This window comes from Carcharhinus amblyrhynchos, chromosome 4 (assembly GCF_965287045.1).
Source record: "Carcharhinus amblyrhynchos chromosome 4, sCarAmb.v2.hapA, whole genome shotgun sequence".
Classification (NCBI taxonomy): domain Eukaryota; kingdom Metazoa; phylum Chordata; class Chondrichthyes; order Carcharhiniformes; family Carcharhinidae; genus Carcharhinus; species Carcharhinus amblyrhynchos.
The window spans coordinates 46,361,138-46,422,085 of NC_137327.1; the positions used below are offsets into that span (position 1 = coordinate 46,361,138).

Sequence of the window (60,948 nt, forward strand, 5' to 3'; positions counted from 1 at the left end):
AGTCTCTGGGTCCCCTAGTGTCCCCCTGCCTACTTCCACCTCGGCCAGGTGCAGTTCACACCAGCAGGATTTACTCCTGCTCTCTAACAATGGGGAACAGCCAGACTGACCCCACTGGAGTGAAGAGAGGCCAGTGAAGCCCCCACAGGATGTCGAGGGTAAAGGAGTTGCCTCTTGGGCAGTGCCAGCCTATTGGGGGTTTATCGGTGAGGGTGGGGTGCCCTGCTGCCACTTTGCAAGAGGATCGATGGCAGAGGGAGGGAAGAGGGCAATTGGGATTGGCCATCTGGGTGGGGCAGGGTCGGGATTGTTCGAGGGGGGGGACATTGGGACTGGCCCACAGAGGTCTGGATGGCCAGTGAACGGGTGGGGTGGGGGCATCGGTAGGGCCAGCGATGCAGGGTTGCGGGGCTGGCCAGTGATAGGCTGGCCAATGATTGGGAGGCCAGCAATGCAGGGCCAGTGCACAGTACAGAGGCCCTGTCAGTGTTATGCTGTCAGCCTCTTGGGCAGGGATAGACCCTGCTGCCTGCTTTTCAGCGTGAATGTTGTCCAGTCATTTTGGGATTAGTTAATCTCATAGAGCCCCAAAAATGCAGAAGGGGGTCATTCAGCCCATCAAGCTTGCACAGAGTGTCAGAGATTCATTCTGAAAATCAGGCTGAAAAACCAACAGGATTTACTTCATTTTCCCGCATATTGGGAACTTAAAATTATTTTGTGAGAATCTTGGCCCACTTTTCAAACGTTCCAGGGCTATGTTGTCTATTCCCAAACAAGTCTTAACCATTGCAAGAGCCATGTTGCAGTCACCTTATTTTAAATCACACACTTCCTTACTTGGTTCCTCACTTGCGTACAGTTAAAAGGCACGAGTTCTCCTACACCCAAGGAATTATGCTTTTTAAAATCCAGTCAAAGAGGCCCCAATTTTGTTAAGAACTCCACCAATGTTACAAACGTAGTAATTTCTCAACCATTTCTGCTTAGTTCTACCTTACAAACATTTAACAAACATATATTAACATAAAATATATCCCAAAGGATTTGGACACAAGGTTCCCAAAACTCAGAAGGGTAACTTGGAACACCAATTCCAAATATTTTCAATTTAATATACTATGAGGAAAGATCTGCAAGCCAAGGGGGAACAGTCATTTTGGGATTAATTAAACTCATAGAATCCCTACAGTGCAGAAGGGGGCCATTCAGCTCATCAAGTTTTCACTGACCCTCCAAAAGAGAACTCTACTTTGGCCCAGTCCTCCGCCCTATCCCTATCATCTCATGTATTAATTATGGCCAATCCACCTAATGTGGACTGTGGAAGAAAACTGGAGCACCCAGAGGAAACCCATGCAGACACAGGGAGAACATGCAAACTCCACCCAAGGCTGGAATTGAACGCAAATCCTTGGTACAATGAGGTAGCAGTGCTAACCACTGTGTCACCATGCTGCCCCTAATAAAGGATATTTATTAACTTAAAAGAAAATCACACAACAAGAAGGACTATAATATACTATGAGTGCACTTAACTACGTAGATGGCTATACACACACATGAAGTCACCTCTTTGTTCCAACTATCTTTGTTTCTCGAACTCTGAGATGCCCCTTTTCCCAAACAACATCCATTAATATATAACACTTCGGGCTAAATCAGACAGATAATTATCACCCACAGGTTATTTGTCCATGTTTGGGAAAGCCGTCTTCAGTTACAGCATTGGTGTCATCTTCTCTGTTAGAGTTTTACATGTTAACCAGCTGCCCTTTTAGCAATAATTTGTTTTTGGGAGATCGTTCTCTCCAGCTGAGTGTGGCTGTGATGGTAGCTGCTGCTACTTTATGCCTTTCTCCAGCTATTTTGCTGTAAATATATCTTGTTTTCCTTTGTGGTTACCCACCCTATGGACCAGCTTTTAGCCTATAAGTTGCAACACAGTGGCGTAGTGGTTAGCACTGCTGCCTCACAGTGCCAGAGACACATGTTCAATTCTGGCCTTGGGTTACTGTGAGGAGTCAAAACCCCTTCAGGCAACTCTATTTTATCTCAATTTCATTTCTTAATCTTAATTTCCCACAATTCTTAACATTCCCTCTTTTTTCAAACTAGATGTAATAATTTCTCAACCATTTCTGCTCAGTTCTACCTTACCTAACATTGCAAAGATTTAACAAACATACATTAACATAAAATATACCCCAAAGGATTTGGACACAAAGTTCCCAATAGTCTTTTTTACACTCATGGCAGTACATCAGCAATGATGTTTTCTCCCACATCACATGAATGATTTTCAAATTAAGTGATTGTAGTAACAAACTCCATTTAAATAAAACCAAAAGAGAAAATGCTGCAAAATCTCAGCAGGTCTGGCTGTACCTGTGAAGAGAGAAAAGAGCTGACGTTTTGCCTCCAGATGATCCTTTGTCAAAGCCGACAAAGATTCTCAGATTCCAGCATTCGCAGTAATTTGCTTTTATCCACCTAAACAAACTGGTATTCCTATCTTGAAACCTTTCCAGACATTCTAGGGGACTGTGGTCTGTATATTTGATTGTTTCTATTAAATAAATGGCAATATAAATCTCAAAGTGTTGCAATGCCAATCTCAAACATAAACGGGTGGTCTTACTATCGCACCCCTCCGTCCGATGGGTTTGTGCCTGATTTCTTACCTCTTGTGATCATACAGGCACCAGATATCCAGCGCAATCATTTCTGGCATGCCCATTTCTGGCGAGCTGAATAAATTATTTAAATTCAGCTTGCATATAATTTAAATGGAATTAGCCAGCTCGGGTGTTATTGTCTGGGCTCACTTGCCTTGGTGGCTTTGCCGGCAGACGTTCTCTCCAGTAAAAATCACAGCTGGTCCCAAGTAACAAAGACCAGTCATGATGGCCTCACCAGTAGAACCAGAAGTCATTGAGGCCCCCTAGGAGGTCAAATGCAAGGGTGGGTCCCTGGTAGGCAGTGCCAGCAAGTAAGGCATGTGGGGAGGGATTTGAGTGGGGGCAGGGCCTATGGAGCAGAGCTTGAGAGCTATTATAGGTCAGTGGTTTCAGGGGTGATAGAAGGACAGGACTTAGTATAAGAAAGGGCATTAGTGTTTATGGAGGGTGGAAAGTGGAAAAGCAGCCAGGCTGATCCGGTAGGGAGGGAGGCCCACTGGCACTCTGCAGGTGGTCGATGGAAAAGGGAGGGGGCCCCACTGCCACTCTGCAGGAGATTGGTGAGGGGGGGAGGGAGGGAGGCTCCCACTGCTACTCTGCAGGTGAATAGTGGGGGAGGAAGGGGTGATCGGTCTGGGTAGCAGGGTGGTAGGGGTGATACTTCTGGGCGGGGTGGAGCTCATGATCAGCTGAGAGCCCTCGCGATAACTGGAGGGGAGCGTGAGGGGTGGCTGGATCGAGGCTGGATGCAGCAACAAAGGCCTGACAGGTCTCCACTCCTCCACTGCAGCTAAATCATCAGGTTGCTTATCTGACACCCAATTCCTGACTTCATTTTCTTTTATGCACACCATGAACTCTGAATCACCTACTGAACACCTCTCTCTGGCAACCATTTGAAGCTGAACCAGATCGTTTATTCTGCAAGATGATCTTCTAACCACATGTCTCTGCTATCGCTAAGACTGTCTATTTCCAACTCAGTATTAGCATCCAACTTCACCCACTCCTTAGGTTATCTGCCCTTTGTTGCTGCCAGATTTGACTGTATTCCAAAACATTCCTGGCTGGTTTTCCATTTTCCACCCTCCATAAACACTAATGCCCTTTGTCATACTAAGTCCTGTCCTTCTATCACCCCTGAAACCACTGACCTATAATAGTTCTCAAGCTCAGTTTTAAAGTTCTCATCCTCGTTTTCAAATCCTTCTGTGACTTTGTCCCCTCCCTCCCTGTCTGTATTCTCCTCCAGCCCCATAACCCTCTAACATCTATTCTGCATTTCTTTAATTCTGCCCTCCAGTGGCGCCAGATTTAATTGGTGACCTCGCCTTCAGTTCGCTAAACAGGCAATATCATCAACCTCATTTTTCAAGTCATTCGTTAAAACCCATCTCTATAATCAAGCTTTTGATCACATTCTGTCCACCTTGTATGATTGGGTGTCTAATGTTGCTTTGTAATACTCCAATAAACTAGCTTAAGTTGCTTTACTACATTAAAGGGGCTGTATAATATGTTTCTACTATTGAAAACAAATCTACTATCAGCACACACACATACTCAATCCTAACATAGGCAAAATACTGCGGATCGTTTCTCGGCCTTCTGACTAAGATCAAGTGTAGCATCAACATGCAGTGCTTGGTTGAAGTCATTAGGTTACATTTTAGCATCATTTGAAGCAATTTTTACAAGCTGCATCTCGGCCTTTTGACTAAGATGCAAATGAGATCAAGCCTTGGAGGAGGAGCTATTCCTACTCCAATCAGCTTGGATCATGTAGATCAAGCCAAGACAGGAGGTGAGAACTGTGTCTTGTCAGCTTGGATTGGGAATGTCTCAAATTGTTGAGAGACTGAATTGGGCTTGATTTGATTGAATTGGAATAAAACAACAAAAAATACTGCGGATGCTGGAATCTGAAACAAAATCAGAAAATGCTGGAAAATCTCAGCAGGACTGAGAGCATCTGGGGAGAGAAGGAAGTCTGGATGACTCTTCCTCAGCGCATTCAAAGCCGGCCAGCAGAATTGATATTGCGCATGCTCTGTGCCTGCCGCACAGGCTCGATGAACAGGTGCTGCGCATGTTCCGTGCCTGCGAGAAGGTTAGCCGACCCGGTGCTGCGCATGCTCCGTACCGGCGAGACTGGCTCGCTGATCTGGTGATGCGCATGCTCCATTTCTGTGAGACCGGCTTGCTGAGCTGGTGCTGCGCATGCTTCGTGCCTGCGAGATTGGCTCGCTCAGCTGGTACCCCGCATGCTCTGTATCTGCGAGACCGGCTCACAACTGGAGCTGCGCATGCTCTGTGGCTGCCGGTCTGTCTTGCAGACTGCGCATGCTCGATGGGGAGCGGTCAGCTGACGGGTCAGGTGGTCTGCAGCGGGTCCGGTTCCTGATCCCTGAGAAGGTTTCTGCCTCCTTGCGAAATGGGCTCTTTTAACGAACTCTACTTCAATGTGGACAACGGCTACCTGGAGGGCCTGGTGAGAGGGTTCAAGGCCGGCATCTTGTCGCAGGGTGATTACCTGAACCTGGTGCAATGCGAGACCCTGGAAGGTGAGTAAGCCCCGGCCTCAGGGGCCTGCTGACTGGGAGGGACCAGGCCTGCTGCCCGCTCCCAGATCAGCCCAGCCGCGGCCTTTTCTCTGGCACAAGTGGCAGGTTGATGCTTCTCCCCCATGTGTGGGATGGTTGGTGTTTGGACTGAGCCGGGGTGAGACTCCCTCTGTTTTCCTGTTGTTATAACTGGGAGTGATGTCTGGACGGTGCTGTAGAGATGAAGGCTTTTACATTTCCAGTTTTGATGTCTGCAGCCTTCGGGAGGATCTCAACATTCAGTAATCTGGGGCCTCCTTAGAATTATAGAATGGTTTCCACACAGGAAGAAGCTGTTTGGTCTGCTTCGCCCAAGTAACTCAGCTTGACCTATACCTCGTCCCCAGGGTGACTAATTCGTTGGAAAAAATTGAGACAGCCTGCCATGGGGTCAGGGTGCAGTGTGGTGGGTGATACTGTCATACTTGAGGGTGGGGAGAGGACACTGTTGTCTGAGCAGGAGATGGTAGACATGTTATGCAAGTGGGGTGGGCATGCTGTTGTGGTGGTGCCAGTAGGGTGGTGTACTGTCATGTATTGTGGAGGGAAGACAGGTGCTGTACATACATGGAATGGGATTGTCTGAATTGGGGAACAAATGGTGTCGTGGGAGCATGCAACTGAGACAGTGTACCCAGATGCAGGGCAATCCCAAAATATCCCCTGTGCTTTTGTTGCAGTTTGAAAGCAACAAATTGAATCTGCCCCACAACACAGTCAGGTGGTATACTGTTGATCCTAACCTGTTGCTGCTTTAAAAGCCTTCACGTTGCCTTTGTCTTTTTTGCCAATCACTTTAAATCTCTGCCCTCTGATTCTCAGCCCTTGTGTCAATGTGATGTACTGTCTAGGACCTCCATGGTTTTAAATGCTTCTATCACATCTCAACCTTTAAAGTGTACAGTCTCCACCTTCAATCCATTTAATCCCTTTTCGCACCCTTTCAAACCTTTAAAATGTGATGCCCAGAATTCAATGCTACTCCACTTAAAGCTGAATCAATGTTTTATAAAGGTTCTCCATGACCTCCTTGTTATTGCACTGTATGTTTGTAAAGTTCAGGATCCCTTATGTTTTAACCCCATTCTCAATCTTTGCTATGCCGCCTTCAATGATTTGTGCACACAAATCTCAGACTTCCTGCACTGAGTCATTTTATATCTTGTCTCTTCAATTTTCCATGAAAATGTATCATCTCTCATTTCTTTGCATTGAATTACATTTGCCACATGTCAACCAATTCCAACAGCCTGTCTGTTTTCTTGAAGTCTCTCAGTTTGCAATGCTTCCAAGTTTTGTATTATCTGCAGATTTTGAAATTGTTCCCTGTGCACCTAGTCTGAGTCATGAAAAGCAGCGATCCTAGTGCCAACTCCCGGGGGCCTTCAGTATATATCCTCCTCCAGTCTGAAAGACAGCTGTTCACTACTGTACAGCCAACTTTGTATCCATGCTGCTATTGTCTTTTTGATCCTTCCACTTTGCTAATAAGTCTATGTGGCACTTTATCAGTTGCCTTTTGGAAATCCATTACGTCAAATCAACTGTATTAAACTCAAACACCTCTTGCCTTGCCAACTGCACTGGCAGTTCACCAATCTCACTGACTATATTTTGTTTTTAACTCTGTGCTGGCTTTCCTTAATCTCAGAAGATAATTTCTAAAAGGTGTCCCCTCCCCCTGAGATTAAACTGATTGGCCTATAATTGCTGTATTTCTCTCCCCTGGAACCATTCCATAATCTGAGGAGAATTGGAAGATTGTGCCCAGTATCCACCCACTGTTCATTAATAACAATTACTGTCAGGGAAATCTGAACCTCAATTTAACTCATAGAACTATGCCAAAGATTTCATATCTTTAAACAAAAGCACAAACTTTATTGTGTAACAAATTAAACACAACAAATATGATTAAATTAACACAGTAGGTTACAACTATGTATGTTATGCATTCTACTTCTTCCCCAAAGAATTCTCTTACGCTTGATATTGTGGAATTATTTATTTCTGTTGGGATTACCAAAAGTATGTTGCAATCCTCTGAAACTGTACTTTAATTCTCCGCAGCGTTCCAGCTATTCTCAGGTGTAACGCAATACTTGAGATAACAACCTGACACCTGTCAAACACCCACCCCTTTCTTCCATCATCCAGGGAATTCTGACCTTTGTGGCCCAATCTCTCCCCTCAGTGGGAATGTAACTCGACAATATGGGGCGGCGTGGTTAGCACTGCTACTTCACGGCTCCAGGGACCTGGGTTTGATTCCCAGCTTGGGTCACTGTCTGTGTGGAGTTTGCACATTCTCCTTGCGTCTGCGTGGGTTTCCTCCGGGTACTCAGGTTTCCCCCCACAGTTCAAAGATGTGCGGGTGAGGTTGATTGGCCATGCTAAAAAATTGTCCCTTAGTATCCTGGGATGCATGGGGTAGAAGGACTAATGGATAAAATATGTAGGGATATGGGGGTAGGGCCTGGGTGGGATTGTTCAGTGCAGACTCGGTGGGCCGAAGAGCCTCTTTCTGCACTGTAGGGTTCTGTGATATCAGTACGATCTCCTTCTAAAGACAGCCCGTTGTTCAATCATTGCTTTGCTCGTGAATCCTGGATTCCAGTTTAACTGGTACAGATTTATTCTCAACCCAGTGAGTATTTTAATATTCCAATTAAGCATTTTTACTTTAGCTTGTGCCTTGTCCTTTTCCATAGCTAGTGATTCCATGATCACCATTCTGCTGATGTTTTCCTCATTCCCAAGAACTAGATCTAGAAATAGAAATGCTCCCCTTCTTGGACTGGAGATATTATGCTGAAGAGAATTCTCTTAAATGCTCATGCAAACTTCCTCTTGCTGTCCTTTGCACTGTTAGCTGAAGCCCCACACTATCACTATATGGTTGCACCTCTTGTGATTTCCCTGCAGCAGCAGCCCCGCCCCCCTGCGCTTTCCTATGATGGCACCATAGCATTGATGTGCCTCTCAGCTTTCCTATGATTGATAGAACACAACCAGTAGAATAATGGCACTTCTAATCAAATTCTGTCCTTGACTCCCACAGAATATGCTGTCTCTCAAGCACTGTAATATTCTCTTTAATACTGTCACTCCTACTTTCACTTCACGATCTTTCCTGCACATCTTTTATCCCAAAATATTTAGTATCCAATTCTGCTCCTTTTCAAACCAGACCGCCATCGTATCATAATTTGTTCTCTATACCTGCAGTTCACCAATCTTATTTACTATGCTTTGTTTTTACATCAGAAGTAGGAGCAGAAGCAGACTGGCCGATCGAGTGCTCTACCATTCAGTTAGATCATGTCTGATCTGATGTGATGATTCTCAACTCCACCTTCCCACCTTACCCCTGTAACCCTTGATTTCCTTTCTGATTAAAAATCTGTCCATCTTCACCTTGAATATACATAACAATCCAGCTCCTATGTCCTTTGCAATTAAAAAATTTACACCAATTCACTACCATCCATATTGTGTACGGAAATCCAAATATGTTATGTTTACTGGTTCCCCTTTATCCTACTTGTTACCACCTCAGATAATAAGTTTGTCAGGCGGGACATCCCTTTATTAAGCCATGCTGATTCTGCTTGATTATGTTATGTGTTTCTAAATGCTCTGCTCCATTAAATCCTTTATAATGGACTGTAGCATTTTCCCTAGGGCAGATATTAAGCTAACTGGCCTATAGATACCTGATTTTCGCCTCCATCCTTTTTGAATATGTTATACTGGAAGTTTTCCGATCCTTTGGACTCATTCAGAAATTGATACATATACTGTAAGCCTGAATTTGATCTTGCTGTATTTTTATTAGTCTAATCCCATGTAATAGCTGTCTCTCCCCATCCTTTTTGCATCTCGTTTTGCCTTTCTAATGCTAGAGTTTGATTTCCACCTCTCCTGTCAATTTAGCTTGATCCTGCTCAGCAGGTCTAGCAAATTGCCATTGAGAACATTGGGCCCAGCCCACACATCTGGCCTCTTCCTCTAAACTGGTCTCAGGAATCAAAAGCCCTCTTTCTTGCACCATCTCTCCTGCCATGTATGTTTTAATGTGTTAATTTGTTCAGTGATGGCATTGCCATTTGAGTACATTCAGGGTGGCATTGTGGGTGATGTCGCTTGAATATCTGCTTGTCATCTGCGTATTACTTGCTACTATATACAATAGTTCCTAAATGGATGTTAATTTTACTAATCATTTTCAGAGAGTGCAGAAACATAAATATCACAAGTCAAGTTGGGGGTAGAATTCACAAAATAAACTCTCAGGTAATGTACCAATATTGACTCAGGATTTACCAAGGGAGCTAGTAAGGTGGGCCTGACATTACAAGAAGTCAACAAAGATAGTCACTTAAGTAAAGCATCACGCTCTGCTCTTGAAAAGAGCTTCTCGGCATTTTGGCTAAGAAAAGAACATAAGAAACAGGAGCAGGAGTAAGCCATCTAGTCCTTTGAGCCTGCCCAGCCATTCAGCAAGATCATGGCTGATTTGAAGTGGATCAGTTCCACTTTCCTGCTTTCTCCCCATAACCCTTAATTCCCTTGTCTATCAGAAACCTATCTACTTGTGACTTGAATATCTTCAGCCTCCACCATTTCAATGGGCAAAGAATTCCAGAGACTCACCACCCTTTGAGTGAAGAAGTTCCTCAACTCTGATCTAAACTGCAGCAGCAGCAGCACACCCCCCCCCCCATTTTGAGGCTGTGCCCTCTAGTTCTGCTATCCTTTCTAAGTGGGAAGACTCTCTCTACCTCTACCCTATCTAGCCCCTTCATTATCTTATATATCTCCATAAGGTCCCCCCTCAGCCTTCTAAAATCTAACGAGTACAGACCCAGTCTATTCAATCTCTCTTCATAGGCTAACCCCCTCATCTCCGGTATCAGCCTGGTGAACCTTCTCTGTACTCCCTCCAAGGCCAATATATCCTTTCACAAATGCGGTGACCAAAACTGCACACAGTACTCCAGTTGCGGCCTCACCAGTACCCTGTACAGTTGCAGCAAGACCTCCCTGTTTTTATATTCTATCCCCCTCACTATAAAGGCCAACATTCCATTTGCCTTCTTGATCACCTGCTGCACTTGCAGACTGGGTCCTTGTGATTTGTGCACAAGGACCCCCAGGTCCCTTGGCACCGCAGCATGCTGCAGCTTTTCGCCCTTTAAATAATAATCCCTCCTACTATTATTTCTACCAAACTGGATAACCTCACATTTGCTAATGTTATCCTCTGTCTGCCAGGTCCTCGCCCACTCACTCAGCCTATCCAGATCTCTCTGCAGACTTTCCGTGCCTTTCACGCAATTCGCTTTTCCACTCATCTTCGTGTCATCAGCAAATTTCATTACCCTACACTCAGCCCCCTCTTCCAGATCGTCTATGTAAATGGTAAACAGTTGAGACCCCAGCACTGATCCCTGTGGCACTCCGCTAGTCACCAACTGCCAACCAGAATAGCACCTATTGATTCCAACTCTCTGCTTCCTATTAGACAACCAATCCTCAATCCACGCTAACACCTTACCCCCAACTCCGTGCACCCTAACCTTTTGCAGCAACCTTTTGTGAGGCACCTTATCAAATGCCTTCTGGAAATTGAAAAACATCACATCCACCAGTTCCCCTCTGTCTAACGCACTAGTCACATCCTTATTGGAATCCAATAAATTCATTAAACACCTCCCCTTCACGAATCCGTGCTGTGTCTGTTTGATCAAACCGTTCTTTTCTAGGTGTCTTGCTATTTCTTCTTTGATGACAGATTCTAGCATTTTTCCAACTATGGACGTTAAGCTAACCGGCCTATAATTCCCTGCCTTTTATCTGCTACCTTTTTTAAACAGCAGTGTAACATTAGCTGTTTTCCAATCTTCCGGCACTTCCCCAGAGTCCAGCGAATTTTGATAAATAATTACTAAGGCATCCGCTATCACCTCTGCCATTTCTTTCAGAACCCTGGGATGCATTCCATCCGGTCCTGGGGACTTGTCTACCTTCAGTCGCATTAGTCTATCAAGCACTACCTCTCTAGTGACAGTATTTGCATTAAGGACCTCATTTCCTACCATCCTTCTATCTTTAATATTTGGCAAGCTTTTTGTGTCCTCCTCCGTGAAGAATGACACAAAAAACTTAGCTAAAACCTCAGCCATTTCCTCGTTACCCACCGCTAAATCCCTTCTCTCGTCCTCCAAGGGTCCGTCATTCACTCTAGCCAGTCGTCTCCTCTTTATATATTTGTAAAAGACTTTTACTATCTTTTTATATTTAGAGCTAGTTTAGCTTCATACTCTATCTTCCCTTTCTGTATTGCTTTCTTAGTCATTCTTTGTTGTGTTTTTAAATCTTTCCCAATCTTCTAATTGCCCACTATTCTTAGCTGCTCTGAATGCATCAGCTTTTAATTTAGTACTCTCCTTTATTTCCTTTGATAACCACGGCTGGTTATCTCTTCTCTTACGGTCCTTCTTTACCACCAGGATATATTTCTGCTCAATACCGAAAAAGATCTCCTTAAAAATCCTCCACTGCTCCTCAGCTGTCCTGCCAACGAATCTGCACCCCAATCTACATTCGCCAGTTCCGACCTCATCTTATCATACTCCCCTCTGTTCAAACAGAGGACGCAGGTTCAGGTCCCTACTATCTCATCTTTTATCTGCATCAGAAATTCAACCATACTGTGATCACTTGTCCCAAGGGGATCCCTCACAAGAAAATCCCTAATTCTGCCTGCCTCGTTACACAGTACCAGATCTAAGATAGCTCGCTCCCTCGTAGGTTCCGTTACATACTGTTCAAGGAAACTATCCCGACAGCATTCCAAGAACTCTTCCTCAAGCCTACCGCGTCCAACTTGGGTCAACCAATCAATATGCAGATTAAAATCCCCCATAATTATTGCCATTCTGTTTCTGCACGCATCAACTATTTGTTTATAGCCTGCCCCACCACAAAGTTATTATTTGGGGGCCTATAGACCACACCCACCAGTGTCTTTCTCCCCTTACCGTTCCTTATCTCCACCCACAACGATTTCACGTTTTGCCCTTTGGGGCCCTATATCTTCTCTTACTACTGCCCTGATATTATCCTTTATTAACAGAGCTACCCCACCTCCTTTTTCCTCCTGTCTATCCTTCCTAAATGCCTGATACCCCTGGATATTCAGTTCCCAGTCCCGGTCAACCTGCAAACCACGTTTCCATAATGGCTACTAGATCATACCCATTTGTGCTGATTTGCACCATCAGCTCATTCACTTTGTTCCAAATGCTTCGTGCATTCAGGTAAAGTGTCTTTATACCAGCCATTATCTGATCCTTATTTGTAGAAACGCTACTAACCTCTCTCATGCTCTCTCCTCCTTTAATTAGTGGAACATTCTCAACATTAACCTGCACCTTTACTTTAGATTTTGTAATTTTCCCCCCCACCTCTGCACCAAGGTCAAGTGTAGTATTGACATGCTGTGCTTGGTTGAAGTCATTAGGTTACAATTCAGTTTCATTTGAAGCAATTTTTTAAAGTGGCATCTTGGCCTTTTGGCTAAGATGCCAATGAGATCAAGCCTTGGCGGAGGAGCTATATGTACTCCAATCAGCTTGGATCAAGCCCAGGACAGGAGGTGAGAGCCCTGTCTTGTCAGCTCGGATCGGGAATGTCTCAACTTGTTGGGACTCTGGATTGGATTGGATTGAATTGAATTGGAATAAAGTATATATATTTTTTAAAAAAACTATTTCTTACCCTAAACTCTTTCTTTCAGAATAAGCTACAGTTTGAACAGTATTGGAAATTAAGATTTAAGCAACATTTATTTTTGGGTCTGTGCACCATGAATGTTATCTCCTGATCATCAGTTTCTTTTCCACTTCCTCATGGAAAACAATATTAAGAAACCCCAGAACTTATATCAGTTTTAGTAAAATGACTGCTCTGGTCTTGAAGTCTGTTTAATTGAAGGGTTTGAAGTATATGCTGTTGTTGAGATTAATCACTCAATCTTAAATTGCCCACTGCATTAAAAGTAGTTGCCTTTTACTCAATGTTTCGCATTCGAAATATTCGTAATGTATTTGAAAGTTTTACTTTAATCTGCCTTTCTTTGTATTAAACATGTAGCAAATTAACTTGCTCTTGCTTCCTGTTTCTGGAAATCTCGGTTGATGTTGAAATTGAAAATTGTCAGCTAGATGGCAATTGCATGTTGTGTCTGACCATGGGCATAAATGTTTCAACAATATTATTTAATTTAATTGTTATAAGTCATGAATTGGCAAGCTAAGTTCGCATGAACATAATTCTATAAGTAAATATATTTTAAAAAAAGGTAAATAGGATGCAGAGCTAACTGAAGTGGGCTGGGAATTTAAGGAATAAACCAATTGAGATGCATTATGAAATTTAGAGATATTTCAGAGTGCACAGAACAAGTACATTCCAAAGAGAGAAAAATCCTATTTTTGGGGGGTGGGGTGAGAGAAAAGTAACATAGGAATAAAGCAGATTGTAGCTTCTATGGCTATTTTAAAAAGAACAATTAACGTTAGTCCTAAGGGACACAAATCTGGGATGGCAGATGTATTGGAACAGTCTTCACTGAGGATGCAAGGAACACCTCAGAAATAGTTGCAAATCAGGAAATGAAAGGCAGTGAGGAGCTCAAGAAAACTGCAGTTGCCAGGGAAGTAGTACTGAGCAATTTGTTGGAGCTGTACACTGACAGGTCCCTGGCTCCTGATGGATTTCATCTTCGGGCAGTGATAGACAACCTAGACTAGTGGATGGGCAGTGTGAGTGGCCCTCCTTCATCTCAGTGGGCCACAAGATTGAAATCAGGCTTCTTCACTAACCGTAGCCTCATAATAAGATTGAATACATTTGATACATGCTGAATGTTTCAAGTTTTAGAAAATGTTTAATCATTCATATATTAAGAGTGTCGAGAGCTTCAAATAGCAAAAACAAAAATATTTATGCTTTGATCGGATGCAAAGAAGGCGGCATGGCCCTTCTATTAAATTTTGTGGGCAACGAGCAACAATGTTTAATGGACCACCTGAGTACCTGGGCTTCAGGTTGCTCACCACTGTCCTGGGGGCTTGAAAGAAGTGGCTAGTGAGATAGATCATGTGTTGGTATTAATTTTCCAAAACACTTTCAATTCCGGGAAGCTTCCATTAGATTTGAAAATAGTGAATGTAACTTCTTTATTCAAAAAGGGGAGGGAGTTAGAAAGTGGGAAACTACAGAGTGGTTAGCTTAACAGTTTCACCATGACATGTTAGAGCTATTCAGAAAGATACTATTGCAGGATATTTGGATAAATTCAAGATAATCAGGCATTCAACATGTTTACTGGAGTTGTTTGAAGAAGTAACGTGCTGTGAATACGGGTGGATTTCCCGAGGCATTTGACAATGTGCGACATCAAAGATTAATGCAAAAAGTAAAAGCTTAGTCTTGCAAATAATATATTGACATGGATAAAAAATTGACACTAATAGAAATGATGGGCAACAACAGTTGGCAAGATATAATGATGTGCCCCAGGAATCAGTATTGGTACCTCAACTTCTTACAATTTGTATACATGGCTTGGATGAAGGTATGATTTGCTGATGATACAAGATGGGTAGGAAAGTAAGATGTGAAGTAGACATAAGAAAGCTACTAAGGGACATAGATTAAATGAGTGGGAAAAAATCTGGCAAATGGAATGTGATGTGGGAAATTTGAAATTTTCCATTTTGGCAAGAAGAATAAATTAAATGTGTATTATCTAAATGGTGAGAGAGTGCCGAGATCTCGTTGTCCTTGAGTGAATCACAAAAGCTTAGTATACTGGTACAGCAAGTAATTAGGAAAGCTAATAGAATGTTTTTGTTTATTGGGAGTGCATTTGAATACAAAAGTATGCTTCAGCTTTACAGGATGTTGGTGAGACCACATCTGGAATATTCTGTACACGTATTGGTCTCATTTAGGGAAGGATGTAAATGAGTTGGAAGTAGTTCAGAGGTTTACTAGACTAATACCTAGGGAGGGAGGCTTGTCTTATGGGGAAAGGTTGGACAGGCTAGGCTTGTATCCACTGGATTTCAGAAGAGTAGGAGATGGTGAATTGATTGAAACATACAAGATCCAAATGGGCCTTGACAGGGTGGATGTGGAGAGGATGTTTCCTCTTGCCAGAGAATCGAAATCTAGGAATCACTGTTTAAAAATAAAAGTGGTCATCCATTTCAGAATTTTTTTTCTCTCAGGGTAGAGTGTCTTTGAAGAAGAAACTCTTCTTCAAAAGGCAGTAGAAACAGAGTCTTTGAATATTTTTAAGGCAGAGCCAGATGGATTCTTGATGAGCAAGGGTGTGATAGGCGATTGGGGTAGGTGGGAAAGTGAAGTTGAGGTTAGAATCAGATCAGCCATGAGCTGATTGAATAGTGAAGTAAGCTAGAGGGGCTGAGTGGCCTGGTCCAGATTTGTATGTTATTTTATTAGCAGATGTTTCACAAATGTCACTCACTTTGAAAGTGCAGTAACTTAGCAATTGTTTATAATGAGGTATAAAAATGCTGTGGAATAGAAAACAAACTCTGTTTTGAGTTAAATAATAGCACACAAGGGAGAAGGTACAGGCTGGTAAAAGAACAGTGATTAATGGGACTGTGATGGTGTCAGGAGGCTAGAGGCACAATTTCTGATATCCTGGTATCAAGACAGTTTGTTGCTTTGGCAGGATGAGCAGAATAGCATCCGTTTGTACTTGGTCTTTCAGCTTTATCTGACTTCAATGAAATTTGTAGCAGGAACTCTATTTCATGCATCCTAGTAGGCTGTCGTTGTAGGATGTGTTGATGACCATCCATATGTTTGATCTCCGGATTTCTGAATTTGTTAACGTCTTTATACTTTAACAGTAATTGTATTTCATTTAGTGGAATCCTGAGGATGCTCTGGATAACTTATTGACAAACGAGCAGATAGCACTGTTCAAGTGTCAGATCTTCCTCACAGATGGCCTTTTTGCTGGTGCTGATTTGAGCATGTCATTTGCCAGATTTAATATGTCAAGAAAGTCCACTTTGTTCTTCGAACAGGCAGTATAAATGAAAGATTCCCATGTATTGTCAAAAATATAGTCACTATTTTTTCCCTGCTGACTCAATAGGGTACATTGGTCTATATAGATTTAAGTAGCAAGTCCAAGTTACAATATTAGTAAAAAGAGTAGTAGAAAAATAAACTGTAGCATGTCATTTTGTTGTAAGCTGTTACAGACTAAAATAACCTTTGAACTAATGAGGCTAAGTTGACTATTTAACACTTATGCATGCAGGGTTCCAGCAGATGGAATTTCTAGGAAAAAATCTACAATGGCTATAGTTGATACAATTATAAAGGTTAAACACATAATGGTTCATTTGTGAAGGATATCATCTGATGTGGAATGGATTATTTGCCATCTCTAATGATATCCAATATCAACATGTTATACTCCTGGTGATGTAGGATGGGGACTGGTGTAAAAAGCAGAAAGCACTTGGCCTCGGTGGGAAGTAAACATTAGTATTTCCTGTACTTTGAATAAAGTTCATCAAGGTCATCAACTCGGTGAAGGACGCACTTTGGTCCGCCCGAAACTTGCTGATCTTCCAGCTGAAAGAACTGTCCTCGACCGAGTGTTGCAGACTGGCACATTCCAAGGTCCAGGACTACGTGCTGAGGGACGGGCTGAAGCTTGGGGCAGCCGCCGCAAAGGCACAATGGGGAAAGGCCACGCTGTAAGGCCTTTTAACGGAGGCAGACCGAGGGCCCAGGAACTGCAGAATACCCTCCACCTGCGTAACTGTGTGCCAATCTGAGCACTAACGGCACACAGTAATCTTTTGAGGCGTGTATATAGTTTTTTAAGTATTGAAATGTAATCATTGTAATTAGTACAAATATGTAAATATTGAGACATGGACATAGTTTTTTTTCAAGTACTGAAATGTTAAGTACTGAAATGTAGTCACTGTTGTTTTGGACAGATCTGCAAAAATGTTTTCATTCCGCATTGTTTTGCTACTTGAAGCCCTGTACATTGTAATAGATTACTTGAGATTTTTATGAATAAAGTATATTTTTGGAAAAAAAAAGTTCATTCTTGTACACGGGATAAACTTATGGGACGGAACGGTGGCAATGGTTAGCACTGCTTTTTCATAGTGCCACGGACCCAGATTCGATTCCCGGTTTGGGTCACTGTCTGTGTAAAGTGTGTATGTTCTACTGTTGTCTGTGTGGGTTACCTTCGGGCGCTCCAGTTTCCTTGTACAGTCCGAAAGACATGCTGGTTAGGTGCATTGGCTGTGCTAAATTCTCCCTCAATGTAACCAAACAGCTGTCAGAGTGTGGTGACTAGGGGATTTTCAGTTACTTCGTTGCAGTGTGAATATAAACCTACTTGTGACATAAAATGTGATGTAAGCGCTGTAGTCATTGAATGACAGCACTTTATTCATACCATAGATTTGGACCAGTGTTAATAAGTTTAAAAAACTAAAGGCTGCAAAACAGATTATTTGGTCATTATTGTGTTTTTGTTTATGGGAGCTTACCATGCAAAAAATGAATGCTGTATTTTCTATATTGCAATTGTGACTGCACTTACTGTACTTAATTAGCTGTAAGGCACTTGGACATTGTGTGGTCACGAAAGGCTCTGTGTAAAGTCTTTTATTGCATACGTGGGAGTGTCAAAGGGATAGATGCTGTCTCGTCGTGCTTTCACTGAATTGTTGACTATTTGAACATTAATCTTGCACTGCTACGTGAAGAAAAGCTCTGTTTTTAAAAAAAAGTAATTCTAAAGTGAACAACACGAATTGTGCAATACTATGAAATAGAGTTTGTATGTGGAACTCCAGGAATGTGGTAAATCACTACAATGGCTGGACATGGTTTTCACATTATCTAGGTTGTCAGGTTTGCAAGTTATCAGTCTGCATAAAGATGCAAATTATTCAACATTTTATTATTTTTCTGTCAAAGAATACTGAAGATTAGAATTAACACTTTGTTTTCTGCATTTTGTTCTTCTATTTGTGCATGTATTTGAGTTGAATGTTGAGTGCTCTCAACCCAGAAGAGTTACTGATTAATTCAGCTTGAGGTAGTTGAATTAATATGCCTGCAGTTGAAGTGCTTCTGGCTTAATTATTGCACTATTAAAACAACTTAATTGTGCTTATAGGTTTCTTAAACACTCACTTTTCACTGAGATCATCACTGAATACTTTCAAGCAATTTTTGATGAATGGCTTTGTTGCTAAAGCTGGAGCAATAGTTAAAGATTTGAGAGCTGGCCAATCGCTGAAATTGAGTACAATGACTATGCAAGACTTAAGGGAAAGATGTGAGGTGTTGGACAGAAGGGTTGGTGGAGGAGGAAGAGAGATGCTGTTTATGTGCATCATCACATCCCTCTTCAGAAAATGATGAAAAATCTCAGCAGGCCTGACAGCACCTAAGGCGAGAGTTTAGAGCTAATATTTTAAGTCTGAATGATATCCTGGATGCTACACTCAGTCAAATGTTGCCTTGGTGTCAAGGGCAGTCACTGTCACCACCCCTCTAGAATCAAGGCTGCAGTGAGGTCAGTAGCTGACTGACCCTGGCAGAACTCAAACTGAGCAACTGTGAGCAGGAATAGTGGGAGGACGCCTCCTCGTAGCAGACGTCATGTATAAGAACTGCCCCCTCAGGCTGATTAATGTGTATGCCCCTGACGTCAAGACCGAGTGGCTGGCAGTTTTTGAACAGCTATCACTGCTGCTCACTACCTCCAGGCCAATCGTTCTGGGTGGGGATTTTAACAGCATTATTGACGAGGCCAGCCGATCCAGCAGAGCTGAAAACAAACGATGCGAAGTCCGGAGCCCTGCTGGAAACAGTCAAAGATGCCAAACTGCTTGCCGTCTTCAGCAACCCAGCAGACAGAGGGCAGCGTAGATACAGACTGGTCTGTCCGCTCCAGGATCGACTTCATTTTTGTATTCTGCGCGCTCGTGGTCAGGTCCACCGATGTCAAGCCGGTGTTCTTTTCTGACCACTGTCTCCTGCTGGCTGACTGTCAGCTGGAGGAAAACCAGAAAGTGGGCAGAGGGTCCTGGAAGCTAATTGTAGAACTGTTGACCCCAGAGAACCTCAAGGAACTTAAAAAGGGTTTACCATGGTTGGAGGACTGTGAAACCCCCCTTTAAGTCTCCATCGCTCTGTGGGAAGCCATCAAGGGCAACATCAAGAGGTTCTTCATCTGCAAAGGGGTTCAGAAGGCCAGAGAGAGACAGGGGGAAATGTCCTGACTCCAGAAAAGCATGCAGGAGCTACTTCAACTGCAGTCGATGGGGATTGATGTCAAGGAGGATCTCCAGGAGGTTAAGAGCCAGCAAGCCTTACTCTTTGTCTCAGATCTCCCAAGGTCATCTTCCAGTCCAAGGTCTGCTCTGTGGAACAGGGTGAAATGTGCTAGCGTTTCTTCTCCCAAAAGGCGCACAGAGAAGCCTCTGATCAGCAGCCTGAAGGAAGAAGATGCTCTGTAACGTCATCGCAGTCTGACATTGAGAATCTGCAAATCCTTCTATGCCGGACTGTATGACCTGAAGCCAACAGAGCATGGTCTCCCAGTCTTTCCTGTCGTCTGTCATGCAAGTCTTAGACGACGGCGAGCGGGAGAGCCTGGACAGAACGTATCTTTGGATGAGCTGACAAAGACCATCGAGTCCTTTCAGAAGGGCAAAACTCCAGAAGCGATAACTTACCAGCTGAGTTTTGCTCGGCGTTGTGGGACTTCACAGGCCTGGACTTCTGCAAGTATACGAGAGTATACTTCTGGAAGGCAGCATGTCAGAATCCATGAGATAAGGATCATTACCCTCATCTACAAGCAGAAAGGGGAAAGGGAAGAAATTAGAAATTGGCAACCCATTTCACTATTGAATGTGGACTATAAAATTCTGGCCAAGGTCATCATCAACCAGGTCAAGTCTGTTCTGGGGTCAGTGGTCCATCCTGTTCAAACCTGTGCTGTACTCGGCAGGAAGATCTCAGCCTCGCACTACTCCAGAGATACGATCGGCAATGTGCAGGACAGGCGGGTGGATACCTGCCTCATGTAGGTATCCTGATTTGGGGATAGGCCAGACCTGCACCACATACAACAACGCAGGCAGTTCCTTGCACTGGATGACCAACTTTCTTCTGGTGATAGAGGGAGAGCCAGGAGAAGGCATTTGACAGAATATTGCACAGCTACATGATGGGTGTGCTCTCCAAAATGGGCTTTGGGGAGGGAATCCGCGATTGGATCTGACTGCTCTACACAGACATCAGTAGTGCAGTTTCAGTCAATGGGTGGGAATTAGAGAGGTTTCAGATCAGGTCTGGAGTCAGGCAGGGTTCCCCTCTCTCCTCCGTCCTTTTTGTGTGTTGCATTGAACCCTTTGCCAAGGCCCTCAGAAGCGATCCAGGCATCAAAGGGGTTATGATCCCAGGCAGCAGAGGCACGCTGGTCTAGGCTTCCCTGTACGTGGGTGACGTTGCTGTCTTCTGCTCGGTCCCCTCATCTGTTCGCATGCTCCTCCAAATCTGTGAGCAGTCTGAGCTGGCTTCGGGAGCCAAAGTCAACCAGGACAAGAGCGAGGCCATGTTCTTTGAGAACTGGGCTGACAAATCCTTTGTCCCCTTCACTATCAGGGCAGACTGTCTTAAGGTGCTGGGGATATGGTTTGGAGTGGCAGGGGCATGCACCAAAAACTGGGAAGAGTGCATTGCCAAAGCCAGGCAAAAATTAGGCTTGTGGGAGCAATGCTCCCTCTCTATCACAGGCAAAAGCCTGGTCATCCAGTGCAAGGAACTGTCCGTGTGGTTGTATGTGGTGCAAGTCTAGCCTATCCCCAAATCCTGCGCAGCAGCAGGTACCCAGGCATCTTCAAATTTATTTCAAGATCAAAGACGGATCGTGTCTGGAGGGAAGCAATGCACAAATCTCCAGAGAACAGAGGGAAAACATTCCCAATGCTGCTCTCATCCTTATGGCCACCTTTTGTGTGCAGCTGCATCAAGCTGTGTGTAGAACCTCGGTACACTAACAGCAAGTGCCACTACTTTTTGAGGTTCTACCTGTCCCAAGTGCGGAGGATGGGCCTGGCCACACTGCTGTGGAACGCTCCAAGTAGTTGGACTGTGCCGCAGCACCTGTCCTTCGTGGAAAAATTTTTCCACAAACCCACCTTTGACCACATGGCAATCAAGCAGTGGTCAGTGTGTAATGTCCTTGATGCCCTGAGAGAAAAGGAGATGGCACATCCTATTGGATGGTTCCTTGGGCAGACTGTTAGTGTCATCTGGCAGAATGCCTCATCACTAGAACTCTCAAACAATCACCAAGACCTGGCTTGGCTGGTGGTGAAAAGGGCACTCCCCGTCAGATCCTTTATGCAGGCTCAAGGTCTCAACATCACTGCACACTGCCCTCGAAGCAGCTGTGAGGGTGATGAGATGGTCGCGCACCTCCTTGTGGAATGTGCCTTTGCAAAGAAGGTCTGGAGTGAGATGCAGTGGTATTTGTCGAGGTTCACCCCAAGCAGCTGGGTGAGCAGGACCTGCTCTATGGGCTGTTTCTGGAGGTGCACACCAAGGTAAATATTAACTGCTGCTGGAGGGTCATCAACTTGGTGAACGATGCACTTTCATCAACCCGAAACTTGCTGATCTTCCAGTTGAAAGATTTGTCCTTGACCGAGTGTTGCAGACTGGCACGTTCCAAATTCCAGGACTACGTGCTGAGGGACGCGCTCAAGCTTGGGACAGCTGCCGCAAAGGCACAATGGGGAAAGGCCACCGTGTAAAGCCTTTTAATCAAGGCAGACCAAGGGCCCAGTAACTGCAGAATACCCTCAGCCTGCATAACTCTGTGTGAAACTGTAAAATAACAGCACACAGTAAAATCTGAGGCATGTGTATAGTTTTAAGTAATGAAATATAATGAATGCAATATCATGTAAATAAGCATAGTATTGTATTAGAAAAATGATTGTTTTTTGGATCTGTCGTTTTGCAGTTGTTTGAGAGATTTTTATGAATATATTTTTGAAATAACAAACTGAGCAGATAATTGCTAAGCCAGTGCCATTTGACACTGCTGATGACCCCTTTCATCACTTTTCTGATGATCGAGAGTAGACTTTGGGGGTAATAATTGGCAGGGTTGGATTTGTCCTGTTTTGTATGTACAAAACATATTTGGGTACCTGGGCAATTTTCTACGCTGCTGGTTAGAGACTAAATGGTACTGTTGCAGTGCTAGCTTAGACCAGTAATTCCCACAGACAGGAATGTGAGAGTCCCTGTCAACAGTGACATGACAATAGAGGGTGGTGTGTAACTTGAAGGGGAACTTCCAGGTGTGGTATTTTCATGTATCTGCTGCCCTTGTTCCTCTAGATAGTAGTGGCCACGGGTTTGGAAGGTGCAGTCAAAGCAGGCTTGGAGTTCCTGCAGTGCATCTTGTACATACTGCACACTGCTGCCATTGTTCATCAGGGGTGATGGGAGTGAATGTTTGTGGATAGGGTACCAATCAAGCACACTGCTTTATCATAGGTGGTGTTGAGCTTGAGTTTTAATGGAGCTGCACTCAAGCAGGCAAGTGGAGATTATTCCATCACACTCCTCCTGACTTGTGCTTTGTGGATGGTAGACAGTTTTTGGGGAGTCGGGAGGAGAGTTACTCTCCAGAAGTTTCCTAGTCTCTGACCACTTTGTGTCATTGTGTGGCACAAATGTTACTTCCCACTTAGCCCAAGCCTGGATGTTGCACAGGTCTTGCTGCATTTTGGATATGGACTGCTTCAGTGTCTGAGGTGTTGTGAATGGTGTTGAACATTGTCCAGTCATCAGTGAACATCTCCACTTCTGACCTTTTGATGTAAGGAAAGTCATTGAAGTAGCTGAAGATTGTTGGGCCTTGGATGCTGTCCTGAGGAACTCCTGCAGTGATGTCCTGGAGCTGTGATGTTTCACCCACCACCATCACATTCATCTTCCTTTGTGCAGCATGACTCCAACCAATGGACAGTTTTCTCTGATTCTGATTGACTTCAGTTTTGTTCAGGCTCCTTGATGCTTTTTGTGGTTAAATGTTGCCTTGATGTCAAAAGCATGGAATTCTCACTTTTGGCATTCAGCTTTTTTGTACGTGTTTGAGCCAAGGCTATAATAGGGTCAGAAGCTGAGTGACACTGGCAGAACCTAAACTAAGCATCCGTGAACAGGTTATTGCCGAGTAACTGCTGCTTGATTGTGCTACTGATGACCCCTTCCATCACTTTACTGATGATGAGAGTAGATTGATGGGCCAGTATTGGCTGGGTTGGATTTGTTTGGTTTCTTGTGTACAGGACATATACCTGGGCAATTTTCATATTGCTGGGCAGGTGCTGGTGCTGTAGCTGTATTCAACCAGTTTGACTGGGGCATAACAAGTTCTGGAGCAAAAGTCTTCAGGAGTATTGCTGGAATATTGTCAGGACCCATAACTTCTGCTTTTTCCAGTTCCTTCAGCCATTGTTTGATATCATGTGGACAGACCAACATGGCATATCCATTTGGCATTTCTAGCTGAAGATTATTGTGGATGTTTTAACTTTATCTTTTGCAATGTGTCCTGGGCTCTCCACCATTGAGGATGGGGGATATTTGTGGAGTCTCTTCCTCCAGTAACTTGTTTAATTGTTCACGACTGGATGTGGTAGGACTGCAGAGCTTAGAACTGATCCATTGGTTGTGGAATTGTTTAGCTCTATCACTTGCTGTTTGGCACACGAGTAGTCCCATGTTGTATCTCCACCAGGTTGACGCCTCATTTTCATGAATGCCTGGTGTTACTCTTTTGATCTCTAACAATCAAACTACCCAGACAGACTGAAGGGAGCAGGTCACTTGACCCCTTTCACTTACCCTTAATTTAAAGCTGAAGTCCCAAAATATAATCTTATAACCCTCATAACAGTAACAACGCCTGTATATGTTATTTATGTGGACATCCAGAAAGCATTTGTTAAAGCCCTTCATAAGTTAGCTAAAATTGGAGCTCATGGAATTGAACATAGAACATTACAGTGCAGAACAGGCCCTTCGGCACATCTGTTATTCCTACCAAAGTGAATTACCTCACACTTCTCCGCATTAAACTCCATCCGCCACCTCTCGGCCCAGCTCTGCAACCTGTCTAAGTCTCCCTGCAAACTATGACACCCTTCCTCACAATCCTACCACACCTCCGACTTTGGTGTCATCAGCAAATTTACTAATCCACCCAACTATACCCTCATCCAGATCATTAATAAAAATTACAAACGGCAGTGGCCCCAAAACAGATCCCTGAGGCACACCACTTGTAGCTGAACTCCATGACGAATATTTACCATCAACCACCACCCTCTGTCTCCTATCTGCTAGCCAATTCCTGATCCAATTTCCTAGATTACCCTCAATCCCATACATCTGCATTTTCTGCAGAAGCCTACCATGGTGAACCTTATCAAACGCCTTACTAAAATCCATATATACCACGTCAACTGCCTTTCCCCCATCCACCTCTTTGGTCACTTTCTCAAAAAACTCAATAAGGTTAGTAAGGCACGACCTACCCGCTACAAAACCATGCTGACTATCTCCAATCAATTCATTACTCTCCAAATAACTATAAATCCTATCCCTAATAATTTTTTCTAAAACCTTGCCCACAACAGAAGTAAGACTCACCGGTCTATAATTCCCGGGGAAGTCTCTGTTCCCCTTCTTAAACAATGGGACAACATTCGCTATCCTCCAATCTTCCGGTAGTATACCTGAGACCAACGACGACCTGAAGATCAGAGCCAGAGGCTCTGCAATCACCTCTCTTGCCTCCCAGAGAATCCTAGGGTAAATCCCGTCCGGACCAGGGGACTTATCTATTCTCAAACCCTCAAGAATATCCAGCACATCCCCCTTATCAACTGCAATACTGTCTAGTTTACACCCCTGCAACCCAGTGTTTTCCTCAGCTACATTCATGTCTCCCTGCGTGAACACCAAAGAGAAATATTGGTTCAATGCCTCTCCAATCTCTTCCGGTTCCACACACAACTTCCCTCTGCTGTCTGTAACTGGCCCTAATCTTGCCCTAACCAACCTTCTGTTCTTAACATACCTATAGAATGCCTTAGGATTCTCCTTAATCCTATCAGCCAAAGTCTTCTCATGTCCTCTTTTAGCCCTTCTTAACTCACTCTTCAACTCCCTCCTAGCCAATCTAAGGCTTTCTAGTGCACTACCTGAGCCCTCAAGTCTCATCTGAACATAAGCCTCCTTTTTCTTTTTAACCAACGAATCAACTTTTTTAGTGCACCACGGTTCCCTAGCTCTACCAATTCCTCCTTGCCTGACAGGGACATACCTATCAAGGACTCGCAGTAGCTGCTCCTTGAAAAAACTCCACATTTCGGACGTTCCCAGTCCCTGTAGTCTCCTAGTCCAACCTATGCTTCCTAATTCTCTCCTAATAGCCTCATAATTACCCCTCCCCCAGCTAAAACTACTGACCTGAGGTTCATGCCTATCCCTTTCCATCACTAAGGTGAACGTAACCGAATTGTGGTCACTATCACCAAAATGCACATCAACTTCCAAGTCCAGCACCTGGTCTGGCTCATTTCCCAGCACCAAATCCATTATAGAACAAAGAACAACACAGCACGGGAAACAAGCCCTTCGGCCCAACGAGCCCGCGCCGCTGTCCCATTGTCTCAGTGACCTATTCATGATTTTAGTCTACGCCTAATGTGCGAGGATCAGGGAGGTCCAATATAGGGACAATTTGTTACCCAATCAATCAGCCTAAAAGCGCATCTTTGGGATGTGGGAGGAAACTGGAGCACCCGGAGGAAACCCACGCAACCACGGGGAGAATGCGCAAACTCCCACAGACACAGGCCCAAATCCATGTGTCCGCACAGCAACAGATAGTCTCTGAGCTGTCATGTTGCCCTCGAGATGGTCCAGTTTAAGCACACTAACGACATGAAGCAATAGGCAACTCCCGAAGCAACATCCAAGAGCAGCCCACTACAACGTGCCGCATGCATGCCCCCTGCTGGTCAACAAGGTGGACTTAAATGCCTGTGGAGACAAAAAATTCATTATTAAACAGGCAAAGACTGTAACATCCCTGAGGCAAAAACGGAATCCCAAGCCTACAATGTTTAGTAAGGCCTGCTATATCCCCCTATATGTAGACCGCTCATGTGGCTGTCTAAGTGACTCTTAAACAACCCTAGCGTGCCCGCTTCCACCACCTTACTCGGCAGTGCATTCCACACCCCCACTACCCTTTGCGTGAAAAACTGCCCTCTAATATTTGTCTTATACCTAGCCCCCCTCACCCTAAGCCCGTGACCCCTCGTTCTATCCATTTCTAATAGCGGAAAAAGCTTACCACCATTTACTCTATCTATCCGCTTCATAATCTTATAAACCTAGCCTCACCTCTAGTTGGCCTATCTACATACTGAGTCAAAAAACCTTCCTGCACGCTTTGTACAAAAACTGACCCCTCTAACGAGCTAGAGCTATAGCAATTCCAGTCAATATCAGTAAAGTTAAAGTCCCCCATAACAATTACCCTATTACTTTCACTCCTAACCAGGATTGTCTCCGCAATCCTTTCCTCAACCTCTCTAGAACTTTTAGGAGGTCTATAAAAGGCTCCCAACAGGGTGACCTCTCCTCTCCTATTTCTAATCTCCGCCCATACTACCTCAACAGACAAGTCCTCATCAAACTTCCTCTCTGACACTGTGATACAGTCCTTGACTAATAATGCTACCCCTCCCCCCTTCTACCTCCTTCTCTACTCTGACTAAAGCATTTGAACCCTGGAACCTGCAACAACCATTTCTAACCCTGCTCTATCCATGTCTCTGAAATGGCCACAACATCAAAGTCCCATGTCAATAAGTTGAGGACAACTTATTGACATGAGCAGCAGGAACGATTGAAGATAATTGTCAGGCACTCTGCTGTGATGTGATTAGTAGCATCCACAGGCATCTGTTGTGGCCTTGACTATTATTCTCAGCCACGGTTCTCGCTTTTTGATAAAGGGATTAGTAGTGGACTAATGACCTTGTGCCCCTCCACCTAAGTTATAATGTGTTCATGTGGGAGTGCTGCATTTAAGACTGGCCACAGATCGTAAAATGCTTACGCTACAGAGGGAGGCCGTTTGGCCCGTTGAGTCTGTACTAACCTCAATCCCACCCAGGCCCTATGCTCATAACCCTACACATTTACCCCACAAGTCTGCCTGACACAAAGGGCAGTTTAGCATGGTCGACCAATCTAACCTGCACATTTTTGGACTGTGCGAGCAAACTGGAGCACCTGGAGTAAACCCTCTGAGGCATGGGGAGAAAGTGCAAACTTCACTCAGTCACCTGAGGTCAGAATTGAACCTGGGTTCCTGGCGCTGAGATGCAGAAATGCTAACCACTGTGCTGCCCAAGTAAGGGTTTTATAAAAATAGTTAACTGCTACCTGGTGGAGCAATTTGAAGACTTGTTTGCCTCAAATTTACATCTGTGAACCAGAAAAAATACATTGATAAAGGAAAAGTGTCACCCCATTAACTTTGGAAAGAAGCATATATTTGTTATGGAGCAGGTACAACAAAGGTTCACTGGATTTTTTTCCCCTGGGATGGGAGGGTTATCCTCTGGTAGGTTAAATAGAATGGGCCCATACACTCGAGTTCAGATGAATGATTTCATTGAATCATGATTCTGCAGCGGCTTGATGGGGCAAGATGCGAAGAGATTGTTTCCCTGACTGGAGAATTCAAAATTTTGGGAACATCATCACAAAACAGGGTGCAATCATTTAAGACAGAGATGAAGAGAAATGTCTTCGTTTCGAACATTTGTGAATTTTTAGAATTCTACCTTCAGATTGTAGTAGCTCCAGTCCTTGAGTATATGCAAGACCTGAGATTTTTTGACCTCGAATGAAGATATGGGGTTTAGGAAAGAAAGTGCAATTGAAGTCAAAGGTCAGGTATGACCATGTTAAATGGCAGAGCAGGCTCAAGGGGCAGATGGTCTGCTCCCTGCTCCTGTTGTGTTCTTAAGGAGCTACTTTTAATATGGTTAATGATTGCCCTAAATAATACATATGTGCAATTGGTTCACAGAACCCATCCTGTACAGGTAGCTATTGGTCAGATCAGTGGTACTGCCTTGTTTTAGATGTTTAACAAACTGAAAGAAGGTTATATCATTTTAAGAAAGCTCTTCAAAATGATATGAGTTTCCTTCTCTCTTTTTCTGTTGGGAGTATTCACTTGAAGGTGACATCCTCAGCAATTTTTGCTGATCAGCCCAATTTCAGCAGTGTTATCTTTCAAGCAGTTTGCATTATTGCAACATAGCGGAAGATTTAAGTAAATCAGACTTGACAGCTTTTACATAAAAGTATGTGAAGCTTAGATTTACCAGAATGATACCTTTGTCTTAAAAGGTTAATTTGGGAGGAGGGATTACACAAACTTGGATTGTGTTTTTTGGAATGTACAATATTGAGGAGTGACTGTTGAAGTTTTCCAAGATCTTGAGAGAAGCAAAATATATTGGGCAAAACTATTTCTGTCACCTAGCAAATTGAAGAGTTAAGGGACATAGTCCATCATTTTGAACCAGGTCTTTCAGGATTAAAAATTGGGAAACGCTTCAAACAAAGGGTAGTAGAGACTTGGAACACTGTTCCGCAAACGTTAGTTGATGCTGAATCAATTATTAATTTTAACACTGAGATTGGTAGACTTTTGTTGGCCCCAGGCTTCCGTCTGTGGCCTAGTGGTCTAGGTCACTGAACTGATAAAGCAGAAACGTAGACCAATCCTCTGAGGCCCCTGGCTCAAATACCACTGCAGTAGATGGTAAAATCATCTTGTGGCAGACACAGGTGAGCTGAGGGGGGAAAAAGAAATCTTTTGATACCTTTAATTAAGGCAGGTAGGTGGAGTTAGGTCACATCAGCCATAATCTCCATGTAGGGCAGACTCGAGGGGTAAAACTATCTACTTCTGTTTCCGTGTTACTAAATCAATAAGAAGTTAATAGAAACAGAAAATGTTGGAAAACTCTAGGCGAGGCAGCAACATAATAACATTTGTTGGTCTAAGTTGAATGCACTGTACAGTATCACAGTAGAAGATGACCTCCCTCTCCTCCCACTGAACAGAAGTATAAAACTTGCTGCTGAAACCCATGATAATCAAAGGGTGAGTATTTGGGTGTTCCAGAGGTGGCTGTCTTATCAGCTCCTAACACCAGCTACTGACAATTTATGCAAATAGGTGGTTTGTTGTCTTTTTCTTGTGTATTTCTGTCTTGCCCACTAGAAAAATTATTTGCCAGGCCCCTGGAAGTGGACCCTAGTTTGAGAAGCACCACTCTAGGTGGCAGAGGTCCTGGGTTTGGAAAGTGTTGTTGATGGAAGCTTGGTGAGCTATTGCAGTGCATCTTGTAGATAATTCATTCATAGGGCACTGGGGATCAAGAAAGAGACTTTTTAAAGTGGTGGATAAGATGCTGATTAAACACGTTTCAGTGTCCTCAATAGTGTTGTGCTTCTGAGTGCATCTATCCAGACAAGTAAATTTGGCAGCATCCTCTTCCTAGGTGAAGATGCATTCACTACCTCACCGATGTCCTCTGACTCCATTAGTTGATCCCTTTCTGGTTTCCAATTAGCCCCACCCCTTATTTCACTTTTACTAATTCTATTTACTACTTACAGACTATGGGCCAGTTTCCTGAGTTGGAGAATGGAAGAATCCGCTGTCTGCAGGTTGCCCTGTTAGCTGAGTGTAAATGAGCTTTCACATACTTGAATTATTCTGAAAATAGTTTCTTGGGTATGAAGAGGGTATTCATAATAACGTTAGCTTGCTCCTTTTTGGAAGTTTTTCTGAATCTGGTTTGTAGGTTTTGGCTGCAGAAATGTATTTTCCCCATATATTGAGTGGTGGTGAAAACATTCTAAAGAAATTAATTTTTGATAGTTTCAGAACAAGTACTTCCTCCAGTTTTTATCTATGCATCCATATTCTTATTGAATATAATGAGAGTTTATATTAGAGTTTAGACATTATAAACCAGCCCCAAGGCCTAATGACCTCTCCTTATTTGGGCTTGCTTGTTGGATCATACTTGCTGTGTCAGCTAGTCATTTGATTCTATTTTGAACTGATTGCAGAGTAGGTTTGATTGCACAGTAACCCCTTTATGGAGTTTATTAAAAAAAATCAAGAACAATAATTGCCAGATATGAATAAATTATAGCAATGCAGCATGCTGAAATGAGAAGTGAAAAGTACGCTTAGTTCTGGAGCTTTATTCTGATTAATATTATATAACATTTCCATTTAAGGCTGGCCAGTGTGCATAATTATTTTGCAGTTGCTTATAAAATAAAATCAAGATCGCATCAGGGCGACATGGTAGCACAGTGGTTAGCACTGCTGCTTCACAGCTCCAGGGTTCTGGGTTCGATTCCCGGCTCAAGTCACTGTCTGTGCGGAATTTGCACATTCTCCTCATGTCTGCATGGGTTTCGTCCGGGTACTCCAGTTTCCTCCCACAATCCAAAGATGTGCAGGTTAGGTTGGCTGTGCTAAGAAATTGCCCCTTAGTGTCCAGGGATGCATAGGTTAGAGGGATTAGTGAGTATAATATGTAGGGATATAGGGGTAGGGCCTTGGTGGGATTGTGTTTGGTACAGACTTGATGGGCCAAAGGGCCTCTTTCTGCACTATAGGGTTCTATGGACTGTGTTGTATACCTTTTAACAGTCTTCGTTGACCATAGAGTCAGGGCTAAGTAAATTGCCCTCCATTTGTTAGTGATGCTGGAATGCATCACATCATAGAGCCCCTGTAGTGCAGAAGGAGGCCATTTGGCCCATCGCTGCACTGACCACAATCCCAGCCAGGCCGTATTCCTGTAACCCCACTTATTTACCCCGCTAATCCTCTGACACTAAGGTCAATTTATCATGGCCAATCAACCTAATCCACACATTTTTGGACTGTGGAGGCAACCGGAGAAAACCCAAGCAGACACGGAGAAAATGTGCAAACTCCATACAGTGACCTGTGGAATTCAAACCAAGTCCTTGGTGCTGAGAGGCAACAGTGCTGACCACTGCCACCCAGTTGTAGGGATCTGGAAGATATCTGGAGCATTTGACTCTCCATTCAGTTACTTCAGAATAATGCAATTGCAGGCAAGGTTGTGGCAGAATGCTGACGGAACTGAGGATGTGCAACATCCCTTCATGCATGGGTGATAGTTACTCGGGATCCTGAGATTCGGCTGTGGGTTTTCACATGACTGAACAGACCTATTTTCTACCCACATCTTTGGGCAGAATGTCCCACAAAATAGTGGGATCCTTTTTCTTTTTTTTTCCCTCTGCTCCCATTCTGCCTCCTCTGCTCCCATTCTGCCTCCTCTGCTCCCATTCTGCCTCCTCTGCTCCCATTCTGCCTCCTCTGCTCCCATTCTGCCTCCTCTGCTCCCATTCTGCCTCCTCTGCTCCCATTCTGCCTCCTCTGCTCCCATTCTGCCTCCTCTGCTCCCATTCTGCCTCCTCTGCTCCCATTCTGCCTCCTCTGCTCCCATTCTGCCTCCTCTGCTCCCATTCTGCCTCCTCTGCTCCCATTCTGCCTCCTCTGCTCCCATTCTGCCTCCTCTGCTCCCATTCTGCCTCCTCTGCTCCCATTCTGCCTCCTCTGCTCCCATTCTGCCTCCTCTGCTCCCATTCTGCCTCCTCTGCTCCCATTCTGCCTCCTCTGCTCCCATTCTGCCTCCTCTGCTCCCATTCTGCCTCCTCTGCTCCCATTCTGGGCATTTAAATGGTTATTGGATAAACATATAGATGTTAGTGGAATAGTGTAGGTTAGGTGGACTTTAGATTGGTTTCACGGATCGGCACATCATCGGGGGCCGAAGGGCCTGTACTGCGCTGTAATGTTCTGTGTTCTATCTCATTATTGCCTGTTGTGCCATTAAGAACCTTGAACTGCAGTTTGCCTGGCAACTCCCTCAAATCTTTCTATCATAGGTGGAAGGGCTTCTGACAGGATTGATGGAGGGCACAAGCCTTTCCACCATGTAATGATGACGATCCAGTGTGCAATATGCATGTTGCAACATAGATGTTGCAAAGAAATTCTGGACTGACTCCATGTACAGAGAAAACTGTACTCCAGTCTCTGATCTCTTAAGTTACTATTTGTGTATTTGACATGTAATTTCTAAGTTGGGTGGGGATAGTTTGAAATGTGAACTGGACAAGTGAGAATGGCAAAGCATACACTTCAGATCTCTTGTCAGCTTTAATCTTGTGGTCAACACACATCAGGATCCTGAAAACCTGAGACGGAAGTGTGACTGATATCATTGACCCATGTATAGAGTAGATATCTTTGTAAAGGAGCTGTTATAAATAGTCTGTCCCTCTAAATTTCAAGATTTTTGTTATACATTTCAAATACAGCTCGGCCCCATCTTCTTGCAATTCTAAAAATGACAGTAATCTCCATTTTGCCTCTGAACAGCGAAGAGTGATTAAAAAATCTCAGCTCAGAACGGAAAGGATGTAGATTGACATTGGGTCTCAAATGCAGAAATGTGACAATGCTTCAATGTCCTAGTTGCAACTCAGGTGAATGATCAAGATCCTGCCACTAGGCCCACAGACCAGAAAGTATTTCTAATTTCCCGGCTACCATTCCTCCCTCAGTCAGCACTGTTTGGGCTCTGAAGACGTTTAGTCCAGACTGTATGCAGAATAGCTACTGCATTTGATCAGAAGAATGTAAACCAATATGTAGTTAACTGTGAATCACTGCAGTGTAATGAAGTACAATGTAATATAATATTTTCTTTGCTAACAATGTTGATAGGACTATTAAACTGTTGTAATGTATAAAATATGATTCTGCTCTGTAACGTATTTCATATTGAGTTCTGCATTCAAGGTGGAAGTAACACATCTATTTGTGTTTACCTCAGTGTTATTGGAGTTTCATAGTTTTCCAGTCAGTGTGGATTGTAAATGCAATATCGCTCCTCCAGAGGGCAGGAGTGCTACAGTTCATTCCTCCTAAGATCAATATGCCTGCATATTTGATTTATCAAAGTATGTTCCAGGTATTAAAACAAATTGCTTATACCAATGCTTATTACCATATAGAACATAGAACACTACAGCACAAACAGGCCCTTCGGCCCACGAGTTGCGCCGATCACATCAACACCTACCAATCTATAGACCTATCTATAACCCCCAATCCCATTAAATCCCATATACTCATCCAGAAGTCTTTTAAAAGACCCCAGCGAGTTCGCCTCCACCACCACTGACGGCAGCCGATTCCATTCACTCACCACCCTCTGAGTGAAAAACTTACCCCTAACATCACTTCTGTACTTGCCTCCCCGCACGTATCAAATACGGCTCTAACACTCAGAGAGCTTGCTCCGATACCCACTGATTCCAATTTGGAAGAGCTCCTTGATGCCAGATTCAGTCAAATGCAGCCTTGATAACAAGCACTGTCACTCTCACCTCATCTCTGCAGTCAGCTCTTTTGTCCATGTTTGAACCAAGGCCGGGTTAGAGGTCAGGAGCTGACTGACCCTGGCAAAACCTAAACTGGGCGTCACTGAGCAGGTGCCGCTTGATAGCATTGTCACCGACCCCTTCCATCACTTTGCTGATGATCGAGAGTTGACTGATTGGGTGGTAATTGGCTGGGTTGGAATTGTCCTGCTTTTTATGTACACAGGCCATACCTGAGCAATTTTCCACATTGTTGAATAGATGCCTGTGTTGTAACTGTAGTGGAAGAGCCTGATTAGGGGAGTGACAAGTTCTGGAGCACAAGTCTTCATTACTATTGCCAGAATGTTATCAGGGCCCATTGCCTTTGCTGTATCCAGTGTCTCCAACCATTTCTTGGTATCACAAGGAGCTAATCGAATTGGTTGGAGAGTGGCATCTGAGATGCTGGGACCACTGAAGGAGGCCGAGATGGATCATCCACTCAGCACTTCTGGCTGAAGATTGCTGCAAATACTTCAGTCTTATCTTTTGCACTGGTGTGCTGAGTTCCTCTGTCATTGAGGATGGGGTTACACGTGGAGCCTCCTCCTCCACTGAGTTGTTTAATTGTCCACCACCATTCACGACTAGATGTGGAAGGACTGCAGAGCTTGGATCTGATCAGTTGGTTGTGGGATCGTCTATCACTTGTTGTTTTTGCTGTTTGGTGTGCAAGTAAGCCTGTTTGGTAGCTTCACCAGGTTGACACCTCATTTTTAGTACGCCTGGTGCTGCTCCTGACATGCCCTCCATGTAATTAGCTGGCATAAAGGGGAACCCATGGATGTTACAGCTTTAGATTTACAGAAAGCATCTGATAAGGTTCCACATTCTGACATAAGAAGAGGCTATGGGATCTCTTTGCACGGACTGAGGTTGCACTAGTAGACAGAAATCAAAGTAGGAATAAACTGATCATTACTGGAATGGTAGGGCACAACTAATAGAACACCACAAGGTCATTGCTTGGATCTCAGCATTCCATATCAATGACATGAATGCACAGATTAACTACAATGCATCAATTTTTGCCAATAATGCAGAGCGAACTAGAAAAGTTAGCTGTAAGGAGGCCACAAGGGTGCAGTACGTTATGGGGGAGATGTGAAATTATCCACGCAGTAGGAAGAATAGAAAAGCAGAATAATTTTGAAAAGGCAAGAGACTAATAAATGTTGATATAAGAACATAAGAAATAGGAGCAGGAGTAGGCCATCTAGCCCCTCGAGCCTGCCCCGCCATTCAATAAGATCATGGCTGATCTGTCGTGGCTCAGTTCCACATTCCCGCCCTCTCCCCATAACCCCTAATCCCCTTGCCTATCAAAAACCTATCAACTCGCGTCTTAAAAATATTTAGCGAGGCAGCCTCCACCACTTCAACGGGCAGAGAATTCCAGAGATTCACCACCCTTTGCGTGAAGAAGTTCCTCCTCAACTCCGTTCTAAACCGCCCCCCCTTTATCCTGAGGCTGTGCCCTCTAGTCCTACTGTCCTTTCTGAGCGGGAAGAGCCTCTCCACCTCTATCCTATCCATCCCATTCAACATTTTATACGTCTCAATGAGATCTCCCCTCATTCTTCTAAACTCTAACGAGTGCAAGCCTAGTTTATTCAGCCTCTCCTCATAGTTCAACCCCCTCAACTCTGGCATCAGCCTAGTAAACCTCCTCTGCACTCCCTCCAAGGCCAAAATATCCTTGCGTAAGTGCGGTGACCAAAACTGTACACAGTACTCCAGCTGCGACCTCACCAGTGCCCTATACAGCTGCAGCAAGACCTCCCTACTTTTATATTCAATCCCCCTCACTATGAAGGCCAGCATCCCATTCGCCTTCCTGACCACCTGCTGCACCTGCAGGCTAGGTTTTTGCGACTCATGCACAAGGACTCCGAGGTCCCTCTGCACCGTCGCATGCTGCAGTTTTTCGCCACGTAAATAATAGTCCTTCCTACCATTATTCCTACCAAAGTGGACAACCTCACACTTGCCAACATTAAATTCCATTTGCCAGTTCCTGGCCCATTCACCCAGCCTATCTAGATCCTTCTGCAGACTCTCCACACCCTCCGCACAATTTGCCGTTCCACCAATCTTGGTGTCATCAGCAAATTTCGACACCATACACTCGGTTCCCTCCTCCAGATCATCTATATAAATGGTGAATAGCTGAGGCCCCAGCACCGACCCCTGGGGCACTCCACTAGTCACCAACCGCCAATCCGAATAGCACCCATTGACCCCCACTCTCTGCCTCCTATTTGACAACCAATCCTCTATCCACGCTAACACCCTACCCCCAACTCCATGCCCCCTGACCTTCTGCAATAACCTCTTGAGACACCTTGTCAAACGCCTTCTGAAAAATCAAGAAACACCACATCCACCGGCTCTCCTCTATCCACCGCCCTAGACACATCCTGATAGAACTCCAATAAATTTGTCAGACACGACTTCCCCTTAACGAAACCGTGCTGCGTCTGCTCTACCAAACAATTCTCCTCAAGATGCCTCGCTATTTTCTCCTTGATCACGGATTCTAACGTTTTTCCTACAACAGACGTTAAACTAACCGGCCTATAATTCCCCGCCTTTTGCCTGCCACCCTTCTTAAACAACGGCGTAACATTAGCCGTTTTCCAATCTTCCGGCACTTCCCCAGAATCCAGCGACGTTTGGAAAATATGCACAGAAATGTGTGCATCTTTATACATGAATCACAAAGAAATTGGAAATGTAAATTACATATTAGCCTTCATTGCAAGTGGGTCTGAGTATAAGTCTTACAGCAATTATGTTATCCTTTGGTGGGAAAAAGCTGGAGTACTGTGTATACCCTTCGTCTATTGACCCAAGGAAGGAGAAACTTGCCTTAGACAGGGGTGGAAGAAAGTCTAAATGGATTTGCGGTAATTAGGTTTTAGTTGATCTTGACCATTTTTAATGCTCCTTTCATTGGAATAATTTGTAAAGTCAAGGACGCCATTTTAACAGTAATGGTGGTTGAGAAGTCATTTTCATCCTGTAATACTTTCTTCATTATCGATATGGAGATGCTGGCGTTGGACTGAGGTGGGCACAGTAAAAAGTCTTACAACATCAGGTTAAAGTCCAACAGGTTTACCTGATATGTCAAGGATGTAGTGTTGCATTAATACTAATTCTCTCCATGTTGGACATGGTTCAGTGTTGGCTCTATTACCTCTAGATTAAATTTTACCTTCACCCCAGAGGCTTGAGCACAAAATCTAGGTGGCACTTCAGAGCAGTATTTGAGAGTGTGATATTGAGGCACTAAACTAAGGTCCTGTCTCAGGTGGATGTAAAGGACCTGATGTTGCAATTTCAAAAAAAGAGCGGGGATGTTCTCTCCAATGTTCCAGCCAATACTTACTCCCTCAATTACCATCACTAAATTAAAAAGTAAATTTTATAGTCATCAACATATTGCCATTTGTGGGGCCTCATAAATTTGATGCGGCATTTTCTACAGAACTGACTATGCTTCCAAAAATATTTGGATGTGAAGTGCTTTGGTACATTCTGAAAATTTGAAGGGCTCGGTACAAATTCAATTTTTCTCACCTACACTGGTTTTCTTGCAACAAAACCAGATGTGGATAATTAATCGGAGGGTTGCTTCCAAGTTCTAAAGAAAATCATCAAGAGTAGCCTTCAAAGTTTGTCCAATACTGGCTATATTTTACTAAATGTGCAATGATGCATTATTCCTGCAGTAGACCCCTTTTCATGTGTGTGGGTTCAACTTGTCCATTTTACAATTCTATAAGCTATTGTACACCAAATTATAAATGACAACAATAATCCATCTCCATTAATTTTGTGATACATTACATCCAGTTTAAGATTGAGGAGCTGTAATTCAATCAATGTATTCTTCACTTTGTCCATTCACTTGATTTTGTTGGATGAGACATTGCTCTGTTTTGTTCTGAGGTTGTGTCTTTAGGGCTGGTACAGTTTAATCTAGGCTTTCCTTTTTATCATTGCTTTTTCTTGGCTCAGAATTGTGTACAACTTTCCTTGAATTGAAGATACAATTATCTTCTATTTCATCATGCGGGAAAGCCCTTGATATGGATCAACTCTGAGCGTAACCATTTCGCTTTTCCTTGGCGAGGAGATTCCATTTAGGCTATTAAATAGTTTAGTTGATTGTGCCAATTGTGGTAACACGTGGAAACAATTAAATCTAGGCAGAATACCTATAAAAGTGTGGATGTATTGAGCAGATGTCACTCTTCTTCTTCTTCGCCCCACCCCCATATTGAATTCTGAATGTTAAATTTTAAACTAAAACATTATTTCTGATTATATTTAACATTATTTATTGTTTCTTATTCAGGTTGTTTCTTCTAAGCTTTGACTTTTTTGTTTCATTATCTTGTAGCAGGATGTACTGGCAGCCAGTGTCTGTTGTGAGAATATTAATTTTCATTTTTTCTACCATATCCCTTTTATTTCAGCCCAATAAAAATACCCCAGTGGCACTTGTTGCAGTTCCTGATTCTGCAGTGAACCATTGTGTTTCCATTGTCTAGCACTGCAATAATGGATTTCAGTATAGCTTGTCAACGGTGACTCAATTGACAGCAGCACTCTTGCCTCTTGAATCATTAGGTTCTGGGTTCAAGTTGCACTCTAGGACTTGGGCATAAATTTGAGCTAGTGGTCCATTGCAATACTGAGGATGTAGGACACTATCATAGGTGCTGAATTTGACTTAAATTGAGACCCCATATGCCTGCCTGTGCTGCATGTAAAAGGTTCAGTAGCACTGCGAGGAAGAACAGGGGAATTATCCTTCGTGTCTTGGTCAATATTTATCCATCAATCAACATCACAAAAACAGATTATGTGGTCATTGCTGTTTGTGGTAAATTGGCTACCCCATTTCCTGTATTACAACAGCAATTGCACTGCGTTTTGAGATATCAAAAGAGGCCATGAAAAGTGCTATACAAATGCAAGATTACCTTTTTATAGTATCTTACTTTGTGACCAAGAAGTACACAAACTGTTTCTTGCTGGAATAGCTCCAGAAAAGTGTTTTAGAATAGTATACTTAATCTGATTTAATAGCAATACATCACAATTTGGAAAACTTTGTGCTGTCCACTGTGTTCATAGATAATTGCTTGTCAATACTTCAATGATTAAAAGCCAGTCTATATTTCAAATGAATTAACAGCTGTTTGAAAATAGTAATTCATTGTGCTCTAAATGTGATTTTGTTCTTTGTTTTCTATCCGTGGAGTTATGAAACCAGGATTTTGCTAGAGATCATTTATGATTAATTCTATTTGACTGGTTCTCAAGGGAAATGACAAAATTAAATCCTGGAAATGCAGCGCTAGCACAAGTGTTTAAGAACATGCTGTTCTCGATTTTAATATTCTCCTGTCAAATACGTGATAGAAACCAAACTGGAAGCCTCTGAAGGAAAGGTATGCATTTCTAATGAAAATGCTATCCAGATGTTCAGAAAACAGTTTTTTAAAAAAAAACTTTCTTATCCCTTGGCACTCACCATTTCTAGAATCTATGGATCTGTTGTAAACTTAATGCAAGACTAATGAAAATATGATATTTCATCCATGTAAACTTTGACAACTCTTAGGAATGAAGACAGATTGACTCAAGTTTGAAAGTTTTGTGTTTTATTAATTGTATTCTAAAGCAGTACTGCACCAAACGTGGAAAACTGCCCAGGTATGTCCTGTCCACAAAAAGGACAAATCCAACTCGACCAATGCCCCACCAGTATTTTCTCGATCATCAATAAAGTGATGGAAAGTGGTTCGACAGCACTATCAAGTGGCACTTACTTGGCAATAATCTGTTAACTGATGCTCAGTTTGGGTACTGACAGGACCACTCAGCTCCTGACCTCATAGTCCAAGCACAGACAGAAGAGCTGAACTTGAGGTGAGAGCGACTGCCTTGACCTTGAAGCATCATTTGACTGAGTGTGGCGTCAAGGGAGCCCTGGCAAGACTGAAATCAATGGGAATCATGGGGAAAGCTCTCAAGCGGTTGGAGTCCTAGCAAGCACGAAGGAAGGTGGTTGTGACTGCTAGAGGTCAATCATCTGGTTCCTGGAACATCAGTGCAGAAGTTTTAGGGTAGTGTGCAATCGGGATAAACAACCCAATGTGCATCATGCAGATTTAAACAAAATGGTGTTCTTTCTAACCTATTCATATTAATTAATCTTGTGATTTGTCTGATGAATTAAGCATCACTACACTTTGTACAGAAAAAAATACTTTAAGTCTGTTACTGGAGCCACATTTGCTAGCAATTATGTTGGTAGTTGGTTTCTGGATTCAGAACTGAGAGTAATTAATGCTTAACAGCAGCAGCATGACAGTATGTACTGGGCCTGTATGATACTGTGGAAGTGCTGTATGTGACAGTGTTGTAACTAGCATAACATGGTGATTTGGCTGTTACAGGATTCTTATTGGTATCATTTGTAAATGTGTGATCAAGATTCACGACTGGTGATACAAACTGAAAACGGTTTCACAATGTCAGGTATTGTGCAGCTTCTCGGTGTATAGGCTGCTTGTCTCTGGTGGCAGGGACTTGGGGTTGTGCTGTTTGGGTTCCGGTTCCAGTTCCACAAAGGTGGCAAAAACAATTGTTCACTAGTCAGCTTGGAAGTTTCTGTTCTATTTGTGTGGCATTTTGTTAGTAATAATCCTACATTAGTTAAAAATCTAGTGAATATAGAGATGAACTGAAGCTGAAGGGAAAAGCAGAAATTACCTGTGGTAAGGGGAAGACAATTGAAGTGTTGCAGGCAGATGTAGCAGGGTAATTGCAAATCTTGCTGTGGGATCCCCAGTATTACTGCTTGTGAAATTCCCCTGCTGTTTTCTTTGCTTTATAGCCTTCACTATTTAATTGGTTGATACAGCAATGATTGACTGATCTTATAGTTTACCCACCCCTTCTCCTCCTGCTTGAGTCATTTGAGTATACTGAATGTCATCCAGTTGACTCTGTTGGGTGTCACACCTTTATCTCCCATCTATGATCCTCTGTCAATGCTGTAGTGAGTATTAGGATCCTCTCTTTTATAACCTGCTTTGTGGACTTTCTCTGAAAAGCTTGGATGTTTTCCTGTGAATCTGTAAATCAGAGTTATAAAAATGAGAAGTGACCGATAGACACTGTTTGATCAAGGTGTCAGTTGTGGTAATCTGTGTACTGAATCAAGAATTGCTTCAGTTAACTGCAGGGCAATGTCTGAGTTGGTTAAAGTCCAATAGAACTAAAATACTGGTGAAAATGGGCTATAATTCTGATTAATGTTTGCTAAATATGTTCTCTATTATGTAATCAAATTTGATTTGAAATTAGAACACTATCTTGCTATCAGTACTACTAAAGAACATTTTTTAACCTCATTGGGGTTACTGACTTGAAGGCATTACTGACCGTATTTGCTGTGAGGAAGTTAAAGTACTTGTATTGTTTAAATAACTGGGTGAATGGTTTGTTCTGTACTACTCTATCAAATGCTTTTCCCCCTCAAAAGCACCTCTTGACTTCATGGGAAAACAGTTTTGTATGACTCCAGTCACCAATAATTACCAACATATTCCTTTATGTTCTAAGCCATGTTCTACTAGCTGAACAGTAAAAGTCAAAGGCTATGACAGCCACATGGCACAATCTTTCAGTTGGAACATTTACTTTTCATGTTTCTCTTTTAGGACTCTCAACTATAACAAAATGCTTAGAGTAAAGTCTTAAAAGAGAAATCACAACTAGCTGTTTCCTTTACGTTTGTACGTGACTTAATTACAACAGTTAGCTATTTTTGGCAGAACATTTTATATAACCAGAACTCCAGTTGCACTCTTATTTGGTTTTCAAATGCTGTAATTTCTTAAAATTTAGTGTACGCAACATCTACATCAGTCTAATGTTCACTGTAATGTTCTGTTATCTAGATAAAGTCCAGTATTAAGTTACAAAAGTAAAAAAAAGCCAACACTTATTTACTTTGACCTATCTCCAGCTATTACAGCATGAAAATTAATGATTGGATTATGAATTCCTCAGCTACATGCACTCCCTAGGCTTTTCAATAAAAATTCTGAGCAGCCTGTCACAGTTTCCTACTGTAACTTGCAATTTTGAAGTTCAGTAGAAAATTCATTTAATTTTGTTTGTACTTAACGATTGATGCATCTCAGATGATAGAGAGTGCTGGAAAAGCTCACCAGCTCTGGCAGCATCTGTAGGGAGAGAAACAGATTTGTCATTGAGTCTGGCTCTTCATCAAAACTAAAGAGGGAGAAATGTGTTGGATGTTAAACTGTAGCTGTGAGCAATTAACAGATAAGTTTAATATCTAACACATTTCCTCCCGTTTCTAAGTCCTAATGAGCTAAGCAGACTTGTATTTTCTATCCCTACAGATGCTGCCAGATGTGCTGAGCTTTTCCAGCATCCTCCTCTTGTTTCAGATTCCAGCATCCACTTTGCTTATCTTATTTTAGCATTGATATGATATGTTGGGCTTTCCATTGTTCTGTTGTTTACTGAGATATGAGTTGCCCAGTGAATCAAATGTCCAAGACCAAAGTGGTCAGAAGTACTCCCCCCTCATGGGCTCACCCCTCCCCCTGTTGGACTCTGTCCTTCCATCCAGCCCAGCCGCCCCCCACTTCCCTGGCCTCGGCTTGGGCCCCCCACTCACCAATTCTCAAACTCCCACTGGCATTTCATGCGCAATTGAGTGTTGATTGACAGTGGATGGGACCTCCATCTACCCATCAGATTGGCCAACAGCTCCTCAACCCAGCCAGGTACAGTGCTGCAGTGGCCAGAAGCGGTACAGCTTTGCTCTGTCTGGGATAACTCCTGGGATCTTTGAAAAGTTCAGTCCTGGGGGCAGGATGGTATTGGACTCCAAGGGGTAGGGGTGGTTTGGGTACAAGACGATCACAGTCCTGGGAGGTGGTATCCCAACTCTTGAGGTGTCTTACATGCCCAAGATGGGGATAAGTTTAAATGTTACTTTTCCCATCCTGCTTGCACCCACTCCAGCCAGCCTTAAATTTGAGACCGGGCAGGATGAAGCCCTTAAGTAGTCAATAGAGGGCCTTGTTAGGTCAATGGGCAGGTTTCCCCCTCGAGGCCTTCCCTGGCAGATGGGTCCCTGGGGGTGGGTGGGTGAGTGGGAGGTATGCAGGGGTGGAATCTCTTCTGCTCAACTTCATGTGCACCCCCTTCAAAAAAAACTCAGAATCCCACTTTGGAGGTGTGTAGAATTTTGCCCAGAGAGAATGTTTCTTCTGTGGGCAAAGCATAACTAGAGACATGAATATGAAATAATCGTGAAAAATTTCAATAGTGAACTCAAACTTCATCCAAAAAGTGGTGAAAATAGGGAGCTAGCTACCACAGGGAATAAAGGTAATAGTATAGACTTAAGGGGAAATTAGGCAAGCAAGTAAAGGAGAAGGCAGTCAATCATTATGATGGTAGATTTAGAGGAGAAAAGTTGGATGCAACATAAACACCCATTAGGGTTTAGTTGGGCCAAATGGCCTGTTTGTGCTATACATCCTATGAAATTCCCTTCTTTGAGTCTGAATTCAGTCCAGAGTGTGGAATGGAAATCTCTCCTGGTTAACAATCAGTATGAAATATAGATTGGTGTTGTATGTAACCATCTGCATTGGAACAACTTGTCCCGGATACTTCAACAGCAGCTTCCAAGTTCGCAATTTGCACAATCTCTTGGTACCACATCCACTCCCTCCACCATGAGGTTCAGTAGCAGCAGTGCATACTGTATCTACAAAATGCAATTCACCAAAGATCCTTAGATAGCACCTTCCAAACCCACGATCACTTCCATCTGGAAGAACAAGGGCAGCAGATATGTGGGAACACCGCCATCTGCAAGTTCCCCTCCAAGCCACTCAGCATACTGACTTGGAAATATGTCGCCTTTCCTTCACAGCCGCTGGGTCAAAATCCTGGTATTCCCTCCCTAATGGCATTGTGGGTCAACCCGCAGCATGTGGACTGTAGTGATTCAAGAAGGCAGCTCACCATCATCATCTCAAGGGCAACTAGGGATGGCCAGCCAACAACACCCATGAATTAAATGAATTTTTTAAAAAAACTCAATCACTTTGGGGAAGGAAAGAGCAGACAGGAACATTACCACTGAAGTCGCACATCATCCTGGCTTGGAGATGTGTCATCGTTTTTTCATTGTCACTATATCAAATTCCTCAAACTCTCTACCAAACCTTTGTGAGAGTAGTTTTACCAAATACCTGGAATGTGGCAACTAGGGGATTTTCACAATAACTTCATTGTAGTGTTAATGTAAGCGTACTTATGACAAACATTTTTTAAAAAAAGGGACTGCAGCAGTTCAGGAAAATAACTCTTCAATTTCTTGAGGGCAACTATGGGTGGATATTAAATGTTGGTATTTCTACTGGTGCCATGTCATGTGAATGAACATATAAAAAATAGGTTTGGGAAATCTCAGCCTGAAAAATACCAGATATGACCCAACAAAGGAAACTGATCTTTAACTTGATGTCTATTAGCAATCTTGAAGATAAGTTGGCTTTTGCATATTATTCTGAAATGAGTTTTAGGGCATCTGCTGCCACAGTTGTCAATACTTGTAATATTGCGGACATACAGATGCCTGCAGGCACTGGGTACCAGAAATGGGGTAGAGTTCAGTTTTTACTATGTTAATGTGTTCAATTTGATTGCCAACAAGGAAATAATTCTGTTTGAACTGATTTGTGGCACCAAACAGCGTGTAGCAGTTGGAACTAAGCTACAGGGAAGAAATATACGAAGCATTTTCTAACTTGGCCAGAAATTTATTTTCTGTTCTTTGCGATTGTTTGGTGGTGATCTTTGTTTTGATAGGCTGCAGAAACTTCTGTCAGGGGAATATTTGGCAATTTATTGTGCTTACATCTTCAATTATATCTTCCAGATTTGAAGCTTCATCTCCAGAGCACAGACTATGGCAATTTCTTGGCAAATGAAGCCTCCCCCCTCACTGTGTCAGTGATTGATGACAAATTGAAGGAGAAGATGGTGGTTGAGTTTAGACACATGAGGAACCATGCGTATGAGCCACTGGGCAGCTTTCTTGATTTCATCACGTGCGTAAAGGGTCGTATGAGTAGGGGGTGGGGGCAGTGTAATATAGGAGAGCAAATCTGCCTTGTATCATATTTACCTGATTGACCTGGCCAGCATTCCTCCCTCAAACAACACCATCAGAAAAAGATTGACTGTATATCCTACTCATTTACTTCCTTGAGATCGTGTATATTTGGTTCTTGTCTACCAAAATAAGAGTGGTGAACATTTCAAAAGTAATTAATTGGTCACAAAATACTCTGAAACATCCTGAAAGAGTCAAGGCACTATATGAATGCAAGATCTTTGTGTTGTTTTAGATACCAAGGAATGCTGTCACAATAATTTGGATGATGCAGTCCTAGAATTGCCTATCAGTGTAAAATGCTCCCAAGATTCTGCTCCTCACTACAAGAGCAAAATTTAATATTTGACTAAGCTTCAAATTCTGTTGATTGATATTCTAATTCAAACAAAAATTGCAATTTGAAATACCAGTGAGCAAATAAATATTTTTATAAGAATACATGTTGAAAAGCAAATATTGGGCCAGAACTTCCAACGAATGGAAACTACAGTCAAATTGTCACTCCCTTTTTACTTACCCAGATCGGGAACTGCACATTCCTTGCCTGACCTGACCTGACCCGGGCCTGATGAGAAATGCGCAGCCTCCTTGGTTCCAAAGGCATTCCTGTGCTGCGCAGCAATGTCGGAAGTGAAGCTACATCCCCATTTTGGAGAGAGATGGTGGGGATTTGGGGTTTGCATGTGGGGGCTGGGAATTTAGTGGGGAGTCGGAGGAGTCAATGCCATAGTTACTGAGGGGTTGGAAGTGATTTTAATTCTCCTGACTTTTCCCAAGTAATTATTCTGCTAAGAGTCTGAATCATCCAATGTCTCCGATCAGATAGTTCCCATTGCAGATTACTCGAATATTGGAAGTTTAAATTTCCCAGGCATTTCCCGTGCAGTTCTTGTGTGGAGATGTATGGGGGTGGGGGAGGGGCCCCCCCCCCAACTTATTTGCTGTTGTATCTTTCCAGAGGTTGCAAGTTCTGGGTCAATTTAAAGCTTGAAGAAAGGCCCAAAAATACTCTTGGACTATTGTGTGCAACTGCTTTTTATTAAGGGTGCAACATTGGTCATGTGCACACACTTGTTGACTGCTTGTGACATCTAAAACATCGTATTCCTCTTGGGATGTATCCTTAAAGTAACGCACACAAAGCACTTTGGAACAAAGTGGGTCAAACCTGATAAATTGAAATGAGAAAATTGCTTTTTCAAAATGGTAGTTGTCTTAACTGCTGCACGTTCCTTTCATTAGTACAATATAAACTGGACAGCATTTATGAAGTAGAGTTTTACCATTAGACCATTTTAGGAATGTTTACAAGATTAAAAGTTGTCTGAAGGATTGAGACATTTTTAGGTATCAGATTGAGTACAGTAGGCTTTCAGCTCCAACTTTTAGAAATGTAAACTCCTGGAGGAACGTACTGTCTACAGCTCTTGCTCACTTTCATCCACTTTTGCCTCAAATGTCCTTTCAACTTTTATCGTGGTTAATCTTTTTACTGTTCCAAATTGGTCATTTGCCACACACTTTAGTTCCATTGTTAGTGGCATAGTCAACAGTAATATTCTTATTCAGAAAATTACCAGCTTTTGTAACATCCCTTGACTGTTTTAAAATTACTTCTTCGATAAGTCATCTGATTGAGCTTCTCCCCAACTCCTCCAGCTCACTTGCATTTGATATTCTGCTATGTCATCTCCTCTCCCTGCCTGGTGAAGTGCTTCAGGATATTTTTCTAAGTTAAAGGCAAGTTACCTAAAGTGCAATTGGTAAAATAATTCTAATTTTACAGCAATATGATGGCATTCTTTACGAATATAACTGGGGTTTCAAACTGAGCACCAACTCCTGGCATAAGCAGTTAACGTATAGTTTTATTTATGCAGGTACAGCTACATGATAGACAATGTAATTCTCCTGATTACTGGAACATTACACCAGCGATCCATTTCTGAACTAGTTCCAAAGTGCCATCCCTTAGGCAGCTTTGAACAGATGGAAGCGGTGAATATTGCCCAGACACCAGCAGAACTTTACAATGCCATCTTGGTTGACACACCTTTAGGTAAGGTATGGGTCTGAGGATTAAAGAATGGAAAAGTGCTCATGTGAGAAGTTCAGCATTTGATTCATTCCTGCATATAACATTATGGCTGTCCAAGACTAATTTCTGGGATGAAGAGTTTATCTTGTGGTGAAAGGTTGGATCTGTCCCCATTGGGAGTTTTGAAGATTGATAGATGATCTTATTGAAACATACAACATATTTATTCAAGGGGATTTGATTGGGTAGATACCGGGTGGATAGTTCCACTTGTAGGTGAGATGAGAACCAGGGGACACCGTTTAAGAATGAAAGTTCTATTTTTTAAGGCAGAGATAAGGAGAATTTTTTTCTCTCAAAGCTTAGTTAGCATATGGAATTCTCTTCCCCTGAAAGTAGCTGAAACTGAGTTAAATTTATTCAAAGCTGAATTAGATAGACCTTTCTGATAGACAAGGGAGTTGAAGGTTATTTGGGGTGGGGACAGCAAAGTGGAGTTGAGACACAATTAGCTATGATTTTAATGATGGGGCAGACTTAAAAGGGCTAACTCCTGCTCCTACATCCTATGTTCCATGTTCCAAAGAATAAGATGAAAGCATCTTTCTGAACTGAGGTTTGATTGATGATCCACTCTTCTACCCTTAACTGACAACGTTTCAAGTTATTTCTTGTAACTTGTAACTAAGTATCAGCTTTTAACAGTTATTTTCCATCCAAGTGGTCCACATTATGGAAGATTAGGGTTAGGTTACAGATCAGAGTGAGATGATTGCTTATAAAGAATTAGTGTATGTGAAAGCAGGTGATGAAGGAGCAGTGCACTGAAAGCTCATGATTCCAAATAAGCCTGTTGGATTTTATCCTGGTGATGGGATTTCTTACTAACTTTTAAAAAGAACCATTGATTCTCCCATTGAATATCCATGGTTGACTGCATCTAAGTATTTACAGAGTTAATGCAATAATTAGTGTTCCATCCAGGCATGGCCCAGAGTGTAAACAGGGTTCTTAGATCTAAAATACATATTCTTGCTACAGGTCTCTAGGGACCTGGGTGCAAAGTAAGAATGCTTCTGTACTTTTTGAAATGTCGGAAGTGATATTCTGCTATAAATTGTTTCTTCAGGATTTTATTTTAGTGAATGCATGAGTTTGTGATTTTCAGTTTTTCATCATAGAATTCAAAATAATGTGTGCAATGAGATTTTTGTCTTCATTTCAGCCGCATTTTTCCAGGATTGTATATCTGAACAAGACCTCGATGAAATGAACATTGAAATTATTCGTAATACACTGTACAAGGTAACTGCAAGTAACTTGTACTTCTGAAACTTTAAATGAACTCTATGCTCAACAAGTTAAAAGATGTCATTGCTGAGAAATGGAACACATTCTCATCTTGGACAGCCAGTATTAGCATCCATTATGCATAGGTGGGTGCAACAAAGCCAGGTTTGCAATAAGTGCCCTCTATAATGTACAATATTCCATTATCTTGAAACATCACTAAAGGACACAGTAGATTTTGCATTGTCTGAAACCATCAAACCTTTCATGTCCTCCAACTATTTTGGTGCCAATCATTATCAGACTCTGGGCAGTTTAGTGTATGAGTATATAGTAACTGACAGATTAGGGCTGGTCAGATTAATTAGTGTGTAACCTTCATTTTGGTGAAATTTGAGCAGGATCCTGCTTCTGCCTGGCTGAAAAGCAAGGGAATGCATTATTCCTCGAATTAAATCTCAGAATATCAGTTTATGTTGTCCAAATGAAATCTGAAAGTTTTGCTTTGATTAGTCAGGCCCATTATTTTATTCAGTTAGTGTGAAGTTGTAATGTGGCATCTTCTGCAATAAAATGAATTAAAATTGTCCTGCCAAAACTCTCAGGATACATGAGCAAGTGACAAAGGGATCTCAGAAGAGGAGAAAATTCTAATGGGCCAAGTTGCAACATATTTTTAGTTGAATGTGATAAAAATCTATTGCAATTTAAGTACAATGGATCTGCTACAATTTGCAGAGAAGGATTTGATAGGCTGTTTCAACATGATTTTGAAAGCTCATTAGTACATAATTGACTTGACTGTTTTTCTTGCTCCACCACCACCAAACCCTAAGGCATATCTTGAATCGTTTTACAAATTCTGCAAGACGTTGGGAGGTACAACCGCTGATGCGATGTGTCCAATTTTGGAGGTGAGAATTTGGAACAGCCTTGCTTGCCATTCTGAAAGATTTTATTAATTTAGCTTGAATTTAGCATATTAAGTTTAAGGATTAAAAGCCTACCATGATTTAAATGTTACTTGACAGTACGAATCCTGTAGATTGATTCATGTTCTCAAAGTTCTGATAAAAACTTGGAGTCAGGAAATTTCTCATTTCTCCAGTTGACATCTGAGTATTTTATAATATTCACGAAACTTTGGTTGAATTTTTGTTCAGAATAATCAGAATAAGACTTAGAAACTCTAATTCTGACACAAATGGACAAAATGTTTCCTTGTAACAGCTGCAGCTACTTTACAGAAGACACTGTTTACATTAGTTTAGCTACAATTGTGATCTTTTTGGCTGAGTAATGGGAAAATTGAATATGTACGTAAACAGACCATCTTCCATTGCTGGCCAGAAACTCGATTTTTAAAATTATGTCCTCTCTATAGTTAAATCTAACATTTGGCCTCTCCTCCAGTTTGGAAGGGTTTTTGACCAACCTGCTATTTAAAAATTGAAACCTCATGAATTCATGTGCATGAATTGATTACATTTGTAATACTTTTAAAAAGTATTTAATGAAGCCCAACTTCAGTTTTCTTAAAATATATTTAGCTTGTTTACTCACTGCATGTATAGTCTTTTGAAAAATGTATTTTAATGTAATAGTGCTACATCAACTGTAAGCTGCAGTTAAAAAGTAATCTTGTGAAGGAGGAGTGCTGGATCTCTGTGGAGAACTCCAGGTGCAGTCAAGCACAATTATACTTGGGGGTTGAGAGGGATCAGAAAATCTCAAATAGCACTTAAACAGCATCTGCACAAATTTGCAACATTGTGTGTGTAATGTTAGTCATTAAATATGTCAACTAATATAATTTTTAAGTGTTTCTACTGTTCTAAATGGCTGTAAAATAAGATGTTCAGCTTTGCGATTGGAAAATCTAATGTGAATTTCCTCAGTGCTGGAACACTGATAACTGAGGTGTTAATATGGGTTCATGCACACTACAGATACTGTGCAGCATTATATGTAGAAGAAAGTGCCAAGTATTGTGAGGAATGAACACTGGAATTTTTTTCTCTATAACGTTTAGTTTGAAGCAGACAGGCGAGCTTTCATCATCACCATAAACTCCTTTGGGACAGAACTGTCTAAAGAAGACAGAGCGAAATTGTTCCCCCATTGCGGAAAACTCTACCCAGAAGGTCTTGCTCAACTAGCCAGAGCAGATGATTATGAGCAGGTGAAAACTGTGGCAGATTATTATCCAGTAAGTGGTGCTCATTTTTCAATTGAGGAATTTTGGAGTTATATTTATACATAGTAAAATACTGACTAAATGTAAATAGCTTCTTCCATGGATTGAGGTACGTTTTTGATGCCTGTTCCATGAGATAGTTTGATGTATTCTCTTATGAAGAAAGCACAATAGCTACTTGTTAAATTACCTCTTTTGAAACAAAAGCAGACAATGTGAAAACTACTTCAGTTTACTACAAGCTAAATACACCTCTGATTTTAGATTAAGGGGATTCGCTTGGCTGCAGAATAAAAAGTGTATTCTACAATTTTTGCGTTTTCTTTTATTTCATGCACTTTAGACGAAAACTTTAACTCCCAAACTTTATAACACCCAGCCATTTCACTATGTACTTTTCATATGATGATTGAGTGCCAGACCTACTGTACATTTTGCTTTTACCTTCAGGAATACAAGCTACTGTTTGAAGGAGCTGGCAGCAATCCTGGAGACAAAACGCTGGAGGATAGATTTTTTGAACATGAGGTACTTTATTTTATCACAATGCTCAATTGAGAAGTTGAGTATTGTGGGAGATGTTGCATTATATTCTTCGACACGGTGAAGCCTTCCATTGTTTGCTGGAGCAGACAAGTGAAGGAGCAGAGAGACAGATAAGAAATTACCTGTTAAAAACCTGTTTAAATAAGTTTAAAGCACTTTCGTAGTAAGAACTTACCTTGTAGAACTGTTTAAATCATTTAAAAGCATTTTTGCGGGCTTTTTGTATCTACTGCTTTAAGAATTCTAAGGGAGTGGATAGCAGGGAGTTGTGGGGGAGCAGGCTTTAAAACAGCACCAGGTTTAAAAGGAGGCCTGGTGTGGGCAGCGGAGTGAGGGGGAAGCAGAGTGAGCTACTAGGACTTAGGAGCAAAAGGGCTTGGGAGAAAAAGGGCCAGGTAAGTTAGTGTTGAAATTTTCAGTATTACTACAGTGAATAATGGAGGGGCATGTGATGTGTTGTTTCTGTATGATGTGGGAGTGGTGGACCCCAGGGTCCTTCCCAGTGACCATGTCTGCAGTAAGTGCAGGTTGCTGGAGGAGCTCCAGCTCAAGGTAGATGAGCTGGCCTCTAAGCTACAGACACTGAGGCTCATCAGGGGAGAGAGGGTGCCATTGTCAATGGGGTGCAAGTGACTTCCACCCCCCCCTAGACTGGCTAACTCTAAGGGTCAGGAACCAAGAGGAAGGAGGGTGGGGACTGGATGCCTCAGCCTCTCAATCTGCATAACAGGTTTGAGGTTCTTGCTTCCAATCTGGACGAGAACGAGGGAGGTGAGGCTGGTGAGCAAACTGCACACAGTACAGTGATGCAGGCGCAGGACATAGGCAAAGAGAAGGTGAAAAGGAACGTAGTAGTAATTGGGGACAGTGGGGTTAAGGGTATTGACACTGTCCTTTGTCACAATGACAAAGTGCACAGAAGGGTGTGTTGTCTGCCTGGTGCTCGGGTCCGGGATGTCACATCTGGGCTGCAGAGGAACCTGGAGTGGGAGGGTGAGAATCCGGTCGTTGTGGTACATGTGGGTGCCAATGACGTCGGCAAAATGCGAACTGAGGATCTGGGGAGGGAGTATGAAAGGCTGGGAATGGAATTAAAAAGTAGAACCGACAAGGTGGTTATCTCTGGGCTACTGCCTGAACCGAGTGCAGACGGGCGTAAGTTTGATAAGATTAAGGAAGTGAATGGGTGGCTCAGGGATTGGTGTGGGAGGAATGGGTTTGAATTTATGGGGCATTGGCATCAGTATTGGGGTAGGTGGGACCTGTTCGGGTGGGATGGGGTTGGTCTGAACCATGCTGGGACCAGAGTCCTGGCGAATCGTGTAGACAGGGCTTTAAACTAATTAGGCGGGGGGGGGGGTAGGTGACATTACAGGGTCTAAAGTTAAGGAGAGGGTACAAGTAAGGGAAGAGGCCGAGGATGTCCCAATAATAAAGGGAGTAGGAGGCGTGAGTATGGTTGGTGGCGTTCTGGCAAATAGGGTCCAGGTGAAGGCTGGGATGAAGGCACTTTATCTAAATGCACGAAGCATTCGGAATAAAGTGGATGAGCTGGTGGCGCAGATCAGCACAAATGGATATGATCTGGTGGCCATTACAGAGACGTGGCTGCAAGGTGACAGGGACTGGGAGCTGAATGTCCAGGGGTATCAAGTGTTTAGGAAGGATAGGCGGGAGGAAAAAGGGGGGGCTGGCGTAGCTCTGCTGATTAAGGATAGCATCAGGGTGGTAGCAAGGGATGATATAGAGCAGAAAGTGGAATTGTTGTGGGTGGAGATTAGGAACAGCAAAGGGAGGAAGACGCTGGTGGGTGTCGTCTATAGGCCCCCAAATAATGGTCTGGAGGTGGGGCGGGCTGTTAACGCGCAAATAAGTGCGGCGTGCAGGAATGGAACGGCGATAATTATGGGGGATTTCAATCTGCATATTGATTGGTCGACCCATGTTGGACGCAGTGGGCTCGAGGAGGAGTTCTTGGAATGCTGCCGGGATAGTTTCCTTGAACAGTGTGTGTTGGAGCCGACAAGGGAGCGAGCTATCTTGGATCTGGTGTTATGTAATGAGGCGGGTAGAATTAGGGACCTTGTGGTGAAGGATCCTCTTGGGGAGAGTGATCATTGTATGGTGGAGTTTCTGGTGTAGATGGAGGAGGAGAAAGTGGGTTCCCGGACACGCGTCCTTTGTTTGAACAGAGGGGAGTACGGTAGGATGAGAGAAGAATTGGCGAATGTTGACTGGGGGAGTGTGTTGGAAGGTAGGTCTGCTGAGGAGCAGTGGAGGATCTTTAAGGAGATCTTTCTTGGTGCTCAGCAGAAATTTAATTCCGATGGTTAAAAAGGACCGTAGGAGGAGAGGTAATAAGCCGTGGATAACGAAGGAGGTGAAGGAAAGTGTTAAATTAAAAGCGGAGGCGTTTAGAGTAGCTAAGAGTAGTGGGCGAGAAGTAGTTGGCTAGCGGATAGGAGACAGAGGGTGGTGGTTGATGGTAAAAATTCATCGTGGAGTTCGGTTTCGAGTGGTGTGCCTCAGGGATCTGTTTTGGGGCCACTGCCGTTTGTAATTTTTATTAATGATCTGGATGAGGGTATAGTTGGGTGGATTAGTAAGTTTGCTGATGACACCAAAGTCGGAGGTGTGGTAGATAGTGATGAAGGGTGTCATAGTTTGCAGGAAGAGCTGGGCCGAGAGGTGGCGGATGGAGTTTAATGCGGAGAAATGTGAGGTAATTCACTTTGGTAGGAATAACAGATGTGTCAAGTATAGGGCTAACGGGAGGACTTTGAATAGTGTGGATGAGCAGAGGGATCTAGGTGTATGTGTACATAGATCCCTGAAAGTTGGGAGTCAAGTAGATAAGGTTGTGAAGAAGGCATACGGTGTCTTGGCGTTTATTGGTAGGGGGATTGAATTTAGGAGTCGCAGCGTCATGTTGCAACTGTACACAACTCTGGTGCGGCCGCACTTGGAGTACTGTGTGCAGTTCTGGTCCCCACATTATAGGAAGGATGTGGAGGCTTTGGAGAGGGTGCAGAGGAGGTTTACCAGGATGTTGCCTGGTGTGGAGGGGAGGTCCTATGAGGAGAGGCTGAGGGATTTGGGGTTGTTTTCGCTGGAAAGAAGGCGGCTAAGAGGGGATCTTATTGAAACATATAAGATGATTAGAGGTTTAGATAGGGTGGATAGTAATAGCCTTTTTCCTCTGATGGAGAAATCTAGCACGAGGGGGCATGGCTTTAAATTAAGGGGTGGTAGTTATAGGACGGATGTCAGGGGTAGGTTCTTTACCCAGAGGGTGGTGAGGGATTGGAATGCCCTGCCTGCTGCAGTTGTAAATGCGCCTAGTTTGGGGGCGTTTAAGAGATCCGTGGATAGGTTTATGGACGAGAAGGGATTGGTTTAGGTTAGTGGGTCATTGTTTTGTAACTGGTCGGCGCAACATCGTGGGCCGAAGGGCCTGTTCTGCGCTGTAATGTTCTATGTTCTAAGAGGATTGGGAGAGGTTTAAATGTCAACAAAGATTGACAAAGAAGTTGATAAAGAAGGGTAGGAGAAACTATGAAGCTGGGCTAGCGCTTAGTATGAAAAAGGATAGCAAGAGTTTTTATAAATATATAAAAAGGAAGAGGCTGGCTAGGGTGAACGTTGGACCCTTAGAGGATGAGAGGGGGGACTTAGTGGTAGGGGATGGGGAAATGGCTGAGGCCTTGAATAACCTTTTTGTTTCGGTCTTCACGGAGGAGGACGTGAATAATTTGCCGGGTGTTAGCGATGGAAAGGTGGTAGGACAGGAGGGTCTCAATGACATTATTGTTACTAGAGAGGCGGTGCTCAACAGACTGGAGGGACTGATTGTGGACAAGTCCCCAGGACCGGATGGAATGTATCCGAGGGTTCTGAAAGAAATGGCGGAGGTGATAGTGGATGCCTTGGTGGTTATTTTCCGGATGTCGCTGGATTCCGGGGAAGTGCCGGAAGATTGGAAAACGGCTAATGTTACGCCGTTGTTTAAGAAGGGTGGCAGGCAAAAGGCAGGGAATTATAGGCCGGTTAGTTTAACGTCTGTTGTAGGTAAAATGTTAGAATCCGTCATCAAGGAGGAAATAGCGAGGCATCTTGAGGGGAATTGCTTGATAGAGCAGACGCAGCACTGTTTCGTTAAGGGGAAGTCGTGTCTGACAAATTTATTGGAGTTCTATGAGGATGTGTCTAGGGCGGTGGATAGAGGAGAGCCGGTGGATGTGGTCTGTCTTGATTTTCAGAAGGCGTTTGACAAGGTACCTCACAAGAGGTTATTGCACAAGGTAAGGGAGCATGGAGTTGGGGGTAGGGTGTTAGCGTGGATAGAGGACTGGTTGTCAAATAGGAGGCAGAGAGTGGGGGTTAATGGGTGCTATTCGGATTGGCGGTTGGTGACTAGTGGAGTGCCTCAGGGGTCGGTGCTGGGGCCTCAGCTATTTACCATTTATATAGATGATCTGGAGGAGGGAACCGAGTGTATGGTGTCGAAATTTGCTGATGACACCAAGATTGGTGGAACGGCAAATTGCGTGGAGGGTGTGGAGAGTCTGCAGAAGGATCTAGATAGGCTGGGCAAATGGGCCAGGAACTGGCAAATGGAATTTAATGTTGGGAAGTGTGAGGTGGTCCACTTTGGTAGGAATAATGGTAGGAAGGACTGTTACTTATGTGGCGAAAAACTGCAGCAGGCGACGGTGCAGAGGGACCTCGGGGTCCTTGTGCATGAGTCGCCAAAACCCAGCCTGCAGGTGCAGCAGGTGGTCAGGAAGGCAAATGGGATGCTGGCCTTCATAGCGGGGGGGATTGAATATAAAAGTAGGGAGGTCTTGCTGTGGCTGTATAGGGCATTGGTGAGGCCGCAACTGGAGTACTGTGTGCAGTTTTGGTCGCTGCACTTACGCAAGGATATTTTGGCCTTGGAGGGAGTGCAGAGGAGGTTTACTAGGCTGATGCCGGAGTTGAGGGGGTTGAGCTATAAGGAGAGGCTGAATAAACTAGACTTGTACTCGTTAGAGTTTAGAAGAATGAGGGGAGATCTCATTGAGACGTATAAGATGATGAATGGGATGGATAGGATAGAGGTGGAGGGACTCTTCCTGCTCAGAAAGGACAGTAGGACTAGAGGGCACAGTCTCAAGATAAAGTGGGGGGGGGGGGGCAGTTTAGAACGGAGTTGAGGAGGAACTTCTTCACTCAAAGGGTGGTGAATCTCTGGAATTCTCTGCCTGTTGAGGTGGTGGAGGCTACCTCGCTAAATATTTTTAAGACGCGGGTTGATGGGTTTTTGATAAGAGAGGGGGTTAAGGGTTATGGGGAGAGGGCAGGAATGTGGAACTGAGCCACGACAGATCAGCCATGATCTTATTGAATGGCGGGGCAGGCTCGAAGGGCTAGTTGGCCTACTCCTGCTCCTATTTCTTATGTTCTTATGCTTGTTAATACATCGTGTGGGAGAAGTGCAGCTCGTTCCTAAAATATATTTTACTGCACATGTTTTCAGAATTTGTTGGCACATTATTAAAGAATGAGTTTAACCTTTTTTTGCAATAGTCATTGAGTGAAGTATCAATCAGTACTACACTGTTAGATGAATTATGGATTTTTGTGGAAAGGTAGATTGGCAACCACCTGATAAAGTCAAAAACCTTCCCTGATAACTTGTGGCAATCTCATTACCCAAGTTACTCTGTCAAGACTGCTTGTAGGGTGCCACTATAGAAGAACCAGTAAAGAGATGCGAGATGACTAAGCGATTATATGGTTCTTCCTGTCCCAGTCTGTTTGAAATATTATTGAGAAACTCAAGTAGTGAACCTTGACAAAATTTAGTTAAGTGTTCCTAAAGTGATTCAGTGACAAATCAGTAACTGTGGTGGACTATGTCCTTTAATTTTGTTCGTAATAAAGACTGGGTCTCCTGATCAAAGCTGGGATTTTAGCTGGGGACTACTTCCTGAATACTCATTCAATTTCCTCCTATAACTAACTTTATAGATCTGTTGAAAACATTTTATCTTAAGAACTTGCAATCTATATGTTTGTGCACACTCATATTCTAACATTTAAACTGTCTTGTTGCATTTTGATGCTATACAATTGCCTCATCTTGTAGATGGGTCAGACATGTAAATGTGGGGGCAACTCCTGTAGTATCTATCTTCTAAAGGAGCAATGTCTGGCCATTTGCAGCCGAAGCTAGTCAGTACAGTGGATAGAGATGGGAGAAGAAATTTTCATTCTTTATTCATCAATTGCTCAGTATCTGGAATTTGGAAAATGATGCAGATATTCCCATATGATAGTTCAATAATTCTAAAACGGTGTAAAATGTGGTTAACCACCTTCTGCACTGGCATTGAAGTGATGTTTTGCTGTATTTGAGACTATAAAAATGCATGTACTTGATGGAAACACTTAAATCTTGAAATCAAGAACAACCATTTAATCTTGATTTGTTATAGCCCATTAAAATATAATTTGAAGTTGTCCCCAAGATCTATACATCAAAAACCAGCAAGACAAACACTCCAATGAGGTGGTGTGATTTGTGAACTAGATTCAATAAGTGGACACTCTGTACAAGTATGGAAATGTGTTAAAATTATTCCAATTCATTGGTGAATCTTAAGCTACTTTTCATACAAGCTTATTGTGCAGGGCTGTTGCAAGATGTTGAGGGACAAGTGTTTTATCTAGAGTTCATATCTGGCTTAGGAAGAATTTTAAAAAGTTAAAAGATTGTGATCCTCCATTGCACTTGTTTGCTTTAATATATATTTTGATTTTAAATGTTTTTGGATCAACAGAATTTATGAATTGTACATGGCTGGCATTAACTTTGGATTATTTTGTAGGTTAAACTGAACAAGTTGGCATTCCTGAACCAATTCCACTTTGGGGTCTTCTACGCATATGTGAAGCTTAAAGAACAGGAATGCAGGAACATTGTATGGATTGCAGAATGTATTGCACAAAGACACAGGGCCAAGATTGATAACTATATTCCAATCTTCTGAATTCCAGTTTTGCCCACACTACCCATCACCCCAATACGTCAAATACTAATTCCACTTCATCTCTTTACTGTTTCTAGTTGGAATGTTTTCTTTTGTAAAGTGTGCATTGAATTTCCTGGATGTATTTCACATGTTTCACTTTTTTTAAAGGCTTTGCTGACGTTTTAACTTGTAATCTGCTCCTGGAAATAAGACTAAAACAGAACTAATTCCAAATCCTAATGGCCGAATTTATAATCTGTTGAAGCATTGGCAAGTTGATTTACTATATGCATAAACATTAATTGTATTTTTAAAGCTAATTTTTCCAAAACTGAGAAATTAGCTTTATTACCTTATATTTTTGGCAATATTGCCATTCTGTCAGTGCTTTAACATCTTTAGTGAAGTAATATTTCAACATCTTAATTGCAATGCAAAATCAGGGCGAGCAGATAGATCAGAAGGTCAGCATTGCAATTTCTTCAACTATTTGAATGTCTTTATATAATGATCTTCTGTGATCAATGGTAGTCGTTTCTCTTGTAAGTGCAATGTTTTATTTTCAGAAAATGCTCCAAACTGCAATGGTTAGCTGAAGATTGTTTATATTGAGGTGCAGCGTACGATGTAATTATTCTGCCACTGTTGTTTGTGGAGCTTTCACTTCTGCATGAGGTATTTGAGTATTACTCCAGCATTCACCACAAACTTGTTTACATTCAGGGAAGAATTGGCTGGCTGGGCCCATGGTCACAAGCAGTTTTGCTTGTTCATTATGTTGAAGCATAAAATGCAAAATTTGAAAATAAATGGTAGATTCTTGATAGGGACCTAGGAGTGAAGTATTTCTATGTGCAATTTGGTAATTCATGTGCCGTGTGTAGAAAGCTCTTGAGTTTTGTGTAATAATTAGGATGTGATTCTGATTAATTCTTGATCTGAAAGTTAAAATTCTGTGACTTGTTAACTGCTGTACATTGTATTTGTGATCAAGTCCTTTAATAAAATGATGGCTGCTTCCTGGCAGATATATCCAGTTAAAATTAAAGATTTAAAAATGTGAAACCAATTTAGAAGCAGATGTTCAATAATGCAATGTAAGTAATGGTCTTTAAAATTATCCACTGTACAGTTCAAAACATTTAATTTTAGTAACCTTTATTTCCTGTTATACATTTCTTCTGTTCATCCTAAATAAGCTTCATAAAGGACAGGTCAATAAACCTTTACAACCAATTATAGATGGTCTGAATTAGCTTTAATTCAGCAGCAATTAAACTTGGAGTTGATGTAGATTGAATCATAGAATGCCTGTGGTACAAAGGAGGCCATTGAGCCTGCACCAACAAGTCCCACCCAGGCCCTATCCCTGCTGGTCCCTCAGACACTAGGGAGCAATTTAGCATAGCCAGTCAATTTAACCTGCACATCTTTAGACTGTGGAAGGAACCTGGAACACCCAGAGGATATCCACACAGGGAGAGCATGCAAACTCCACACAGATTGGCCTCTGACAAGTTAAAAGAATATGAAATGAGAGGAAAATATTTTGATTTAATTGCACAGAGTTCACATAGTTCTCAGTTCCTTTGGGAGAATAAAGTTCTACTTTGATTCCTTAAGCTTTCTAGGAGATTCCTGAAGTTCTTTCAGATTTTAATAAGGTGGCATGGTAACACAGTGGTTAGCACTGCTATCTCAGCGCCAGGAACCTGGGTTTGATTCCTGGCCTTGGGTCACTGTCTGTGTGAAGTTTGCATCTTCTCCCTGTGTCTGCTTGGGTTTCCTTCCACAGTCCAAAGATGTGCAGGTTAGATGGATTGACTATGCTAAATTGCCCCTTAGTGTTAGGGGATAGTCAGATAAGAAATTACCTGTTTAAATAAGTTTAAAGCACTTTCGTAGTAAGAACTTACCTTGTAGAACTGTTTAAATCATTTAAAAGCATTTTTGCGGGCTTTTTGTATTTACTGCTTTAAGAATTCTAAGGGAGTGGATAGCAGGGATTTGTGGGTGAGCAGGCTTTAAAACAGCACCAGGTTTAAAAGGAGGCCTGGTGTAGACAGCGGGCAGCGGAGTGAGAGGGAAGCAGAGTGAGCTATTAGGGCTTAGGATCAAAGGGCTGGGGAGAATAACAGAGGGGCATGTGATGTGCAGTTTCTGTATGATGTGGGAGCTAGTGGACCCCAGGGTCCTTCCCATTGACCATGTCTGCAGTAAGTGCAGGTTGCTGGAGGAGCTCCAGCTCAAGATAGATGAGCTGGCTTCTGAGCTTCAGACACTGAGGCTCATCAGGGGGAGAGAGGGTGCCATTGTCAATGGGGTGCAAGAGACATCCACTCCCCCCCTAGACTGGCTAACTCTAAGGGTCAGGAACAAGAGGGGGCTGCTGAGAGGAGGAAGGGGGGTGGGGAGCGGAGGAAGGAGGGTGGTGTGGACGAGAACGAGGGAGGTGAGGTTGGTGAGCAAACTGCACACAGTACAGTGATGCAGACTCAGGATATAGGCAAAGAGAAGGTG

At 42.9% G+C, this 60,948-nt stretch overlaps 1 protein-coding gene across 2 annotated transcripts; it reads left to right on the plus strand.

Annotated features, from left to right (window-relative positions):
- The first annotated feature begins 5,029 nt into the window (after positions 1-5,029).
- On the plus strand, positions 5,030-59,667 carry atp6v0d1 (ATPase H+ transporting V0 subunit d1). Of its 2 annotated transcripts, none has more exons than XM_080187087.1 (8): positions 5,030-5,245; positions 45,102-45,273; positions 47,222-47,400; positions 48,605-48,684; positions 49,506-49,583; positions 50,702-50,878; positions 51,317-51,394; positions 58,285-59,667. In XM_080187087.1, exons 1-8 carry the CDS (start codon positions 5,116-5,118, stop codon positions 58,444-58,446), a joined length of 1,056 nt encoding a protein of 351 aa, XP_080043213.1. In that variant the 5' UTR covers positions 5,030-5,115; the 3' UTR covers positions 58,447-59,667. The 2 variants fall into 2 exon arrangements, with proteins under 2 accessions (XP_080043213.1, XP_080043214.1); XM_080187088.1 differs by lacking the exon at positions 5,030-5,245 and adding an exon at positions 41,048-41,162.
- Positions 59,668-60,948: the final 1,281 nt, after the last annotated feature.

Excerpts from the sequence above, each read along its gene's own strand:
- atp6v0d1 (XM_080187087.1), top strand. The coding sequence starts at position 5,116 with ATGGGCTCTTTTAACGAACTCTACTTCAATGTGGACAACGGCTACCTG. Across the intron at positions 5,246-45,101 it reads GCAATGCGAGACCCTGGAAG|ATTTGAAGCTTCATCTCCAG; the intron begins GTGAGTAAGCCC and ends TATATCTTCCAG. Across the intron at positions 47,401-48,604 it reads CTTGGTTGACACACCTTTAG|CCGCATTTTTCCAGGATTGT; the intron begins GTAAGGTATGGG and ends TCTTCATTTCAG.